At 37.0% G+C, this 56816-nt stretch overlaps 3 protein-coding genes across 6 annotated transcripts in view; 2 read left to right on the forward strand and 1 right to left on the reverse strand.

Annotated features, from left to right (window-relative positions):
* The first annotated feature begins 2067 nt into the window (after nucleotides 1-2067).
* gtf2f1 (general transcription factor IIF, polypeptide 1) lies at nucleotides 2068-26200 on the forward strand. Of its 3 annotated transcripts, none has more exons than XM_028454769.1 (14): nucleotides 2068-2174; nucleotides 4407-4473; nucleotides 4594-4640; nucleotides 6284-6356; nucleotides 7363-7556; nucleotides 10266-10436; nucleotides 12028-12230; nucleotides 14729-14873; nucleotides 14962-15017; nucleotides 17499-17630; nucleotides 17695-17768; nucleotides 19568-19712; nucleotides 20695-20830; nucleotides 25855-26200. In XM_028454769.1, exons 2-14 carry the CDS (start codon nucleotides 4462-4464, stop codon nucleotides 26057-26059), a joined length of 1593 nt encoding a protein of 530 aa, XP_028310570.1. In that variant the 5' UTR covers nucleotides 2068-2174; nucleotides 4407-4461; the 3' UTR covers nucleotides 26060-26200. The 3 variants fall into 3 exon arrangements, with proteins under 3 accessions (XP_028310570.1, XP_028310573.1, XP_028310572.1); XM_028454772.1 differs by having other exon boundaries at nucleotides 19571-19712; XM_028454771.1 differs by having other exon boundaries at nucleotides 2171-2195.
* Nucleotides 26201-27102: 902 nt separating this feature from the next.
* alkbh7 (alkB homolog 7) lies at nucleotides 27103-31773 on the reverse strand. 2 transcript variants are annotated; one of them, XM_028454774.1, is made up of 4 exons: nucleotides 31414-31773; nucleotides 29163-29336; nucleotides 28964-29088; nucleotides 27103-27463 (listed from the first exon to the last, which is right to left on the reverse strand). In XM_028454774.1, the coding sequence occupies exons 1-4, from the start codon at nucleotides 31660-31662 to the stop codon at nucleotides 27343-27345; spliced, it is 669 nt and encodes a 222-aa protein (XP_028310575.1). In that variant the 5' UTR covers nucleotides 31663-31773; the 3' UTR covers nucleotides 27103-27342. The 2 variants fall into 2 exon arrangements, with proteins under 2 accessions (XP_028310575.1, XP_028310574.1); XM_028454773.1 differs by lacking the exon at nucleotides 27103-27463 and having other exon boundaries at nucleotides 28587-29088.
* Nucleotides 31774-44860: 13087 nt separating this feature from the next.
* Nucleotides 44861-56816, forward strand: part of cacna1aa (calcium channel, voltage-dependent, P/Q type, alpha 1A subunit, a) — a 133234-nt gene continuing 121278 nt past the window's right edge. The window contains 1 exon segment of the mRNA XM_028454776.1: nucleotides 44861-46396. Within this exon segment, the coding sequence (XP_028310577.1) occupies nucleotides 46065-46396 (332 nt within the window). The 5' untranslated portion in view covers nucleotides 44861-46064.

Genomic DNA, 56816 nt, shown 5'->3' on the forward strand with positions numbered 1-56816 from the left:
GTGCTTTGTCTCTATTTTTTTTTTATTTATTTAAAGTGCTATAGTGCATTGCACACAGCCCTAAGGTGCTTTTTTCTATAATTTTTTTTTTAATTTATTTAAAGTGCTGTAGTGTATTGCACACAGCCCTAATTTGCTTCTTTCTCTAATTATTTATTTATTTATTTTTATTTAAAGTGCTAAAGTGTAGTGCACATAGCCCTAAGGTGCTTCTTTCTTTAATATTTGTATTTAAAGTGCAACAGTGCATTGCACGTAGCCCTAAGATGCACCATAAAAATATCAGTTCAAATCACTTGTGGTCACAAGTCTGTGTTGAGCTGAGCCACTCCTTTAAATGACTTTTAAAAGTGTTAAAGCTGGGGGCTTCCCTCACTGTGGTTGGTAAACTGTTCCACTGAACGCTGCCTTTGTCGAACAGGATGTTTTGACCAAAGGTAGTTTTTCTCACAGGCACCTGACAGTCATCCCTGCTCATGGCCCTCGTGGTCCTCGAGGCAGTCTTTCTGTATTTAATGTAATTATTAAGAGGCGGTGGAGCCAACCCATGTAAGCTCTTATAAATAAAACTTACATTTTTAAATTTTATGAAGTTTTCAAAGCTCAGTAGATTATACTTTGAAAGAATACTGCAATGGTGGTATGTAAATGGTTTTTTGTCAAGAATTTTCAAATCTTTTTTATAAAGCCTCTCAATTGGTTTTAGAATTGTTACACCTGTCAGAGACCAGCTGGTTATACAGTAGCTTACATGGGAAAGGATCATACAGTGCAAAAACATCATAGCAGCTTGATTAGTCATTGATCATCTTATCTGGCTAAAGTTAGATAAATTGTATTTAATTATTCTTGTTATCATTTTGACATGACTCTTAAAGGAGAGTGTGGAGTCTAACAACACTCCTAAATATTTACATTCCTTCACCAATTGCAGTTCTTCATCTCCAAAATACACATTGGAGCGGGCAATATTGGAGGCCTTTTTATTTAGTATTTAACTGAAGACAGGAAGTGATGAGATAATTCTGAATGTGAGTTAGGGTTAATGTTAGAGTTTGAGCTGCTTCGTCAGATGTTTTGGCACTTGTATAGATCACTGCATCGTCAGCGTATAGTTGCATGTCCACACCCTTGCAAACATCTGGCAGATCATTAATAAAAAGTGAAAATAAAATGGGCCCCAGGATGGATCCTTGGGGGACCCCTAGTGGACAATCCAAACAAGATGATCTCACTCCATTGACCATGGTGGCTTGTTTTCTGTTTGTCAAATATGATGCCATCCATTTTAAGGCTTAGTCAGAAAAATTCAAAGATTGAAACTTTGACAGGAGTATGCTATGATTCACTGCATCAAATGCTTTTCTCAAATCTAAGAAAACTGCTCCTACATAACTGTTTTTATCCAAACTACTTTTTATATTTTCTACAAACATTGTGATAGCAGATTCAGTTGAGTGATGAGCACGAAAGCCAAACTGCGTGGGATGAGAACAATAGGGTTGTATTTCCAAGTGTTGAAAGTTGAATTTGTTAGTGTATATCAAATTTAGATGCAATTCATCTCCTGGGCTCAGGTGGTAGAGGGGTCGTCTTCTGAGAGGTTGGAGGCTCAATCCCAGGTTGAAGTGTCCTTGGGCAAGACACTGAAACCTAAGTTACACCCAATGGTTGACTAGAAGCAAAAGATAAGAGAGGCAGGGAGGAAATGGAGCAATAAATGATTACTTGGAACAACAGGAGAGGGAATCAAGAAAACAAAGAAAGTATAGATACACCATAGGATTTAGATTAAGTCCTATGACATCTCTACATCTTTCAAGTATGTAGGATAATAAACTAAATAATTTAGTTTATTATTATAATTTGTATGTGTGTTTTGTTTGTTTATATTTATTTTATCTAAATATATATATATATATATATATATATATATATATATATATATATATATATATATATATATATATATATATATATATAAGCTCAAGCTACATACTCCGATACAGTAGGTGGCGGTATGCACTTCTTTAAGTTATGTTTGGAACCCGCCATTAAACGAAAAGAAGAAGAAGCTACAGTGCGCGTCTACTGAACTGTACGGTGAGACGGAACGTTTTGTTCAGTCAAAGTTCCTCGTCGACCGTTTTAAGGAGCGTGTAGCGTCGGCGCCGGTGAGGCTTGAGCTGTTTAATGTACTTCTGTTAATCAATTTGTGTCTGTTGTTTTGGTTAGTTAATGCTTATATTTAGTGTGTTGACGCCGGGTTTTACGGTTAGGTTTAGCATTAGCACTAAGCTAAAACCGCTTTTAGCATCTGAAGCTAAACGAGATCGATGAAAGGCCGTGGCTATTCATACGGAACTTGTATTATTGAGGGCTTGTCCCATACTTGGAATTTGGTTAAAAAAATGTTAATATGTATTATATGCAGTATGTATTGCTTTTAATTTTATTTGAATTGTGAGTCATTTTGTCTTTGTGGTATTTCCTTATCTCTCATGTGTTTTTGGAGTCGGTATTTCTTTATTTTTCATGTGTTTTTGGAGTCATTTTCTGTGTTTTTATTGTTAATTTGTAAATTTCTTTGAGTCAAGTTGGCTGTGTATATAAGAGAGCTTAATAAATGACGTCATTATTTATCAGGGGTCCCCAATCCTGGTCCTCAAGGGCCACTATCCAGCATGTTTTACATGTTTCCCTCTTCCAACACACCTGATTGAAATGACCAGGATTGTTATCAGGCTTCTGCAGAGCTTGATGATGAGTTCATCATTTGAATCAGGTGTGTTGGAAGAGGGAAACATCTAAAACATGCTGGATAGTGGCTCTTGAGGACCAGGATTGGGGACCCCTCTGATTTAGATTGTTCCATATCCCGACACCCTGAACTGAAATGCACCTTTCTTTTGTAACTGTTCTCAATTTTTTTTGTTTGTTTTTTTATATATATCTGTATTCCTCACTATAGAAGCTAACTTATCTGCTTTTTTTGATGTAGTTAAGGCCAAAATTAATTTGGTTTTGAAATGTGTTAATATGTATTGTATACAGTATGTATTGCTATGAATTTTCTTTAAAATAGGGGGTATTTAAACACAACACCTTAATGTTTAGATTTGTTGAAAATAATAATAATAATTATAATATCCAATATGATTATTTAAATGTCTTAAAGTTCAAAAGTGCATCTCCAACTGTCTCATCTGCTGTAGCTTCAATGTGCTACAATGGTAAACTGATCACTTCCGGTACAAAATGTGAGGCTCCATGAGCCGCCATTGCTGTAAAAAAAAAAAAAAAAACGAACTATTGAAGTGAACGAAGTTGTAGCAACTCTCTCTATACGGCTCTGTGCCAGTCTATTCATACGGAACATCCCTCATCGGCCAGTTGAGGTGACGTGATAGGTGCACCGCGTAGGGCTGGGCGATTTTGCCTAAAAAAATCTCTGATTTTTTTTTTTGTTTTTGTTTTTTAAAGAAAAAGTTGATTTTCTATTTTTTTTTATTTTTTTTTAAGGCACTTAAAAATGACTGCCAACATCAGATATATTGTCAAAAGTGCAACTTTATTGTTGTGATTGTCCTCAAGAGTTAAAATGCATAGAACAATCCCAAAATAAAAAGTAAATGAGGCTCTGTCATTCAATAATTTTAAGATTTAACCCAGATTTAAGCAAAAGTGCAACAGCACACATTAGCTTAAAATGTCTGATTAAGCAATCAGATAACTACATATTCTATAACATTACAATTGGAAAAAAAATAATAAACTATTCCCTTAGCATCTCAGCATAGTGCGAATAAAAAAAATTGAACTTGTCTGTGGTACACATATAGCCTACTCAAAGGGTAAATAAATGTAAACAAAGAGGGAGTTATTTTTTTCGTATATGTATTTATTTCTTTTAACCCTAACCCTAAACCAGGACATACCCTAAAATGTTGATATTTTTCCTATATGTATTTTTAAAGATGGAATTTGCCATGTTAAAATGAAAAAAATATTTATGACAAAAGCGGGACTGGAACCCTCTGCAGTAGAAGGAAGAATTATTGAGTCAGGCGTGGCACAGTGAAAACACACAGTCACATTACGCTTATGTAGAAAAGGTGCGGAAGACCTACGTTTTCGTTTCAATAGTTCCGGGGTCTATTGATACGTTTCAGTATGAATAGGCACTTTGATGAAAAAAAATTGCGCTTTTTGCAGAATGCATTGCTAATATTGTGAGCCCAGGGTGTCTCTTTTACTGGCTTAATAAAATGTCCTGTGAGTTGCAATTTACCCGACTTGTTTTCCTACACAGCCCCACACTTTCATTGCTTTTTGAATATGCTGGAAACGTAAAATTTGAAAGGATGTGCTATTTGTTCGTCTATTTTTTTTTTTTTTTTTTGCAGAGTTCAAATTTACCCAGACTGACATTAATGCAATTACATTGGTCAGGCAACAACCATGACATCACTGGTAAGTTTAATTTTCATTTTTTTTGCCCCTTTTTTATATCCTTGTCTATGAAATCTCATTGTGCTGAGTAATGTACTTTAATGGATGTCATGGTTTAATTGTGTGTGTCCGTGTCCACAGGGGGGCAGCAGTTCCTCAACCACAGAGTACACTGTGCGGGTCCCTAAGTGAGTACCTTTGTCTGTATTTACATCCATTCATTCGGTTCTTTTAACCCTGTAAAGCCTGAATTAATTCAAATTTCAATTTCCATTCATGAGTTTTAATTTGTATCATAGTTGATACCTCTGAGGTGCATTCCATAAAGGAGGTTCAACAAACTCTGAGTCTATCCATAAACTCTAGGTCGACATACCCCGTGATGGTAAACTCTGGGTGTCTGATTCCATTACAGTTGGCAACCTGAGTATGTGAAACTTGAGTTACTTAAGTGCACGCGCGTGATTTAAAGCCATCATCAATGGAGCAAAGATTACACAAACTACCATGGCAACCACCTGAAAGAGAGTGATTTTGTCACCCCGTTAGGTGAAAGAAGCTAGTGTTTGTGGAATATGAGCCTGTTCTAAAGGTGCGTACACACAGAACGCCACTTCAGCGACTATAGTCTTTTAAATCGCCTGTGATTAGTCACGCTTTTTGGTCGCTTCATTGCTTCAGTGGTGTGACAACACAATATGCGTCTGTGGGGGCGGGCCAGCCACAGAGGGCTGCTACATAGAGAGGGCTCATCACTGTAGGTTTACAGCTTGTACTTGTACTTCCGTTTTTAATGCTCAACTTATGGAGTTTCTAAAGGTTGAGTTCACTTAAAATATAATTAGAATTTAAAAGGTGTATTCAAGGAGTATTCCACTTTCTTTGGCCCCAGTTAGTTGGGAAAGTGTACAGCCTTCCCGCTACAGTGGCTATGAAGACAGCGACGGCCTCTTGACGTCGTATTTATATTGATTTTTAATGTGATGTAGTCGCCAGAGTTGTCTGGATGTCCAAAAAAAGTCATAAAACACATGACTGGGCCTTTTTTCGAACCTCCGACCTAATGTCCTAAGAGCGCCGCCTTAACTCACTACGCCACAGTAGCTTTCAAACATTGATGTCCTTACATTGAGCTATACGTGAAGTCAATGTTGAGCCTTAAATGTGTATTAAGCAAAATTGACATCTCCCCCTGCTCGTATGGGTGGAGATGGAATGGCCAAATAAAATTGTAAGATTAGGCTTGAATTTTAGTTGTACGCCGGCATCAAAACAATATGTATGAGGACGGGGATGTATTCAGTGCCTAATGTTGGAATCACTCATTTTGTGTGGATTTTAAGGCAAAATCTAGTATTACATTTAGATTTATAGTAAAAAACAATAGACGGTGTTCCATTCTCATTATTTCACCACTACAAGTTAAGATTTTAATGAGTTTTTTATCAAGTCAATCATTTAGCAGGCAAGGCACAGATTTTCATCATTATTCATTATTTACGGCAGTGGCTATCCGTACGGTTGCCGTATCAATATCCCAACATTCTATCCGTACCCAGCGCCTCTCATTGGCCAGTTTAGGTCATGTGACTAAGACTAAACCTAACCCTAAAAAATGATGCGATATAGGGTTATAATCCTAACCTGAGACACTACGTACGTGTACTTCGGTAAACATACCAATAGCACCAGGGTTTTGTCCGTACTGAAACCGTACGGATAGACACTTTCTTTATTTAAAATATTCAGTTAAGTCTGTCTTCTCCATCAAACTAGCAAGGTGTAACACTGATGTAAAAAGTACATTTAGTTTTACTTTTCAATTCTGCAGAAACACCAGCAAGAGGTACAACATTATGGCCTTCAATGCAGGGGACAGGGTGAACTGTTCAACTTGGACACAGGTGAGCCCTACATACAGTATGTCTTCATGCCCCTGGCTGACTGATTCATGATGATCTTCCTACCATCACTTTGGTCAAGAAATGTGTTTATTTAATCCTTTCATGATAATGCAAACCAACATAGATTCCGCATTTACAGGATATCAAATAATATCACAGTCCAACCTTCCCCCATCAAGCCACTCAATTTTCACTATTCTCTAATAACCTCTTTTTTGCCCTATTCATTTTTTTTTTAAATATTTGTACAAATCTTCAGATAATTTTCTTGAGCATTCCACAACCATACACCGACAACAGATAATCACATTAGTCTTAAAGTAGTACGAGCTACTTTGTGTTTAAAATCAAATTTCCTCCTGTGATCATCCTCAGACGCACTCACAAATAACCTTTGAACACTCTCAGCAGTGTTCTGCTTTTGGCTTTAAACATAAAAACTAATGTTTGCTGTTCAATTATGTCTTTAAAATTTAATAACCCTGATTGGATAAATAAATAATGTCTCTGAAACCAACTTTGTAAATCATTCTGATAATTCATTAATTTTAATAAAATCAATGGTAAAATATTACTAGTTAGTGTTACCCCCCCCCCCATTACTTTAACACAATAAGTGAAATAAAAAATAGTATAAAAATTATATAACATTCTCAAAATTTTGCCGGATGAAAAATTTCAAACTAAAAATTTTTTAGACACCATACTTTTTATATACGTTAAATGAGCTTTCCATGACAGTTGATCATCCAAAATAACTCCAAGGAATCTAAACTCCCTCACTCTCTCAATCTCAGTACCATCGATAGACAATGTCACTTCCTCTTATTTTGTTTCCAAAAACAATAAACTTAGTTTTATTTTAATTTAATGATAACCTATTTTTATTGAACTAATATTTAAGTACCATTTCCTTTTCAGTGTTTCCAGATAGTGTTTTAAATGGTCTCAAATAGCATTCAGTATAAAAACAGGGGAGGTTGCTACTGCACTTTGTTTGGTCCAGGCTCGTATGGAGAGAGACATGAGTGCTCGGAGGATCTACGGCGACGACGAGTCAGCAGAAGGAGCAGGTGGTAGTGAGTTTGGCAAAAAGCAGCGCGACGAAGCACGGCGGAGAAAGTATGGCATCATTACCAAAGAGTTCAAAGCAGAAGACCAGCCATGGATCCTCAAAGTCAACGGAAAGGGCGGCAAAAGGTGAGGAGAGAGACTTAATAATACCGTTCATGGACTTATGTAGTGTTTCCCAACATTTTCTGTCTCATGTACCCTCCGAGGCCTCTCTTCAGATTAGGAGAACCCCTTCGTCACTCCAATTGAGTAACCTTTCTTGTTTATTTACATGTTGTTAATAGCTTGAAAATGTCAACGTGTACGTTTAACGCACACTCTATATCAATTTTGTGCATTACAATTATTGTATAGTAGAGAATATATTTACCTCAATTTTTAGTAATATGCATCACATGTTAGTAACAATTAGTAGGATATTAAGGCCACAATATTGTTTATTTCATTAATGCAGTTTATTGTCAACGGGTGGAAAAGCTGTTGGATAAGCATGTACAGTGTCTGAAATAGGCTTAAAATGACTCAGCTTGTTGGAAATGGATTCATCAATGTTTCTACGTACCCCCTACAATGTGTTCAAGTACCCCTGGTTGGGAACCACTGGACTAATGGAATGGTGCAGATTCGACCACGGGTAGAATATGCCTGGGCAATGTATCATGATTCAAAATATATTGAGTTTTCTATTTTGGCGGTATAGAAAACACAATATTGACTATATCTTTTAATTTTTATTCTATAGCTTATTTAGTAGGGATGTAATGATTAATCGTAAGGCAGTTAAAAATCGATTCATAGGTATCACGGTTGATATCGATTTTCTGAAAATTGAATCGCAGTACTTTTTTTAACCAGCAGAGGGCGCTATCTATAAGTGTAGGCGGCGGGCGGAGTCTGCTAATACGTTCTTTCTGGCTGCCTTCTACTCTTAAATATGTTAATAAATGATTCATTACTCTTTAGCACCGAAAGAATATCTGTAATATTACTTGAATATCTGTAAAAGTCACATTTTTCTATTAGCTCTGTCTGCTAGCATAGCTTCTCTTCTTCACTGCAGGATATCTGCATGCCAACCGACCACTGGGTTACCAGCTCCCTCTGCTGGTCCAAACAAATATCTGACCTAAATACAGTAAAATGAATGTTTTTTTTTTTTTTTTAAGTCCAATTGTTAAGGCACAAAATACATTTTCAGTTGCACTTTAAAGAAAAAGAACTATTATGTAGTTTTGTATTGTTTACTATAGAACCAGAATTTAAATAATAAGCTTCTTCTTCATTTGTATTATTCCTTTGTTTATTTCATTCAAGATTTATTTTTAGTTAAATTGCATTGTTTTGAATAGTTTATCAAGGGATTCTTTTGACAATGAAAATTAAAAGGAAAATAGTACAGTATTTTCTAGTTTTTTTCCCAAAAAAAAAATTTGTCTACAGTCCCATTTTGTAAAATAAATCGTGAGAGAATCGTATCGTGAACCCAGTATCGTGAATCGAATCGTATCGGGAGTTGAGTGACTCGTTACATCCCTATTATTTAGTATTAAATTACTGGTTTTAGCAGTGGTTTCTTTCTCCACTTCCCAGAACATGTAAAGGTCAGTTAGGCTACGTTCACACTGCAGGACTTAATGCTCAAATCCTATTTTTTTGCCCCTATGCGACCTCTATCTGAATGTTTTATGGCAGTCTGAACGGCCCAAATCCAATTTTTTTGAAAAATGCGACCAAGGTCACTTGGATATGTAGTCCTAAATCTAATACGTGTCTGATCTTTTGTCATTCGACTGCAGTGTGAATGGTCAGGTCACATTTAATGCACGTTTGATATGTCGACTTCATTAATAAGAGCTGGAGCTGTGAGCGCAGCATCTGATCACCATGGACCAGAGGAGGGACAGGCTTGAAGCATCCACTGTAGCATCGATCCTTTTTCTGCACAAGAACATGGATTATCCTTATATTTGATACATGGATTATGTAAATAATCCACTGTTTTTTGCACACACCTCTGTTTGACGTGCGCTTGTTTCCCTGTGCGCTGATCTGTTCTATTGACATTAACAGTTGTTTATTAATAAAAGCAGGCTTACTACTAAAACAAATGTAAATATGTCATTTGTATGAGGAAAAATTTGGTTTTAATTGTCGGTTTCAGGTCGGGCACAGATATAAATACCTAATGCCTTTCGGGCCTGTAGGTTTCGATTTTGCTTTCAGGTTCTGGTCAAAGCTTGAAGGTTCATTGCATAGCCACGCATGCTGATGAATAGATAGACTTAACTGACGTATCGTAGTTTTGTATGAAGTAAATATGTACAGTAACTCAAGATATGATATTTGCTGTTGTTTTAATGTTGAATTCTAAAAAAATGTGGGTCCCAGGGTGAGACCCGTAGAGTGTGTCCATGTCCAACCTCCTCCTCTCCTCATTTTGTCTTTTAAAATAATTGGTGATGGAACTCCCCACATGCACTCTGTTGCTTCGCTTCCCCGGATGCCTCAAGGGTGCAAAAATTTTGTAGTTCGTACGCACGGAGCCGCGCGGACCTCGCAGATGCGTCAAGCATAAAACGGCCATAATTCCCTGTTTCCTCCTTTTGGATTTTCAAAATAAGGTCACCCTACACACTCGCACAGATGCGACCAGATGAAATTTTGTTGTACACACTGAAAAAATACTGTCATATGTGACCAATTTGGTGGAAGTCTCGAGCCCTGCTGCATGTTTCTGGAGCACAAAACTGTAATCTGGTGGAGAACCCTTACATGTGTGTGATTTATGATTAGACGGCTGTCAACTTGTTTTTCTTTGTTTGTTTTTTTGTTCAGATTCAAAGGTCTAAGAAAGGGAGGGGTCACAGAAAATGCATCCTACTACATTTTTACACAGTGTCCAGATGGAGCGTTTGAGGCCTTTCCTGTCAATGGCTGGTACAACTTCACACCACAAGCCAAACATCGAACTCTCACTGCAGAAGAAGCAGAAGAGGAGTGGGGAAGGTACGTTAAGACCTCAATGGCAGGGTTGAGGTCAATTACATTTGAGTTACAATTAAGTTTTCAATTACCTATGTCCAATTACAATTCAATTACGATTACAGTGAACAGCATTTTTTCCCAATTACAATTAAATTACATTTTTTTTTTTTCCCCAAAAAGTGAATTACAATTACATTCTCAATTACTGAAGTTCAACTACAACTAGAATATTTGCATTTCCTGTCGAAAATGTAAATGAGGAAGCAGGTGCTGGCCCGTGTCGCACTGCACTAGCTTAGTGTTAGCATTAGCATTAACTACCTTTAGCATACATTTATATTATTACAGTATTAGCCTCCATTAGCTAGCATTAGCAGTAACATTAGCATTCTATTAGCCTAGCAATAGCATTAACCTAGCATTAACTAAGCATTAACCATTAGCAAAAAGGTTGAAAAAGCAGAAAATTCCAATAGAGATGAATGGGAAAGAAAAAAATATAAGTCAAAAAGTTACAAATTATAAAATTACAAACATAAATCCTGGGAACTTTCTGAATTTTTTGATAGCTTTTGTGTCAAAATCGGACAGTGTAGGAGGAGTTAATGCAGACAGATGAAAAAACAGATAACAATAGTGAAGATGGCTCCTTTCTAATTAATCACAATTACTGAACCTGAAATAAAAAACTAATAAAAGTTAACCGTCCTCTTGTGTTTGCTTTCTGTTAGCTTTTCTTATTATAACTGGGCTTAAATAAGCTGTAAAATACACTAAAAACAAATATCTATCATCTAATTTCTTTCCTATCAATTGGTTACCATATTAGGCTTCCTAATAGATGAAAATAGAGGTTTTAATATTTTTGGTGTGGTTATCTGAGCCTTTTTTGTGTCAAAATATCCCTTGATTTCAGTTCTTTTTAAATGTGGGAAAGCTTGACATGTAACATATTTTTTTAATTAATAATATATTTAGAACTTTACATAGAACTGTATAGGGCTGCACAATTAATCAAATGTTATTTATGATCCCGATTTTTGTTGCTATGATTAAATAAAACCTGAAAGTATGCAATATTTACATTTATAATATGGGCTCTGCACTCTGTAATAGTGTATTCATTCAGTTAGCCTTTGGTACATTTTAAATTCTTGGGTAATTTTTTTGATTATTTTTTAATTATAATTCTTATTTAAAGCTTCATTTTGCACTGTAAACTGTACACATATTGTTTGTTTAAGAGTAGTGTATTTTTACCAAATAAGATAAATAATTGTGATTATAAGCCTTATTACAATATTGATCAAAATAATTGTGATTATCCTTTTGGCCATAATCGTACAGCCCTAGAACTGTAACATAGTTCCCTAGTTTAGCATTTTATTATATTTTACCATTTTTATTGAATTTTCATGACAATTGCAATTACAAAGTCAATTACAATGTAATTATGACTATGACAGCAACAGATTTTTTTAAATCACATTTATAAATACACCATAATTGTAATTAACTATCAATTACTTTATTACAATTCTAATTGACCTTAACCCTGACTGATGATAACCCAGTTTTCACACACATTTCTCTGTTTCCCACTATTATGCAGAAGGAACAAGGTGGTAAATCACTTCAGCATCATGCTGCAGAAGCGTTTCCGGGAGCAGGAGCGCGGCGGGGACGATGAAGACGAGTCGGAAAAAACTGGCAAAAAGAAAAAGAACATTGGAAGAGGAGGAGAGCTGCACATCACCGACCTCGAGGACGACCTGATGATGAGCAGTGACAACAGTGACAGCAGCATGGGGGAAGGTGAGCAGAGAATTAGGGATGTCCAGATACAACTTTTTCATGTCCGATATCACACCGATATTGCAGCCTTGTGTATCAGTCGATACCGATATTGAACCGATACGATAGCGTGAATCATACATAAGTTTGACTTTTTTTTTTTTTTTTTTTTTTAATAAAAAAAATTATAATTATTTTGTAGTGTGGAATGTTAGAAAAGGCTTGATCAAGTGATGTTACAGAGAACAAAAGTCAGCAACATTAGGTATGACAAAAACTGACCCATTTACTATTAACCAATTGGTTAAATACATTTTAACCATCAACGTAATATCTACAGTATTCTACAATTGAATAAAATAAATAAAAAATGAATTACAAAAAAAAAAATGAAATTTTAATCCGATATTCGTTTTCGGGCTGATCGGGACACCCCTACAGAGAATAGATAGTGTGGATGCACTCACGCTAAGGCAGTGGTTCTGAATCTGTTTTGGGTGTTCCCCACTTTGAATCAAGGTGAACTTTCAAGCCCCACCTGCACCCATTGCCCAAATTATCCTGCCAAATAACGCATTTTCAAATTTATTGAACTAACAGAACAAGTGACATCATGTTTCATAATGAATCAAAAACTAAAGTAAACTAATCATCTGCATAAAAACATCCATAAAAGAAACATTGGTTGCAATCTGTGACAGGGAAGAAGTAACGTCATGTTTAATAATGCAAGTGACATATTTCATAAATAAATGAAAACTCAGAAACTAAATTAAACTAATCACCTGCATGAAAACTAAATATAAAAGTGTTAGTTAATGACTAATAGTTTATTAGTCAAAAATGCAGGAACTAAAGGAACATTGTTTGCAATCTGTGGCAAAAAGAAAATAGGAAATACATTTTTTTCAGTGATTTTAAATGATTATTTTTGCACTACATTACTTTTTGTTCCCGGTCCATATCTAATGCAGTCTAATAAATTAATGCTTTTTTTTTTATTTCTGATGCATTTTTAGACTTCTCATTATTACTTTATTTGTGTGTATGTGTTTTTTGTTTAGTGTTAATGATCTCAGAAATGGAAATGTTTGTCATTCCCCACTGGGGGGCGCACTTTAAGATGCACTGTGCTAAGGCAATCAATTGCTCACCCTATCAGTGTTTATACTGTATTAATTAAAGAAAGTGTCTATTTGTACGGTTGCCGTACAGACAACCCCCGGTGCTATTGGTACATTTATCGAAGTACACGTTCGTAGTGTCTTAGGATTAAGTTTAGGTTTAGTTTATAACCCAATATCGCAACAATTTTTAGGGTTGGGTTAGGTTTAGGGTAATGTTTAGTCTTAGTAACGTGCCCTAAACTGGCCAAATAGGGGCGCGGCGCTGTGTACTGATGGAATGTCGGTATATTGATACGGCAATAGTACGGATAGCCACTGCCTTAATTAAATTAAGGTTGACAGCAACTGTCTGCTTTCCTTGAGTTATACAGACAAAGCATTAAACATCTGATTCTGTTTGGGCCAACACTGTTTTTAGAAAAAAAAATGTGGGTATCAGCCTCAGCCTGTTCACTGACAACTCATTGAATTATTAATTAATCTTTCAGCCTGTCAAACCTGGCATCTTGAGCAGACAAGTTGCTGTGTCTGATGATTTTTGATCATAGTCTTTAACATGAGCTTTCATGGACCTCCAGGTATTAGTGAAAGTCTGAGTGATGTGTTTGTGTAGACAAACACAGGAAAGGGTTAACCCACTGCTTAAAAAAAGAGTGAAATTGAATACAAGATAACATCCCTGTCTCTAGTTTTTAAATCTACATGTGGCCGCAATGTTTAAATAAACAGATAATGTCAGTAAACAGTCTGCAAGTCAAATTCTGAGGGTTTGCCAGATGTGTTGTAACTGTACAATAGCGAGTATTATCTGTGTTAAGACTCAAATTGTTTGATTCATGTCTTCATTTCGAACATGTAAAATGATTAGATTCTTGAGCAAACTTCTGTATCAGCGTCAGTCCTAATAAGAGACGTCAGGATTTCCTCAAAGCATTTCAGTCAAATCAGTTTTTGAAGGAAAAATTAGTCTTTCATTTATTTATGTTTTTGAATAAAGGCAACAACTTTAAATGTATCAAATAATGGGGAAACCAGGCACTCCAAAATTATAAATATCAAAATGTGGAAAGATAATAATTTTTAAAGCCTTTATTATAATGGCCAAATATAGGTGTGACAGCCACCACAAATGTTCATTCGCCCTGACAAAGACCATGCTTGGTCGAAAAACATGTTGGGTTTTTAATGATTTAGTATCTTCATTTTGCTATTTTCTATTTTCCATATTTTAAAGTGCCTGGTTTCCCCATTTTTTGACACATTTCTTCACCCTCTTTTTCCAACAGCACCCAAAACTGCTAAACGTTAAACACTTTGAGTAGCCAGCCATCCCTTTACCTTTGATAATAATGCCGTGCAATCTAGCCAGTCATTTGTCATTGTTGTGACCAGACGCAGACGGCAAGTCAAAGGCCAAGAAAAATGTGGGAAAAGGAAAGAAGAAAAAACGAAAGAGCAACGATAAAGAGGCGGTGGAGGAAAGCGACGACGGAGACTACGAGGGTCTGGAAGTGGACTACATGTCAGATGAAAGCAGGTCAGACAATCAGATCAGTAACATAATTTTTGCTTCTTTGTTTGTTTTAAAACTTACTTAAAAACCAATTTTTATGATTGCCAAACAGCTCAGATGAAGAGCCAGAAAAGGGGAAACCAAGCAAAACTGAGGAGCACCTGAAAGGTCAGACTGTCTACAGTACAACTGCCTTCAAAAAGTTACATTGAGAAATGAATTAATCTGATCTTAGCTTCTGTTTGTGTGATCACTGGGACTTTCCTATATGTGGTCATTGGTTGTGATATTTTGCTTTTAGAGCCTGTACTACGAAGCTAGATTACCACTTATCGCGCTAACTTCCGGGATTTAATCAGTGTGTGCTGTCCTCCGAAGCTGGCTAACGTCTTACGGTGCTAAATCACCATGGTAGCTTAGGCTGTATGGCTAACCTGGTCTGGACCAGGTTTTGTTCTGGATAAGATCTGAGCAATTACTAAAGTTCCGCCTCCTGAACAATCAGTTCTCTTAGAAAACGACCTGTCCAAGGATCATTAGAGGATCATTTTCTGAACACGTCTCTGTGTGAATCTGATGTGACACTCACAGAGAGAAAATATTTAGACATCGACGCAATCCTTTCATTTACCCGATGACATCCTATTGGAAATATAGAAATGTTTATTTAATGGACTGATAAAGTAAAATAAGTCAGCTGATAAAGTCTGCGTGCATCAGGCACTTTCAGAACGATACATTCATTCATTCATTCATTCATGTATTCTGTGGTGATACAAAGAGCCTCAGTCCTGTAAAATAATATAAATGATCAGCCTAAATCATAGGGAGGATATATTTATATTTTATATGAACGGAGCATCAGAGCTACGGACAAGGTAAAAGTGAAACTGATAAGAGGGTCTGTTTATTTTCCGTTTATAATCTCACTAATTTAAGCATTAACACATCAATTCCTGCATTAATGACTTGCTGCTTTTACTGCAGTAACAGTGTTGTTTTTGGTCTGAATTCTGGATTTTAATTCTTCATATTTTTAAAAAAATGATTCCTCACTTGTGACGTAAATTGCTCTACACGGTTAATCTGTAGTTGTGATTGGTCTAACGCTGTAATCTCCTCCTCTGTCACAAGAGGGCACATGTAGCCACAAGCCAGGCTGAAATCAACTCGCTTAAAGGGGACATATCATGGTTTTAAATCCTTCCTTTTTACATATAAATCATACAGTTGTGGTTTATATAAAGCGGAACTGCAATGCTTGGGTCTAAATTCCTCATTATTATAGCTCCACAGGCCCTTTTCTACCCCTTTTCTGATGTGCTTCTGAGAGCAATTTGTTTTGGTGTGGTCTCTTTAAATGCAAATGATACACTTCATACCCCGCCCCCTCTCCAGGTTGCAGAGGTGACACTCGGTTCAACCTTACCCTGTTCGGCCATTTTTGTAGTTTGATAGAAGAGATACGATTATTTAGCGGTGCAGAAAATGTTTATTCACACATTATTTACAAAATGTCAACAACAGAAGACTTGTCCATCCAGCCTTGCATGTTCGAGCCAGAGTCGGACCCGGCGGAGCGAGATGAAAATGAAGATGATGAACTTGCAGAACCCTAACAAGTGAGCTAACAGAAGCACCGAGCTAACGCTAGCGCTAAGCTAACGTCATGAAATGCATTTTAATACAGTCTTTTCGGAGACAAAAACTGCAAAATGAAATGACTAATGAAAACTTTAGACTTAAATTAAATCATGTAGGCCATATCATCAAGGATCTAAAACGAGCACACAGCGCTAACATATGAAGTCTGAAGACGGGGCAACTGCTAAGCAACCGCTAATGCTAACAAAACAATGACAGGGACGTCAATCACACTTTTTAGCGTTATTTATAGCTTACCGAAGTGCTCTGTTCATCGTCTCCAAAGATCGAAGGAATTGAACCCTCAATCAGACGAAGTCTTTCGGCAAATCCTTCTTTATACTGGCGGAGGTTGCAGAAGCAGTCATCCTTGAAGTGCTTCGCACACACAAAAATGACCTTACCCACAGATGTGGGTACATTTCCATAAAAAATAAAACTCAACCAGGCACTTTGAAAAGGTTCTGATGCTGGAAGACGGTGTAATGAAGCGTGTGGGTTACTACATCCAACAACCAAACATTTTGATTTGTCCTCTTGTAACTTCGGCATCCTTGAGCTTGGACTGCAAAATCGCAGCCAGAAATAAAAATGGCGGATTGCTCGAAGTGTTGGGCCTGGATTCGATGTCTTAATTTGGCAGTTCCGCTGCAAATACTGTGACGTCATTGTTCAAAAAACGTAATAGAGAATCGAAACAGATTGAAAAATATGACCAAAACAGAATATAAAGATATCAACGGAGCAGCTGAAGAGATTAATTTGAACTTCTCTGTACTTCTAAACAATCTAAATATACATGAAAATGCATTTAAGGGCTAAAAAAGTGGATTTAGCATGATATGTCCCCTTTAAATTAGCGAGTTGTAATCGAGATTTGTAGGACAGCTTCTCTCTGACTGAGAATGTTTGGTTAGGTGAAGCCCGCTAATGGAGTAAAATCCAGGATATAGTTATCTAGCGTAATAGTATAGGCACTTTAAGTCCATCTCCTGCCGTTTACAGGGATTGATGAAGCATCTGAAAGCGAGGAGGAGAGTGAGGAGGAAAAGCCCAATGAAGAAGAGGCAAAGGAGGAGGAAGAGGAGGAGGAGGGGAAGAAGACTCCTGTACAAACGGAAAAGAAGAAGAAAAAGGGTAAGACAGGCCTTATTAAACAGATAAGAACATGGGCTAAACTGTGTGTGTGTGTGTGTCACAGACAGCAGCGGGGAGTCGGAGAGCTCCGACGACAGCGACATCGAAGGAGAGACGGCCTCTGCTTTGTTCATGATGGTTAGTGTCAGGGACCAAACAGCAAACGCGTGAACACAAGTGTAGTTGTCAAAAATATGAGTTGGGTTTATTTACAAATGTCTTCAGTTAACAAAAAAACACTCGTAAGGTAAGTCCAAACAAAACTGATGAATGGAGGTCAACACCAAAACCACATGAACTTAACTTCTCCTAACTGACCTAACAAATGACACATGGTGGAGTTTATATACCAGATGGCTAGCCAACAAAGATAATTACAAGGGGAAAAATACAAACATACCAACTGGTGAAACACATAATTAAACTAATGGGAGCAATTAATCTGAATAAATCTATAAGCATAATCAAACATTAAAATGTAAATATAAACTAAAATTTCTAATTCCCTGTTAAAGGAGCATAGGGCAGGATGTATAAATCAGACTCCATAGTGACACCACTGTGGTTAGTGTAACTGCAGTCATCAACCAAGCCACCGCGGGGCCGTGCATGAACTGTTTACAGCTGATACTAGAGGATCGGGACCCGACGGCACCGGACGGGTCGGCTTTGGACAGATATTTAGAAATGATGGTTGGGTTCGTTCATATAGTGTCGTTTGTGCGCAGCGTTCTTCCTTTCCTGCTGCAGCAGCCACAGCTGTTATAACTGCTGCAGAGTGCAGCTTCAACTGTGTAACAGTGAGAGCTGTGATTCATGGGCCCACTTGGCAGGGAGAATAGAGCAGAGGACAATTATAAAGGAATACACCGTTGAAACATTCCTTTCTCTGCACAATAATTTGATACATGGATTATGTAAATAGATCTGATGGGTCTCTTGCGTGTCTTTTGTTTGTGTTTCACTTTCTCTTGTTACTTGTGCACTGATCAGATGTTGACATCAACAGTTGTTAATAAAATCAGTGCTTACCACTTAAACAAATGTAAATATGTCATTTCTATCAGAAAAAAATTAGGTTTACACTGTTGTCGAACTTTGACGAGAGAATGTGGCCCGATCTGCACTCCAACTGTAACAGTTAATTAATTATTCGCTGTTCATGTGACTGTTAACTGCAAGACCTGTGCACATGCCTCTGCGTACATCTGTGGAACCAAACAGTAGTTTAGTCTACTGTGCTTGCCTTCTTTCAGTCTCCAAGCCATCTTTTTCTCATTGTGCTTAATTTCCGGTTTATTTCCAAGCCGTCGAGAATGCGCACCAGCGTCATCTGACTTCACGTTCTCAGAACTGCGCGGGAAATTCACACCCAGAACAGTAGTAAAATGTATCACACATTCTTTTCAAGGTAATAGGTAAAAATGTGTGTGGGCTCATTCTCATTGGTTTAGAGTGCTTCATCACTCATTAGCATAAAAAAAACTCAAAATGAATGTTTATTTTTTTCCTCAAATCTTGCCCTATGCTCCTTTAAATTACTGAAACGAATAAAATGGGCAGCTTCCTCCCCCCCAGTGGCTCCCCCAAGATGGTAGCTTCTGCTTTAAGTCTGCCCTCCTTTAGCAGCCATCTTGGATGATGCCACTTTGCTTATATTCTGGGGACAGCTGCAAACCAAACAAAACATGGTGAGTTTCAACTGAAAGAAATATTTCTGACAGAATGCTAATTAAAATGCATGCACTCAAATTAATCAACAACTGTCAATAAACATATTTGAAATAATAAACTGTTGTTTTTGAGAAAAAGAATAACTTGACTTAAATGGAGCCACATCGTGTGGCCTCCACAGTTAATGTGTCTGTGAGATGATGGATATAGTAGTGTAGTGTATTGCTTTTAATTTCACATCTCTGTGATGTGTATTTCCGAAGCAGAAAAAGCGCACGCCCCCTAAACGTCCCAGCGGCCGGGGCTCAGCAGGCAGCTCGAAGACGGGCAGTCGGCCAGGGACGCCATCCATCGACTCTGCTACCACCTCTAACACGCTCCGTGCTGCTGCCAGCAAGCTGGAGCAAGGTTTGTGCCCCAGAACACCAGAGCAAATATAATCAGATACAGTATTGAGACTATGAAGAAAAAACCACACGTATTAATGCTAGTGTATAAATGTGAGAATGGGTTTGGTCCAGAATCCAACAGTGAGATGTTAGTCAGGTATGAACCCAGCAGGTCTCTCAGATCTATGGACACAGGTCAGATAGTGGAGCCCAGAGCTCACAGTAAACATGGTGATGCTGAGTTTAGTTGTTATGCTGCAAAGAAGTGGAACAAACTGGTCAGCATCCAATGTGAACATTTTTAAATTTAAGTTAAAGGCACTCTTATTCTCTACTGTGTATTATCTGGGGTCCCCACGGTCATAAAATTCCTGGAAAAGTTATGGAATCTGAAAAAACGATTTTGAGAGGGAATTGCGAGATATCGCAAATTCACTCTTCGCCTCATTTATAAAACTGTGCATAGGTAAGATCACTTCAGCTGGCGTAACAAAAACCAGGAAATGCATACGCAAAAAAAGATGTTGGCGCTTCAGAACTAAGTCATGGAAATTTGGTAAAATATTTTGGAAAAGTTTTGAAAAATTTTGAAAAAACTGTGGGAACCCTGATTATTGTTGATTTACAGTAAATGTTTTACTGCTGATTTTAATGTTCCTAATGTTTTTTAACATTAGGAACTTTAGACCATTGTGAGACAGGATAGTTTTACCCTACTGATGATGTGTTGTTGCTAAAAAGTGCAACAACTTTATTGCAACATTGTTGTTGTTTTACTTTTGCAACAAAACATCATCAGTAGGGTAAAACTAATCATTTCTGTTGCACTTTTTAATTATGTAAAGCACATTGCATTGCCTTGTGTATGAATTGCACTTTACAAATACATTTATCTTGCATTAATTTATCTAGTGATGTTAAACATGAATATTTGATATCAGTGGATAATTCACATGTAGTTCAATTGTCGTACGAATAACTGTTTTGTTTTGTTCTTTCAGGAAAAAGGCAGAATCAAGGTCCAACTGAGTCCCCGGCTGCAAAAAGGCTGAAAATGGATCCCAGCAGTCAGAGCCCCGCCCCCTCAGGGAAGAGCACACCCCAACCCCCATCAGGCAAATCTACACCCAGCTCCAGGTAAATTACCCAGAACTAAAAATGTGGGGTGTCAAACTGTCATTCCAGTCCAGGGACTGAATGGGGATTGATTTAGTATCAGAAGGGGCTGGATTTTTTTTTTTTTTTTTTTAAAACAACGTAACATCAGTCAAACTACACAGTTATTCAACATATGGTTCTATTTTAAAATGATTCAAATCAAGTAAGCAGCAAAAGTATTAAATAACAGATCAAATACAACCCCTGACAAAAATGATGGAATCACCAGTCTTGGAGGATTCAGTTGTTTCATTTTGTAGAAAATAAGTATCCCATCCAGTCCAACTTCATTTATAAAGCACTTTTAAAACCCAGGAAGAGGGGGACAAAGTGCTGCACAAAGTGCCTACACTATAACAATAAAACAAAACAAAATATAAAAATAACAATGTACATAAAATTAATGCAATTTAAAAACTATATGCCAAAGTAAAAAGGTGCTTATTTAAAAGAGATTTAAAAACCGGCAGAGATGAAGCCTCTCTGATATGAAGTGGCAGCGCGGTCCACAGCTGCAAAAGCTTGTGGTCGCCTCTGAGCTTTTTTCTGCTGTCTGGCACCCTTAGCAGTCGCTGGTCAGCTGATTTAAGTGCCAAAGCACTAGGGCTGGGCATCGTTTGGATTTTAACGATTCCTATTCTCAATTTCGATTCCTGTTCTAAACGATTCTTGATTCCAATTCTTTGAGTTGTGCAGGTCAACAGGTCACAGACTTCACAGGATGATGTTTTCATTTGAAAAAGCCTTTACGCAGACCATTTTTATTAATTCACCTAGTTGATACAGTTTAATTTGGTTGCTCTACTGTAACTGGTAGGAGTGTGACAATATCTCGATACGGCGATATATCGCGATATTTTTTCCGCACGATCGATTATCGATATGCTCCCGCTAAGTATTGTTTTTTTTTTTTTTTTCCAAAACCTTTTCTGCTTTTTCACTAAAATGTGCAGGTAGGTCTTCACAGGAATTTTGTCACTGTTTGTTGAAGGAACCAATATATTACTGACTGGAAATTTGCACCATATTTTTTGTTTACAGAAAACACTATTGGAGATACTTATTTGTTTACATTGGTATGTTGACACTTATTTACAGAAATGTTGCACTAAAATAGTGTCACTGTTCATAGGACACTCTTTCAATTTATTGTCTTTCAGAGATATAAATAAAAATCACTTAATCTTTTTTTTTTCTTGCTATGTCATAAATTATCGTAGATTGATTTCTGATCAATATATCGATAATCGCAGTATCGTCATATCGTGAGATAATCATTATCGTGAGCTTTGTATCGTATCGTTTTGTGAGGTACCCAGAGGTAGTAACTAGGGTATTCAATTACAAAGGTCCCCAACTGTAACTGTAAAAGTGAAACTTGCAGAAATAAAACTACAAAAAAGTTGGCAGCAGTCTTAAAAAACAAAGAGCTACAGCCCAGGTAGATGTGAAACTAAATAAAACAAACTCAAACCTCGGAGCGGTCATGTGACAAAGCAATGCAGACTTTCACACGGACACACATTATTAAACACACACTGACCTCTGTAAACATGGTAAACGGAACAGGCTTCACCAGACGGCTGGCACTAGGACCTGGAGGCAGAGTAAATACGTCCCCGTACTGCATTCACAGGATGTAATATCACCAGTTTATCATTTTACCAGTTGTTAGAGCTACTGTCTTTACCAGGGAGTAAATATTTATTCCTGGTGATTGTTTTCTAGAGTTTCACTGGTGATTAGTTTATATCTCCCTTCCGCTTCACAGTCCAAACTGAAACTGTAGCCAGACACACACAGACTATAGTATAATACAAACCCCTCGTAAACAAACTAGTGCGGGCATTTAGGAATCGAAAAAAAGAATCAAAATTCAAACATCTTCGTCACGGTTCCAGAACAAGATGTTAGGAACTGGTGCCCAACATCGGTGCCCAACCCTCCCAAGCAGGGACATAGGGGTGAAGAAGGTCTGCCACGTATTTAGTTGTGAGGTTATGCAATGATTTATAAACAAATAAAAGGCGTTTAAGATAAATCCTAAAATGAACTGGCAGCCAGTGGAAAGTGCTCAGTGCTTGTGCCAGTTAAAAGCCGTGCAGCAGCGTTCTGCACTATCTGGAGACGAGTGATGGAGGATTTACTTATCCCCACATAGTGAGTTACAGTAGTCCAGTCGAGAGGTAAATAAAGCATGGATTACTGTTTAAAAATGTTGCTGAGTAAGCATTGGTTTGATTTTGGCCTGTTACCGTAAATGAAAAAAGCTTGATTTGACAACAGCTCTGATCTGACTATCAACAGTGAGGGTTTCATCGAGCTTTTAGCCAAGGTTTGTGACACTCGTTTTCAGATGAGGACCAAAAGAACTCAGGTCGCAGTCAGCGGTACAAAGCAAAGCAATGACTTCCATTTTTTTTTAATTAAAATGTAGAAAATGTAGGGACGTCCAAGCCCTTTTGTCCACCAAACAGTCTGTTAGGCTTTTAAAACAGAGTTTTTTCTAACAGGGAGATATACTTGTCGTTCGCATAGCAATGAAAAGGTTTGTTGTGTTTTCTGAATATGGAACCCAGGGGTAGGAGGTAAAGGGCAAATAGAAGGGGGCCCAAAACTGAACCCTGGGGGACCCCACATGATAGAATAGTGGTGTACACAGTCACCAAGGCCAACACAAAGGGTTCTGTTTGTCAGATATGACCAGAACCACTGTCATGTCATGGTCCACAGCGTCAATAGCTGCAGTTAAATCTAAAAGCACACACAACACAGTCGCCAGAGTCAATTGCTAAAAACACATGATTTAAAACTTTTAAGAGTGCAGCTTCAGTACTGTGCAAAAGTTTAAAACCAGATTGGAGAGTTTCAAACAGATAATTGTTTACAAGGGAGGCCAACAATTGAATATGGACGATATTTTCAAAAACATTTAAGAGAACCGTTAGTTTTGAGATCGGCCTGAAGTTTGCCAAGTCTGAAGTGTCCAGACTGGGTTTTTTGAGGAGTGGTTGCACATTTGCATGTTTGCAATTTTCTGGCACCATGCCTGAAGACAGGCTATTATTTATCAGTGGTGAAAGAGAAGGTCCTGAAGCTGAAAAAACCTCCTTAAAGAGCTGCGGGGGGACAGGATCATTGGGAGTCACATCTTCAATAAATGCACAATAGTTGCTTATTACCCCCAAATTCCACTGGATGCAGCTCTGCTGCGTTATTCACCACCACGCCACCGTAGCTGATAGGTTTCCACTTTAGTCTACGTGTTCATTTCCACCAGGTCCACTGCGGTGCATGTCTGCTCCTTCCCAGATGCGGTAGTGGCCTCCGCCAGATATACGTAGGGCTTCTATTTCTGGTGGACACCGGAGCACGACCCATCAATCAGCACAGAGCAAATGAAGCTAAACATTAAATTAAGCACGTACTCAATAAAATATCCAGTTACTTTTCAAAATAAAACACTTCAGATTTAACTACGTCACCAAAACGTCAATGTGTAAAAACAAAATCACTGTGATCTACTTTTTTTCTACAAAATTAAACGACTGAATGAACATTCTTCAAGACTGGTGAATCCATATTTTTTGCCAGGGGTTGTAGAACAGGGTGTTAAACTCAGTAATTTTAATGTATTTATTTTTAGCAATTTAATACAAAGAGAAGAGCTTTCATTGTGTGTGTACACACATTTTACCATTAACATAAATACTGTAGGTAACATAAATAAATACACTGCTTGAAAGGGAGTGGGATGATTATTTCCCACCCCCATTTTTCATTGTTTTCAAAACTTATGTTGATGACATTTTCATCATTATATACATCAATTAACATTATATACATACACAAGGCTAATAGACGTGCGTACACCTATATACACGCAAAAACTTTTCCTTGTTCTGAATTTTAATTTAAAAATTTCCCATTCCCCGTAGTTGATACCCTCACTTTTGTGTTTTTATAGGCACGTCATGTCTATTTGCTGTATACATTAGTTGAACTGTGGGATATTGTACAAGATCTTTCAGTTGTAATAATTATGACTATGATAAGTTGTTGCCCCAAACTTAGTATGGTTGTATCAAGGCACAATAAAGTAAACTACTGTAAGTGAATTGGGATATAGAATTTGCCTAGTTTTGTTAATTACTGAGACGTTCTTAACTATTCATTATAATCAATGCTGTCTGCAGGCCTTGAGTTTAAGTCGCGTGATTTTGACAGCAGTGAGCAGGCCCCAATCAATCAATCAATCAATCGATCGATCGTCGGTGAAAGTGCTTCATAGAAATGTGCTAATCAGAAATACTTTGTTCATCCCAGGGGGAAATTACTTCATTTAGAGGCTCGAGAAATATTACAAATAAAAAGAATAAACACTAAAGAAAGAGAGAAAAAAAAAATGTACATAATTAAGTGAGATACTGTTAATTAAATAAGGATTAAATACAAGTATACACATTACAGTAGGAAAAAATAAGAAAAATTAATAATACAAATGTACAAATACAATACAGATATACTGTATACAAGAATCAAAGCTGTCAGGTTAGAGTGGTTATGTGATTGACAAAAAAAAAAGGTAGACTGATGCACACAGAAGTAATTTAATATAATTAAAAATGTGAAAAAATAAATAAAACAGAAAAAAAACAAAGAACAATTTTTAAGATATAAAACATTAAAATTAGAATTTAAAAAATCATTAATGAAAAGCCTTAAAAATTATAAAAATCATAAAAAGCCAGACTAAATAATCAGGTTTTTAGATTGCGTTTAAATATTGTGATACTGTCAGATTACCCAGACAGCTGTTCCACCGTCTAAGAGCCTCAAAACTTGTTGGTTTTGCTCTTTGGAACAGTTAACAGAGTAGAACCAGAGGATCTGAGGGTCTGGCTGGGTTCATCGATTTCTACCATTTCTTGTAACGATCTAATGATAGGGCCAGCACCTGCATCCTCACCTGCATCCTCTTCTGTCTTTCATGTGTCCCACAGTGACGTGCAGCTAACAGAGGAGGCCGTGCGGCGGTACCTTATCCGTAAACCGATGACCACCAAGGACTTGTTGAAGAAGTTCCAGACCAAGCGCACAGGCCTGAGCAGTGAGCAGACGGTCAACGTGCTGGCTCAGATCCTCAAGCGTCTCAACCCAGAGCGCAAAATCATCAATGACAAAATGCATTTCTACCTGACGGAGTAACTGCAGGACATTTCAGTCCATTTCAAGCTAGTTGAAGTTTCTTCACATGTTTTTTCCCTTTTCTATTCTTACCTTTATTCATAAAATTGGTGTCTGTAGTGAGGCGATAATTAAAAAAAATAAAAATTTCTAATATTTTAACTTTTTTTTTTTTCTAATCCAGGATTTATTCTCTCATCTCTTTAATAAATGAGCAAAAACAGTCCTTGGGTTTCTAAAAGTAAAAGTTCTTAAATTTCTATAAACTTTTTAACAAAATTAAAACTCCCACCTCAGCATTTTGCTAAAAAGACAATTTATTTGACATTTCTAAAACTGAACACAGTGTGAATTGTACATTTTAAAGCAGTGGTTCTCAACCTTTTCAGCCTGCAACCCCCAAAATGAAGGTTCCAGAGACTCTAGAACAGCCACATGGAGACAGAGCCATCTATAAGGGGGAATAAAAGGGAGAGCTTTTTGGGGAACCATCCATGAAGTCTGCAAAATGATGGTCCCTTGTTCTGCGCCCTAGTATAGTCATTTTAAAGATGTAAATCCTTGTTTTGATCAGAAATAAAATAATGGAAAAGGTGGTGAAATGTGATTTTAAAAATGATCGAAATTGTTTAAAAGTTTCAAATTAGAGTGGCCAAAAACAACACAGAAAAAATGGTAAAATGATTTCAAAGTGTTAATATTAAAAGTAGCAGAAATGGGTGAAAAGAGGTTTAGTGATAATAATGGGTCAACATATGCAACATTAGGTGGACAAGTTTTATAAGTGCTGAAAATGTCTTGAAAGTGGAAAAAATGTGCAGAAAAAGTATTGAAATTTGATGGACAGATGGCAGAAATATAGCAAAAACGTGTTAAAAGGAGCAAAAATATGGCAAGAAAAAGTGATAAATACGGTAAAATTTGGCACATTTGGTCTAAAAAAAAATAAACAAAAATGGGCTCCAATTGTTCAAAAACATCCCAAATTTGGTGACCCCTTCAGTGTCTCACAATACCAAGGTTGAGAACTTTAAACCATGGGGGGAAAAACAAAAAACAGAACAAAAAGAACAAAACTTTTTTTTAATCAAAAAGCCTTTTCAGATTTTTTTTTACTGTACAAACATTTATATCAATTTGAACATTGTGTGCTCAGTCAAAAGAAATACTTTAGAACACTCCCAGAGTTAATTTAGAAACATGATCTTCACATATTCCAATTGTCTTACCTGAGAAAGAAAATACAACAGTAAGAATATTCCACATTCAGAATGTTTGCTGTGGCACTCTGCCTCATTGGACTTTTATTGTGGAAGGTTTCGACAGATGATGGAGATGCGGCGCTGGCGCTGCACTCTCTGTCCATTAAAGATGGACTCCTCGTCTTTCAAGATCTCATGAGTGAACTGGTACCTGGCCTGGTCCCTGCACAGATACAAATAAACCATAATGTGCATCATTACTGTAGTTTTACACTGTTTCACCCACATGTCAAACTCAAGGCCCGGGGGCCAAATCCGGCCCTTTAGTAGTGGTTCTCAAGTACCCTCTTTGTCCAACTACAACATTTTGCTTAGAAAACTATTTAAAAACCACTATAGAGCATAATAATGGAATAAGAGTGATAACACACATTTTAAAGAATCTCATTTTGTAAATAAATGAAAAGAAACAGTATTTAGTGCAGTGGTTCACAACCTTTTTGGATCGTGACCCCATTTTCATATCAAGAATTCAAGTTTTTGATCATGTTTGAGTTCAGATATTATTTTTACAGCATTTTATTTTAGTTGAACTTGATTTATATTTCACAAAGTGGAAGTATAGAAATACAGTTGTTTAAGATAGTTTTTTTGTTTTGTATTTAATTATTTAACTATTAAAACATAAAAAAAAAATCAATTTACATTTTTCAGAAATTTCAGACAACCCAAGGTTGAAAAACGCTGATTTAGTGGCTCCTGAAAAGGTTAATTTCTACAGTTTTTATAATTTCCAGTAATATCCCGCCTGTGGTGGGACCAAGACTGACTCTTTATTTGTTAATTTTCCACTCTCTCTTAAGTACCCCTAGGGGTACACATACCTCCATTTGAGAAACACTGCTTTAGACCATCCAATTCACCCCGCAGGAGAAAGTAAACAAAGATGGACAAAACATGATTTATTGTGTAAATTACCAAATAACTCAGTTGCAGATATCTCAGCCCTTCTAAATACACAAATTCAATGAAACGCAATTATGGGGTGCCAAGTGTAAAAATTTAAGTATGAAAACACATTTTCATTATTTATCTCACTTTTCTCATATTTAGCACATTTTCCTACATTTAACACAACATTTAACCACATATATAGAGGTAAAAAAAGCATTAAATCTAAATGGTATATGTTATATTTAATCTAAATTTTAAATCTAAATGTTATGTTACATCTAAATGTTAAATCTAAGTCTAAATATTTAATCTAAATCTAAAAGTTATATATCATATCTAAATGGTTAAATCTAAATATATGTTAAATCTAAATGTTATATATCATATTTAAATGCTTAATCTTTTATCTAAATGTTAAATCTAAGTCTAACTCTTGAACTTAAATGTTTTGCACGTATGCTAATTGACCCCGCCCCTTGTAACCTGAACCAATACACAAGCAGAGAGAGACACAGCCACTCCCACCCAGAAACAGAACAGAAAGCTAACATAAGAGCAAGGTTAAGTTTTATGGGGTTATTTAATTCAGACTCAGTAATTGTGATTAATTGTACTTGAACTTTAGTAAATGAGAACGTAATTGACTTTCAGGGGATAAAAAAAATAATCGCAATTTAATTGTAATTCGGAAAAATGCCCGTCACTGTAATCGTAACTGAATTGTAATTGATCAAGGATAATTGTAATTGAGCCCAACCCTGTTAGGTACCGTAGTATGTAGAGGGAGCGTCGGGGCAGCAGCAGGTCGAGCCACTGGTGGCTCTCTTCCTCCTTCACAAGGCGCATGACGCAGTCTGATAACAGACTCAACCCAGCGATGGTGCTGCCACAGAACTAAGAAGAGACGGACTCATTCACAAAGCCTGTGTGGAACTGTTTAGAACCACTGATCCAATAGAACATCTCACCTTGACGCTGTCAATGTGGGCCTTGATGTAGCCGTTCTTGTCCAGATCTAGAACATGAATGGGTCCAAGGAGCTGATCTCCTTGAGGAAACGCAACGGATCGGACACGAGTCAGGATGGCCTCACACCCCGGTCCCCACACCAAACGCTCCGTCTCACGATACCCATGAATTGCCTAAATGTACAAAAACAGCCTCTAATCAGAAATAATGGGAAAGGACTCAGACACACAAACACATTTTTACCATTTTTTTCTTAGAATTCAATAACAGAATATATAAATTACAATATTTCTTGACGTTGGTAATAAAAAAAGATCCAAATGACTGGATTGGCTAACTTAATGTATAGGTAGATAGAACACGACACATCTGGGAGGAACTACATTGATTTAATTGCATGAAGTATTATCTCATGCAACTGCAAGCCAGGCATAAAATGCATAGGCTATGTTTAAAAGTTCCCATAAATACTAAGGGTGTAAGAAAATAAAGAAGTGTTTCGGCGATATATTGGGATGTTTCACAGAGCGATTATCATAATCAATGTCCAAATGTACTTCTTTCAATCATGTTTTTTTAAAACAAAAAAGCCATTTAACAGTGGTTCCGTACCACTTCAGACTTTAAACTAAGGGAGTCCCGATCCGATATTGATAATGGATATCGGTCCGATATCAGCCAGAAAACGAATATTGGATTTTATCTATTTGCATCTAAAATCCCAGATATGTATTATATTTATTTTATTCAATTATAGAATACTGTAGATATTATGTTGAAGGTTAAAATGTATGTAACCAATTGGTCTGTTTGAGTGACATCACTTGATCAAGACTTTTCTAACATTCCACACTATAAAATAAGTAATAAAAGTATGTATGATTCGTGCTGATATCATATCGAATCAATATCTGTATCGGCCAATATTCAAGGATGCAATATCGGCATCGTATCGGAAGTGTAAAAGTTGTATCGGGACATCCCTACTTTAAACCTAAAGCCATGTACCCCCTACTCCTGCACACTTAAAAACATAATAATGTAATGTCATATAAAGGGAAAATTGTCCCTGAATTTGACCTATCCCGTCAAATGCTTGTATATATTTTATATTTGCATTTCCTGAAGAAAATGCAAGTGAAGATGCAGGTGCTGACCCACATCATTAAACACTGCATTAGCAATAGCCTCATATTGGCATTACCCTTGCATTAGCCTATCATTAGATTTAGCTAGCATTAGCTTTAACCTAGCATTAACGTTATCATTTACTAGCATTAGCATTAACCTAGCATTAGCATTAACACTTGCTGATGAAAATTCCCACAGAGGCACATTTATTAACAAACAGCTGCACAATATGTGCCACTTTTGGCTTTTTCTCCTCTAAGGGACAGCATGTGTGAGTGAGTTCTGTAGTGTGGCTTGTTTAGGTGAAGGTCTGTGTTAGGACTCACTCAGTAATCTATCTAACTGAGCTTTTCATGCTGTTCTGAGAAGTAATGAAAGCAGCGACTCCTAAAACCACTCTTTTTAATACAAAATAAGCTATGAAATATACAGTACATCTCAGAAATATGGAAACATTTTAAAGAAATACACGGTTTGACTGTACTCTAAGAATAATATTAAATACTTGTATGATGTTATTTGTACTGCGTGATTGTATAAATGAAAACAAGTTAAAAAAAAAAAAAAAAAAAAAGATTTATCTTGATATAGGTGAAAGTAATTTTCTATATCGCTAAAATAGAAAACTCATTATATGTTGAATCTTGATATATATATTGCCCAGCCCTATTTCATACCATTTTGTACTTGTAAAGGTTAAATTTGTAATTACTGATATTGCGATATATTGTGATGTCTATTGTATCGTTTAGTATTGAGATATAGTTGGATATACCATATACATGCAAATCGTGAATCGTATTGTAGATTAATGACAATGCACACCCCTAATAAATACACTCCTGATTCTGAACTTTGTGAAAAGTATTTCAAAAAGTGTTGAAGCTGATATAGCTACAAAATGTGCTTTCATTTCTTAGAAATGATGTTGTAATACTTAAACTACATGATTTCCTGTACATGATCCTAACCCTCATCTGAAGCAAACACATTTCCCAATCCATCCTGAACTCACTGTGACAGTTGTGCAGAAAAGTTTATGGAACATAGATTATTGTGTGAATGGTGGAATCACCTTTTAATTTGTGGACATCTTGGTTAGTCGCTATATTAACTCACATCGTCCCAGTGGTCAAACTCGTAACGTTTCTTCCTCAATCCGGGCTCCAGCTCGTTCAGAAAGGCCGCCTCCTCAACCTCGGTGATGAAGGCCGGCCTCACCTCTACCTGAGGCCGGAGCCTGTGCACCAGCTCCGGTGTCGAGCCCACCATGAGCGGAGCGGGTCCACTGGAGCTCAGAGGTCGGCGGGGGCAGCGGGTTGTGGCTCCTCTGGGGGTTTGTTTCCACACTCTGAGAAGCAGCTTCATCCTCGGGTCTGTAGTGTTGTCAGTCAGTGGTCTGTTGGTCTCTATTTCACTTCAATTTAATGTTTATCTCTTCGATACGAACCAGCTTGATGAGCGCGTCGCCATATTGGAAACGTGGTGCATTTTGGGGATTGTAGTCAATTGTTAGTTGTTCGGGAATAAATGTGATTTAAATCTATTTTAAAGTGTAAAATAACATCTACCTGTATATTTATTTTTATATCTAAAAGTTTAATATTGATGTGAGTATGTTTGTGATATCCATTGATAGACTGTTGAGCTTTTTTTTTCTTTTCTTTTTTTTTTACTTGTCCACACAATTACCGTAAATAATGTTTTTTTTTTTAACTATTTGAGTTTTATGGAAGCCCGTTTCCAATCACCAAGGAAAGTCATAATTATGAGTTAGAAAGTCATAATTATGAGTTAGTAAAGTCATAATTATGAGAAAGAAAGTCATAATTATGAGATAGGAAGTCATAATTAGGAGAAAGAAAGTCATAATTATGAGTTAGTAAAGTCATAATCATGAGATAGAAACAATTTTGGTACATCCATCTGTACGCATGGCACTGACCAGAAATCTCCATTTGTTGTTCAGTAAACTGAGCTACTTCAGCCACATCAGTTTTATCCTTTCAACGCCAGAGCCTCTTTTTGCTTAGTATCTTTTCAAGGTTGCGTTTACTCAGCATATTTATGTGAATTTGCAAGCAAACAAAGTATTTCATCATTTGTAAAGCCCCGTCTAATGTAGTCTTTGATAGTCTTATCAGCCATCTCTCACTGTCAGCTCACCACATGAACAAGCTGCTGTGAATGTGTTTAAGTATCTCATAATTATGACTTTCTATCTCATAATTATGACTTTCTATCTCATAATTATGACTTTACTAACTCATAATTATGACTTTCTTTCTCATAATTATGACTTTCTATCTCATAATTATGACTTTCTTTCTCATAATTATGACTTTCTATCTCATAATTATGACTTTACTAACTCAAAATTATGACTTTCTTTCTCATAATTATGACTTTCTTTCTCATAATTATGACTTTGTTTCCCATAATTATGACTTTCCTTGGTGATTTTTTTTTTTTAGTGGCGGAAACGGGTTTCCACAGAGTTTGGTATAAAAGTAAAGTGGATTTTTATTTATTTTGCATGTTGCATGGATTTGTTTTTTTTTTTTTAATTTTATATTTTGATAGGACTTCGAGATGACGGTTGTAATTTGCGCTATACAAATAAAGTTTAATTTAATTGCATTATTATTATTATTATTATTATTATTATTATTATTATTATTATTATTATTATTATTATTATTATTATTATTATTGTTATTATACGAGTTTAAAAATATTGAAAAATAATATTGAGATAGTCCAATCTAAACTTGCTCTAATAGCAAAATGATCTGTCTTTTGAGTTACCACATTTTCTTTTCTTTTTTTCTGTTTAGTTTTTGATTGATCATTGTATATTATGTTAAAGTGGTTCTTATTGATAATATTAATCAAAAAGAAAATGTGAAAATAATAAAAAACTTTTCTTTTTCTATTTTTTAATGGAATGTGGGGCTGAAAATGCAGGAAACGGACACATATTATCAACACTGCTCAAAATTAAAAAAAAAAACCCTTATGAAGATACTTACCAGCAGGAGTAATTAAAGGAAGCAATTAAATCAGATAACTTCATTTTAATATGAAGAAAAAGTCACGTGATGTAACCTATAGATAGTTTTATTTGGTAGTTATTGTTTTTCTAATTATATTTTTAACTTTTCCTCTATGCGCCGAGGGCTCTCTTTGTTTTACATTTAAATCAGTAACAATGTATGATTTTATTTTTTTATTTATTCGTTTATTTTTTACCGAACAGTAAAACAACGTTAAAGCCAATTTCTTATGTAAAAGCATCGCCTCATAGGGAATTTATTCATGTGCAACGTTGAAGGAGTAAATGCAGGAGTTGCAGTTGTTTATCTCTAACAGCAGAGAGCAGTATTCTTCCAATAACGCGTCATTCAGAGTGAAATAGTCGTTATTTTTTTGTTTTTGCACTCAATAAGCAAAGTTTGGTTCAAAATAGTTTAACTAACAAACTGTGGTGGCTACTTGCTCAGCATTCAGACATACTGGTGTTTGGTTGACTAAAGTACATACTACATACTGTACACATTGACCTACATACTTTATGTATAGAGATAAATTAGATGTGTGACTTTCTATGGATCTACTATTGTTCATGAAGGCCAATAACTACGGAAGCGGATTAGGGCCAATTTTGATGGAGAAAATAAGTTCAGGGAAATCGAGAATAAAGTCGAAATGTCGAGATTAAAGTTGAATTTTTGTGAATAAAGTTGAAATATAATGTCAAGATTAAGTCAAAAAAAGACGAAATTAAAGTTTAAAATAAACTAAAAAATACAATATTGGGAAGAAAAGGAAAATGAAGTCGAAAGTTTGCAAATAAAGTCATATCTATGGAAGCTGACTAGGGCCAATTCACCATATAGACAACAGTCTCCATTAAAACTGGCCCTAATCTGTTTCCGTAGCTCCTCAGTAGCCACAGACGGACTGAATGCTCCACCTCTTCCAAACATCACTGTTTTTTCCTTCTCAACAGAGTATGTTTTTGCCAATATCTCTTCAAACTCCTAAAAGAGATTACAATGCTGTGTTTGTGAGCTGAAAAAAAAAAAAAAAAAAAGAATCTCTTTGTTATTAAACCCAACTTTAAAGTATAGTTTAACACATTCATCGATACACGGCATTTTGTAGACGACCATGATCTGCTGTTTGTCATATGGTGAATTGGCCCTCGTCAGCTTCAGTAAATTTGACTTTATTACAATAAACCTTCAACTTTTATCGCAATATTGCATTTTGAGTTAATTCTCAAAATTTGAAACTTATATTTTAACTTTATTCTCGCAATTTCAACTTTAATCTCAACAAGAAAAATTATTTTCTCCATCAAAACTGGCCCTAATCCGCTTCTGTAAGTAACAGACATCCATGCAGGTAAGACAGTAAAATCAATCTATATACACATTCCACTTTTCAACATTATGACAGATAGTATGAACATGATTAATAAGCAAACCAATAGAAAAAATTAATGCGACGCAATTTGAACTATTCATTTGCAAGTGATAATATACAACCAGTGTGTAGTGAATGGTTTGGAAAAGCAATGGGAAGGTAAAGCTTTTGGGGAAAGGAGGAGAGAAGCAAGTTGTGCAGACACATGTTGTGGTGACTTCATATTTCCTGCCCTACTTTCCACTGAGGACAGCTCACCCCTTGCTGCTCATCCCTCCATTTGGTTTCTAGATAAACTGTTACTAGAATAGTGGCTTACGTCCAAAGTAGACACAAAAAGAGAAGAAACAAAGACACTGAAATGGACATTTGATATACAATAAATTAATAATTAAACATTACATATTGATGATATTGAAAATTATGACATTGATGTATGTTATTGCTATCAGTAATGTATATGCTGTCACATTAATGAATTTGTCAATGTCAATATTTTGATGCAAAAGAATAATGTGCATTTGAATCTAATTAAGAATGCAATGGTTGTGTTAGAGCAGGTGTAATAACCACCTTTTAGTTCAGGAGCTCAATACTGTACAAACCAGTGTGATCTCAACATAGGCCACAGATTGTCATTAATATTAAAAGAAAACGTTAAACATTAAATTTTTTAGGAAAAAGACCAATTTCAACATTGATGTGCCCTTGTTTGCACTTACAGGTATAAATAACATATTAAGTATATGAGACAATATCCAAGCATTAAGATAAGATAACCTCTATTAGTCCCACAAAGGGGACATTTGAAGATTTCCAGCAGCAGATAAATAAAAGCATAATAAAAAACCATTTTAGAAAAATGGAAAAAGGAATGAAACAGCATAATAACTTAATTAAGTGACCTTAAACTGAAATTAACTAACATTTAGTAGAATAATTGGAGGCAATTTGCAGAATTTCATCAATTTGAGATTAAGAAATCACAGCCATTATGTGATATAAGCATGGGAAATTTGTATCCATGTGTATTTGGAGGGTATGAGAGATCTACAAATGAATTATTTTGTAATTTACACAATGACACATGCTTTATTTTGTCATTTTCTCCTCTGGGCCAAATTAGATGCTCTAAAGCAGTGGTTCTCAATCTTTTTAGCCCACGACCCCCAAAATAAAGGTTCCAGAGACCTATTTATTTAATTGAATAATATCCACTGTTAACCAGAAGGTTCATTAATATTTGTGTCATAGTATATAGTAATTTTAAAGATGTAAATCCTTGTTTTAATCAGAAAAAAATGGGTTAAAAGTGACCAAAAATGGTGGAAAATGTGGTGAAATGGGATTTTAAAAACCACAGAAATTGGTTAAAAGTTGCAAATTAGAGTGGCCAAAAACAGACTGAAAGTTGTAAAAAAAATGGCTCAAAGTGACAATATTGGAACAATTAGTTTAAAATAATGGTCATGACAAATCGCAAATAAGCAAAAAAGAAATCATGAAATATGGTGAAAAGAAATAACTTGAAAGTGGAAAAAAGTGTAAAGAAAAGGCATTGAAATTTGATGGAGAAGTTGCAGGGAGTAATGTAGCAAAAATGCATTAAAAGAAGCAAAAATGTGGCAAGAAAAAGTGATGAAAATAGGCTAAAATATGGCAAATTTAGTGTAGTTGCAGAAAACGGTTGAAATGAGCTCAAATTGTTCCAAAAATATTCCTAGTTTCTTAAAGGCATCTGGTGACCCCCTCCCAGTGTCTCTCGACCTCAAGTTTCAGAACCCCTGCATGAAAGGGCCAGATTTGGCCCCCGGGCCTTGAGTTTGACACGTGCGTACGAGTGTCTTCTGTTGGCCTGTTGGTTACGGAGTGTTCACATCGACCACTAACTAATTCATACACTCTCACTGACTAACACACTCCACTGAAATATGTTGATGTTCAGTAAAGCATTCATGGAGCCGTGATGAGTGGCTTGGCTTCATAACTTGGTGCTCATTTATTGCTTCTGTGAGCCACTGAATTACTGGAGCCTTTATAATGGCTCTTGTTGAATCAGGTGATTTAATGGGAAGTCACCAGAAAAATGCCTGTCTATAGTCATAGAACAATATGACTTACCTCCCCTGAGACCCCAGCCATTTAAATAACCTCTGTAATCTAAAGAAGTGCATTTGTCCCACTTATCCACGCTGTAAACAATATTTGCTGAAGTTTGTAGTGAGTGAGTTTTGCAGGTTTACAAAGTGTGCAGCAGGTCTGCATGCAGCAGGAGGACCAGGTTCAGCAGGGGCGGAGTGCTCTACATGCTTCCAGCCATTGAATTATTCAGCTTTATGAATCATTGAGTCACGACACTCCTTTTTAGGTCCTTGCCTTTGCCTCAGAGCTCCAGCCTTGGAGATGCTGCCTCTTTGAAAATCTGAGAGAAAAGAAATACAACAGAGCAATATTATAGAGATACTTTTCAACCCCAAGGTGATGGTTTTCAACCACATAGCTACTGTATGGACCTCAGATCTATAACCATAGCTGTGTCATAACTATTCATTTGGAATAATATAACCATTAAAATCATTAAAAGTTACCCACATCCTATTCGGTTGAATCGTTTGTATAGATTTCTTTACATTGTCCTCCTTCCATACTGATTTTAAAAATGCAAACAGAGGTAAGGATTAGGCTTAACTCTATGAAGACCTTCAATTTCAACACTTCTATGAACAACAATCCTAAGGTCCTAGGAGTTGTCATCAGGTTTCATCCGTGGGGGATGCAAGGGATGCGACACCCGCACTTTCATAAAAACTAAAAATCACCCCCCTCACTTTTTACAGAGAGATTCATTGTTGAAAACGTAGTGGTCAAGTTGGATTGATTGAATGGTGATCAAGCCAATCACAGCCAGCCATTTGACGAAGCCACTGTTTCGAGAAAGTAAACAAAGAGTTAACAGTGATGAATGCAAAAGTCCAAAAAAAAAGGTCCATAAGTGGCAAAAAACATGGCTAGAAAGTGACTGAAATGGGCCAAAAACGGTCGAGAGTGGCAAAAAAAAATTGTCTAAAAAAAAGAAAGGAACCTGGTGGGATGTAATGGCAAAAGGTAAATGAAATGAGCAAAATGTGGTAAACAACAGTGAAAAAGGGCAAAAATGTGGAACAAAAAAAATGCACAGTGTAGGGAAATACGGAAAAAAATGTCATTTATTAGGCAAAAGGTAGCTTATTTGGATGAAAAGTGGCAAAAATAATGGTAAAAAAAATGGTGACAAAAATGGTATGAAAATGTCAAAAACAATTTGCAAAAATTGACAAAATGTGCAAAAAATGTATATTTATTGGCCAAAGGAAACTAAAGTTTGAAGAAAAAAAGTGTAATTTTTTTTGGAAAAGGGGCCAAAACGGGACAAAGGAAGTTGCGAAAAGGCCAAAGAAAAAGGTAAAAAGGGGTTAAAAGTTTCTTTTTCAAGGTTTTCTGGGGGAATATTAATTCAAATTAAGACATAAAGAACAACATGTTGAATATCATGGACTTAATAACAGCTTTATCATGGTTTTAGTAAATTAATTGAATAAAGTAAATTGGGAGTCGACGGTGGCCCTACCCTTAGAACACCCTCAGAAAAGTCTTCATGAATTGAACGTTAACACCACAGGTGTTGTGTCATCTTCTACCTCTTATCTTCTAGCACAGCTATTAGCATTATTGTAGCACAGCTTCCTTCCTAAAGTTCTTCTAACTCAGTCTGAATCATTTTTTCCCCCTTGTGACACAAACTGATGACTCACTTTCCAGGATGTGTACGTGTCAGCAGAACAGTGGTTTCTCCTATAGGGGCAGAGGTATAAAGAGTACTGATATATTCTACTCAAGTAGAAGTACTGTTACTTGATGAAGAAAGTCATACATAAAATACTCAAGTAAAAGTAAAAAGGAGCTCAATTAAATAGTACTCAAAATAAAAATTACTAGTTACTTTTACACTCCCCAACGTTTATTTTTGGTAATAAATATTCCTATGGCTCCCTTGCATACAGTAAACATCTCATGTATAAACTTAAAAAAGAAGAGACCAAATATTGCACAATTGGAACTTCATTTGTTTTCCACAAAGGCATCTGTATAAAATAAAATGTTTGTCAAAATGTACAATTGGTTTTCAAATTAAGTAACACCAATAAATTCAATTCAAAATAAAAAAAACAATTCTCAGGCTCTAACTATAGCTACATTTAAAAACTCTATAACTGAGAAAATTAACCAGCATTCATTGCTGTAGTGGTGCGGTGCATTACGTTAAATCTGATTGGTCGGCTATGATGTGATGCATTTGATTGTTGTCTGGTTGTCATCTTTTGTAGTTTCACAATGTTCAATCATTTTAAAACAAAAAATTAACGGTCGGGTGTGGAAATGTAACAAATGACTTTACTTCTTTTAAAATGTACTTAGGTACAAGTAAAATGAACCAGTAACGTGAGTGCTTGTAATCCGTTACTTTCATGACTTTATAGGGGTATGTGAACACACTGCTGTGGCTGTGGGAAAACATTTATTACAGAATTTCAAAGACAACATGATTAAGTTCCCTGTCATGCATTTATTTCAAACAAGATACGTGGTACAAATTTTCCAATGCATGAGTAACAAATTCTTCTTAAAGACACATCAAATGGAAGAAGATATGAAATCTAGAATGGCCAAAACGTCTTTAATTAAAGTAAATGCCTTAAATCCTGAGTTACTGTTGCGCTATCGGCACAGGAGAGAATGTAGGGACTTATACCACATTCAAATAACAGACAACAATTGGGTAATCATGGTATGACTAAAAAAAAAAAAAACGGCTTTGACTAGGGCAGGGGGTCTCAACCTTTGGGTCAGGACCCTTTGTCGGGTTGTGAGACACTGGGAGGGGGTCTCCAGATGCTTTCAAGAAACTAAGATTTTTTTTTAACAATTTAAACCCATTTTTGCTTATTTTTACCCTTTTTCGGCAACTACACCAAACTTGCCATATTTTAACCTATTTTCATCACTTTTTCTTGTCCTATTTTTGCTCTTTTTAATGCATTTTTGCTACATTAATTCCATTTCTGTCACTCCTCCATCAAATCCCAAAGCTTTTTCTGTACATTTTTTCCACTTTCAAGACATTTTGGGCACTTATGACCCATTATTTTCCTTTTAACCCCTTTTCATGATATGTAATGCCCATTATTTGCCAGTTGAAACTAATTTTTCTTAAATTTTTATAACTATTAACCAATTTCTGTGGTTTTTAATTTTTTCATTTCACCAACTTTTCCACAATTTTAGTCACTTTTAATACCTATCATTTCTGATTACAACAAGGGTTTACATCTTTAAGATGACTAGATAATAGGGGCGCAAATAATAATAAACTTCCTGGATTAAAATGGATAATATTCAGCAAAATAAATAAATGTGACTATCACAGATTCATAGAACATTTTTCTGTCATGGATGGGCCTCAAAACGCTCCCCCCTTTATTACGTTCTTCAATGTTTACGTCTGTGTTCAACCACCTCCAGGTACAGTGGGGGTCCCCGGTCTCTGGCACCTTTATTTAGGGGGTCGCGGGCTGAAAAGGTTTCAAAATCACTGGACGAGGATAGACATGACAGGACAGGGTAAAAACCAGTATGACGTTCAACACTAAGTTACTCCCATTTAACTATTACTATGTCTCATCCTGTATACATGTTGTTTTTGTTGTGGCACTCTCCAGGGTCCTGAATCAATGTAAGACCCTGGAGAGGTCCTGAAATATGGAGGACGAGAAGTGCCATAATTAAATAAATAAATACACCGTTCATCGATTAATTAAAAGTGTCAATAATTAATTAAACATGCCAATAATTAATTAAATCCATTTTAAATTTAATTTTAATTTTGAAATATATGAAGTATAAATATTTCACTATTTATTTATTTCATAGTCTGGTGTTGCAGCACTTGATGAATTCATTTTATCTGTCAAACTCGCTCGTCAAAGTCTGTGGGGGCGGACTCCTAACACTTGATTGGTTACCGGCACATCAAGTCAAGCTAAATCGATCCCTGACAATGGATTGAGGCAGCGCTAGTAAACATTATTCTGATACACTGGGTGGCGCTACACAGTCTGTACGTTGGTTTCGTACGATATTCTCGCTTCTACATTCTCAGCGAGGTCTAAAATCTATTTCACCAACTCCCTGGTAAGTTCATAGACATCCTCCATTGTCGTAGCCGCTTTCCACGATTGGAAAGAGTAAAGACCAAAGCAATGGATTTAGACCAAAGCAATGGATTTGGCTGGATCAATATTAACCCCGCCTCCACAAACTGTGACGAGTGAGTTTGACAGATAAAAGTAATTCATGAAGTGCTGCAAAACCAAACCCTGAAATAAATAAATAAATAGTGAAATATTTATACTTCATACATTTCAGAATGAAAATTACATGTAAAAGGGATTGAATTAATTATTGACACTTTTAATTAATTAATGAAAGGTGTATTTATTTATTTAATTGCGGGACTCCTCGTCCTTCATACTGAAACAATGCAAGAATTCTTTCTTTCTTTCTTTCTTTCTTTCTTTCTTTCTTTCTTTCTTTCTTTCTTTCTCTTCCTGTGGTCACCCTTCCTCCTACGCCTGGAAGCCTAAGTGAACCCAAAGCCATCTGATCCCTGTCTGACATATCGAATAGACGTTTAAGGTCGCGCAGCCATCGATTGGCATTCTCATGTGCCAGCTTTCACCGCTGATTCAATCCTGTCAGAGAAGTGATTTAATTTAGCTGGTCACCCTTAAAACCAAGAGTGCTCGATCATCTCCCTCTCTTTGCAGAGTCAATCACTTTGGTTAAGAGGATGTTTTGCTGTGATGATTGTGGACTTCAGCACTTCCAATCCCTACAAGGCAGGTACATTTAGCATTTCACGCACAGGGTAAATCAGGGTGTTTTACATTATATAAGTCAAATATTCAGACAGGGATGGTAAAATAATCACATCAAACAGAAGAAAAAATAAAAACATGAAGACAATTTTTAAAACTCAACAGAAAAATCCATCAGGAACAAAGTCTAAAATAACAACAACAAAATCAGTGAGTTTGGCGCCTTTATTTCCAAAATAGTATAAAAGATTCAATAATACTGATAATACTGCATTAAACAGCATTTTCAGGTTTAAAGTTTCTAAGTTCTTAAATTCAATCATACCTCTTTTTTTGTAAATATGGTGCCTTTTCAACTTGAGATAATAAATACATTTACTTGCAATTTTAGTTATTTTATTAAAAAGCTAAAATTACATCAAGGGGAACAGAGTAGGCCCGGTGTCATGTACTGAGTTTTCATCGTAATGACATTATATGTGGACATAAATACAAATGCCCACATATGCGCACTATTGGAAAATGAATTTTTGCTAAAAAATAATTATAATTCATTTGTGTTTATTTTTTTTCAAAGTCAATGGACATGTGCTTTACTTGTTTATTGGATAGGGTTAGGGTTATAATCTCAGTACGGAGGTAAACTCAGTACGTGACACCGGGCTTTAATCTACACATGAAACAATTGTTTTTAAACAAATGCAACAAAAAGAAAAATAAAATAAAATAAATAAATAAAATGTATATAAATAAAATGTGTATATATATATATATATATATAAACATTTCTGCATTGTTGACTGACATTACCTCTTGTACAATGTGTGTGAGTTTTCTTACAGCCTATGGTAACACCTTGAATCGACTGCAGTGCTTTAAAGCAGTGGTTCTCAACTTGTTCAACCTGCAACCCTTAAAACAAAGATTCCAGAGACCGGAGCCATCTATAATGGGGAATAAAGGGCAGAGTTTTTGGGGCCCATCCATAAAGTCAGCAAAATGGTGGTCCATTGTTCTATGAATCTGTGATAATGACATTTATTTATTTATCTGTATAAGATGTTATCCTGGAAGTTTATTATTATTTCCATCATATATAGTCATCTTAAAGATGTAAATCCTTGTTTTAATCTGAAACAAAATGGCTTAAAAGTGACCTAAAATGGTGGAAAAGGTGGTGAAATAAGATTTTAAAAACCACAGAAATTTAATTAAAAGCAGCAAATTGGAGTGACCAAAAACGGACTGGAAAAAAGGGTTCAAAGTGTCAATATTGACTTAAAAGTGGCAGAAATGGGAGGAGGGGGGTTAGGCTAACGTTTTTTTTTTTTTTTTCAAAAGTAGGAACACTTTGTTTAAACTGGCAAATAATGGGCATGACAGATAGTGATTTTGGTTAAAATGGCAAAAATAAGCATTAAATCATAGTGAAAAGAGGTTAAAGGTGACAATAATGGGTCGACATACGCAATATTAGGTCGGAAAAGTGGTGAAAAGGATTTTTATGGTCTTTTAAAGGCATTGAAATGTGATACAGAAGTGACAGAAATGGGAGTAATGTATAAAATGCATTAAAGCTGATATCCGGTGTTTCTGAGAAACGTCTCGATGTCCCGCCCTATAACAGCTCCACTTCCTCCCACTGCCTCTGCCAATCTACCAGAAGCCACGCCTCTTCTTTTCTGCACGCGCATCGCGGAACATAACAAGGTCGCATTGATTTAGGTCTATGGGTCAGGTAAGAGCCAAAATCATATTTACCTGTTTGCTGTTGTGACGTGCGGCCTTGTTTCCGTGCACAGTTCCACATTGACTTTGATTGACAGTCTCAAAAACAGGAAATCTAAGCCTATTGGCTGGACGCAGATTTATTTAGCGCTTTTTTCGAAGAGGCGTGTTACAGAAACCTTTATTCATTCACACCAGTCACCTACACAGTCATACCTGTGGTGGTAAGCTACAATGTAGCCACAGCTGCCCTGGGACAGACTGACAGAAGCGTGGCTGCCATTTTGTGCTTACGGCCCCTCTGACCACCACCAACATCCATGCACAATTCAAACCCATTCATACAAGGCAATGTGGGTAAAGTGCCTTGCCCATGTACACAATGACAATGACTCAGATAGAGCGGGATTTGAACTCCCAACCCTTTGATTACTGGACGACCCACTGTTCCACGGTCGCCCTATAGTATATATTATATAGTATAGGGGTCTATAGGATGAAGGAGGGACTTATATACATTAATGTATATGAATGACCACCAGCAGTAAACCATAGTTTACACATTTCAAAAGAATTATACATAAACATAGATTTCTCAGAAACTCCTGATATCAGCTATAAAAGGAGCAAAATATGAGTTTATTGTGGTTGCAGAAAAAGGGTAAAAATAATATTATATATATTCTTAGTTTGTTGAAGGCATCTGGCGACCCCCTCCCGTGTCTTGCGACCCCAAATGGGTTCTTGACTCCAAGGTTGAAAACCCCTGATTTAATGGTGCGATGAAAAAACCCTGAGGTGAGGAGAGGGAGGATAGGAAGAAGATCCTCGACTCGGTTTCTGGATGGGAGGGAGGGTGGATAGCTCTCTCTCTCTCTCCGTCCATTAATTTCCAAATGTCTGTTTCTAATAATAGCCTCCTCTCTTTTACTCTCTCTCTCACATACGCGCGCGCGCACACGCACACAGTCCAGCACCTTTTCAAACAAAAAAAACAAACACAGGCACACCCGTCACGAGCTGTCTTTGGCGTGCACGCGCCGTCGTCGCTGTGCTCGCCATCATATCATTGTGAGCTTGTGTTGGGTTGCAGCTGTATCTTTCTGCATGACACACGCACACACACACACACACACACACACACACACACACACACACACACACACACACACACACACACACACACACACACACACACACACACACACACAGAGGCTATATTAAGCACACTTACACTTTTAAGTGTGTGTGTGAAACACACATTTGAACTATTGTTGAGCCTTTTTTAAAGTCATATTTGTATTTTGTTTAAGCACTACACTAACGTACGGGTTTTTGAAGGGGCACGTACAAAAAAACTGGCAACACACGATGCGTACATCAGTGACATAGAAGTTGGACGAGCTGCGTGCGTCATGCGCCTTGGCTGCGGAGCGGAGCGGCTCGTGCACGCGCCCAGAGACGCACACATTGATCCATTTCACAGAAGCACCTCCGACCTGGAAGCTGCAGGAAAACAGCCGTTCATCTCCGTCTGTTTCCCACCTCCCCATTCACTCTCCGGTCCGTCCGTCCGTCTGTCCGTCTGTCGGTCCCTCTCCTCCTCCTCCCCTCCCCCTCCCCCTCTTCCTCCTCACAGAGAGAGAGAGAGAGGGAGAGAGAGAGGCCTTGCGGTTCCCAATGAGAGGCAAAGGACGCTGTGACAGGACATCGGAGCTCCTCAGTGCGGACGGAGGTGGACTAATACCGGGGCGGGGATGCTGAAGGACTTTACCGGACGGATGGGTATCATGAGAGGGTGTAAGGCGGTGGACAACCGGTCGTCGTATCCTTGTCTTTGACGACGCACGTCTGTCCGTCCGTGCGTGTGTTCGCTCCTGGATGGCCGCGCAGGTGAGGGTTAGATGATGATGATCGAGGTGAGGGGAGAGGCTTTGAATTCATCTCATCTGAGGAAATGTATGCAACACCAGACAACGATGCCACTGAAAGGAGTCTTTTTTCCCGTTCCCCGCACTGTTTGAGATGCATTTTTAATTAAGAAAAAAAGGAAAAATGACGAAAGTCTGTGTTTTTCTCCTCCAGAGCGTTAAACTGGTTAAACATAGGTACAGGCAGGAGCCTCATCATCAAACATTTCATCCTAATGAATAAATACATCGAGTTTTTTTCTTCTTCCACCTTTTCTGCCATTTATGTTCTGGAAACGCCAAAATACCCCCAAACTACAAGGGTGAACATCAGTGACTGAGATGTTATGAGTTGTTTTTAAATCCTTTTTGACCGTCTATTTTGGGGCCTGGGGCGTTTTCTGTCATCATGGGGGAGAAGAAATGAATGGAAGGGGTTTTTGAGGCACTGGTGCGCTCCGATCCATGCGTGAACCATGGAAACCATAAACTCCTTACAATCTTTCCGTGATTTCATGTGAAGCGATTTTTTTCTTCTTCTTCTTCACGAATGAAGACCAAAACACCCCAACAGAGCAGCCAGTCCACCAACCATTTCCAGAGGAGGGTGTAAATGGGCGCCCTTGGGTGTTAGAGCTTGGGTGCAGGTGTTCAGCATTAGAAAAGACAACCGTTGTGCTTTAGAGACGTCCTGATCCAGATGGGATGTAATGTTGTGTGGCTGCACAGCTGAGCATTGGTCTCCTTCTGCACACTTTAGTGAGGACTGGCTCTCGGTGTCCATAGAATGGCGCGGTTCGGAGACGAAGTACCGGCCAGGTATGGCGGAGGGCCCGGTGGAGGGGGCCCCGGGGGCCGCGGCGGTAGCAGGCAAGGCGGACCCCATGGACACGGACACGGGCACGGACACGGGCATGGACACGCACACGGACACGGGCCACCCGCAGGGCCCGGAGCCCAGAGAATGTACAAACAGTCTATGGCGCAAAGAGCCCGGACAATGGCCCTCTATAACCCCATCCCTGTGCGGCAGAACTGCTTTACCGTCAACCGGTCGCTGTTCATCTTCAGCGAAGACAACTTTGTGAGAAAATACGCCAAAAAGATCACCGAATGGCCATATCCTTTACTTAAACACTGACTGTGTATAGGCTTCACGCACAGGTAAGGCCAGATGTGCTAAACAGCTGGTTCTCTCAATGTTCTTCATATGTGCTCCATCATTTAAGGTTGGACATCAAAAGGTCTCAGGTAAAATGCTGACTTTAGGATTCATAGGTATAGGTCTAAGACATGTCTCAAACTCATGGCCCGGGGGCCAAATCCGGCCCTTTAGAGCATCCATTTCGGGCCGCAGCATAAAGTAAAAATGACAGAGAAAACATGAATCACTGTGTAAATGAAACTCAACAATTGTCAAAATTCTTACAAAATACTTCAATTTTCCTCAAATTACTACATAACATTTCTCTTAATTAAATAGAAATTGGTCACAAAATCTAGAAAATTTAAAGCGAAGATCCTGTTGAGACTGATATTTGTCACTTATTGCTTGGATATTGGTGGTTTCTTACATATTTAGTACTTTATGTATACATCGATGTGTAAACTATGGTACAATAATGTTGTGGCCCACTTGAGATCCAACTGCTCCTTATTTGGCCCTTGAACTAAAATGAGTTTGAATGGTCTGAGATATTGTTGACCAGAGTCATTGTCACAGATGTTAACGTGTTCTCTGTGTTATGCGTTCATGGTAATGTCGGGGTGTCTAGCAGCGCCCCGCTGCTTTGTTGCTGATATCAGCATCTGCAGAGTAGGCACAGCCCCTATTTCAGATGGTATTGGAGAAGAGGGTTGTGTGTGTGTGTGTGTGTGTGTGTGTGTGATGAAACTCAAATACATGCATGTGTGTGTGTGTGTTTGTAAGTCATCTTTTGGATCTTTTTCTTCACCATCTTGTAGGGCTGGACGATATGGACCAAAACTCGTATCTCAATATATTTTTTTTTAAAATGGCGATATACTATATAAATCTTGATGTTTTTAAGTCAATAAAGTCTGACCAGAAAAACAATTCTGGGTTAAATTTGCTGATGCAAAATGCCACACACACACACAGCATTTATTAACAAACAGCAGCATAACATGTGCTACTTTAGTCTTTTTCTTCTCTAAGGGACAGCATGTGTCAGTGAGTTCTGTTGTGTGGCTTGTTTAGGGGAAGGTCTGGTTTAGAACACACTCAGAAATCCATCTAACTGTGCTTTTTATGCTGTTCTGAGAAGTAAAGAAAGCAGCGACTCCTAAAATAAGTATTTTAATACAAAAAGAGCTATAAGATTAAAATATATCTTTACAGGCGATATTGTAACTTTCAATATCACCATAATGGAAAACTCGATATGTCTTGAATCTCGATATACAGTATTGCCCAGCTCTAGTAACTTGCCTATTTTTGCACAATTAAATGATGAATAACAGCCATTTCAGCACCTACTTGCCCAATGATTACAAACTCTGATGAGATGAAGAAGATGCCCTGCTTCTGTTTAGTGTTTGCAATAACTTTTTTCCTGATTTTCAAAATTATTGATTGATTGATGTCTTTATTTTGAACATGTATAATGATTAATCGCAAGTAACCCCTTAGCTTATGTTATACATTTTGTCTCGTGTCTCGTCCAACATTAACCTTGAATTTACCTTTTTATTTATTTATTTCTGATGTTTTGCTTGTTTTAGAATTTGAATTTCCTCTTTTGGTGTATTTTAAAGAGTTGTTCCACAAATTATTCATGATGGATGAGAAAAAAAGTCAGAGTGCATATTAAAAAAAAACTATAATGTTAAAAAAATAAAAATAAACTGACAAATGTTTCTGTGTACCTCCTGAGAGGTGTTCAAGTACCCCTAGGGCAGAGGTCTGCAACCTGCGGCTCTGGAGCCTCATGTGGCTCTTTGACTCTTTTGCAATGGCTCCCTGTAGCTTTCAAAAAATATATTAAAATAATGAATTGCTATTTCTCACAGAGAGTATTGATTATTCATGACATTGACTTCAAATATAATTATGATAAAACCATTTTTTAACCTAAAAATAAATCATCTCCTGAAACCTCTACAGACCATCAACTTTACTTGCACCTGTGGCTGACCTTAGGTTTGAAATCCCTGTATGATAATTAACAAAAAGAATATTCTGGAACAAAATATAGTTTAATTTAATTTAGTTTAATTTGCATGCTTGATGTTGCGAGAAATGATCTCTTAGCATGTGTTGACTAACGTGATCATGTGGTGTAGCCCTTCAAATACATTAACTCGAAAAAATATCCTTTACACATAATGATTTGATAAAATTTGAACTGGAGAATTTAATACATTGTATTGTCTTTATTGAGAAAGTGTTTTTTTTTTTGGCTCCGGAAGGACTTTAATCCAGGTGAGATTAGACAAAATGGCTCCTTTGAGAGTAAAGGTTGCAGACCCCTGCCCTAGGGGTACACGTACCCCAGTTTGGGAACCACTGGTTTAGAAAATGAAAAATTATTAATTGCAACAGCAGAAATAGACCATTGATATGATCCACAAACACTTACACTTCTCCACTTACATGTGCGAAAAGGAATAAGAAGTGTTAATCCTAAGTACAACTGCTAATACAATGAATGATCCATATATCATTAAACAAACAATCTATATATTCATAAATAGTCCATAACTAATCATCAAAGCAGAAAGAAAACAACATAACTATGATGATTTCTAGATACAGCAGTGCATATGACTGTGTCTGAATGGTAGCTGAATACAGGCCTATCCAAAGTGTAACCTCCATGAGTAAATTATACAGATTCATGTGCTGACTAAATCATTTTCACATTGTTGGGCATCTGTTTGATGGCATTTTCTTTTGTCTCTTTAGTTGATTTGCATTGCCTTGAATTCCCATGAGATTAGTTTAATGTACCTTTTTTCCTGAGCTGCACAGTGAGCAACAGTCGGTTAAGGGACCGCTTTGATGCACAGGAAAAACAATCAGGTGGGAGGTTAGAGGAATTATTTTAGGGATGAAGCTAGGGCTGGGCAAAAAATCGATTTAATTGCATTTGTAGATAAAAACAATTTTTATTTTGCAAATTCGAGTTAATTTTTTTAATTTATTTTTTCCCACCACAGTCCTTTCAGACTTTTTTGCATTCCGATGTGAGCCAGCCCCCTCTTTGCTTACCCTTTGAGTAAGCTATATTTTAGGTATATATATATATATTTTAGGCTATATTATAGGTCAAATTTTTTATTCGCACTATGCTGAGATTCTAAGGGAAGAGTTTATTATTTTTTTAATTGTAATGTTATATATTATAAAATATGTAGTTATCTGATTTCTTAATCAGAAAATTGAAGCTACAGTGAAGGCGCTGTTGCACTTTTGCTTAAACCTGGGTTAAAGCTTGAAATTGTTGAAAGACAGAACCTCATTTACTTTTTATTAACTCCTGAGGACAATCACAGCAATAAAGTTGCACTTTTGTCAATATATCTGATGTCTGCAGTCATTTTTAAGGACATTAAAAAAAAAATAATCAAAAATCGAATCAAAATTTGAATTTTTCTTTAAAAAATTGGAGATTTTTTTTTAGGCAGAATCGCACAGCCCTTGATGAAGCCATGAAGCTCATCACTGAGTTCAGTTCAGGTAATTCACTGCTGAAACCTTTGAAAAAGGTTGAAAAAAGTAGAGTTTAGCAAATACACAACAGTGAAAGTTCCTTCTTAATTTATATTAGAATTAAAAAAAACTAGTCCAGTGCCCATCGGGAGTATGTATTCATATAGTGGAAGGAGCTTCAGTAGAGTTGTTGATTATGTCCAAATTAATATGTGTTTGAAGGTTGGATGTACAAAGAGGTGTACATACTCTGTACTCTGAAGTGTTATAAAGGGGGATTTTTGCAGGTGCAAAGTAAAATAGCGTGTGCGATTTCCCTGGTTTAATTCTATGAGACATGTGCATGATAAATGTTTTTTTCTGTAATGTATGTTTTTTTGAGTCATTTTGTGTGTTTTTGGAGCCTTTTTGTATATTTTTGTGCATTTCCGTTGTCGTTTTGTGTACTTTTTGTATAAATATTGTTAAGTTTTTTGTTTTAGTTTACTCATGTAGTATATTTTTATTATAAATACCTTATGTGTGGTGAGGGCGTGTTTTGAGATGTTTGTGTGTGGGCGTGTGTGTGTAACTCGCTACTCCTCCGTGGGCTCACACACTCACGCACGCGCTTCAGCTGCGCACATGCACGCAGTCAGTGACTCACATCAGGTTGAAATGTTTGTGTCTCACACCCAATACGTGAGACTTGAGAGCTTATTGTGACAGAGCCAACTATCTTCCTCTCTCTCACTCGTGTGTCGGCTTGGCTGTGTGCTCACACGCCTGGTGCTACTCCAGGTCTTCAGCGAGCGATTGGCTCTGGCCGCACACGTGACTTTAGCTCGCCAGTGCGATTGGCTCTGGCACGCACCGGAGCGGATCTGTGCAGTGATAGATGGTGCGTTAGCGCCCCCTGTACACTGAGGTCAAAAGCTGAATAAGTTTCACGTCTGGGTGAACTTGAATGTGCGGTCCGGGCAAAATAAAATAAAATTAAACGTTTTGAAATGACCAAATTACTCAAAGGCACCGCGTCAGGGAGATATTCGCTGCACAAACACACACACACACACACACACACACACACACACACACACACACACACACACACACAGACCTTTCTTGCTTTATAGTATAGATATAGATGACAGATTTCAAGGGCAGCTTTTTCCAGGGCTCTTATTGTGAAAGACTTGATATTAGGGATGGCATTCTGTGCTTGTGCTCTAATAAACTTCGTAATAAGCTTTGTCTTAACATGGCATGTTTCCATATGCTTTTAGTGAAATTTAACATAAAGAATGTTCCCCAATGAAAAATATATCATATTTTTAAGTTTTGGAGTTTTTATGTTTGGCACACTAAACCCTGATATTATTGCTGTCTTTTTAAACATATTGTACTTAGTTTGTATTCAGTGCCACTGATCCCATTTTTAAAACAACTAGGGGTAAAATAATATCCCAAATAAGATCCAAATTGTGATGTTAAACAATGTCTTTATAGTCAAAGGATTTTGATTTTGAAAAAAATATCTACTGAATTAGCTAATATTATGTACCTAACGCGGTTATTTATGCTTTGTCAAAAATCAAGGTATTGTTTCAGTAGATAAATGAGAAGATATTGTGTTTTTCCTCTTTTCACATCATAACCCTGGTCATTGCAGAGAATGAGCCAACAAAGGTGTCACTTTTATTTTCCTATTTTGCAAAAAGAGCTTCTACCACGTTCTAAACTGAGCAGACTCACTCAATGCCTGTATTGCTATAGCTATTAATGACTGAAATGTCCCTGCACAATGCTAACTGGACATCTGTTCATCTTGAAGTGACCAAAAACCAATTCCACCTTAGACCCTTTCATTAGGTGGAATAAAATGCGAAGAGCAAAATAAACTTAGTTGCTATTCAAAGGGTGCATGATCTAGATCTTTAAGACACGAGGAACCTTCCTGAGAACAGCTGATCAGCTGTTATGTTTGCTTAGCTTTTATACCTGCTGGAACGACTGAACTAATGGGAGCAGATATATGGAGAAGTTGGTGTTGTAGATCAGGGGTTTCCAAACTTTTGCTACTTCTCAGAACAGCATGAAAAACATAGTTGGATGGATGGACTAACAAGCCACACTACAGAACTCACTTGTGTTGTCCCTTGTAGGGGAAAAAGGCAAAAGTGACACAGATTGTGCAGCTGTTTGTTAATAAATGTGCTTGTATGGCATTTTGTTTCAGCAAATTTAAGCCTGAATTTTCTTTCTGGTCAGACTTAATTTGAATTCAATCATTATCCAGATTTATATCGTACGTATATTGCCATTTTGAGAAAAAATATTGAGATGCGAGTTTTGGTCCATATCGCCCAGCCCGAGGATGCACGTATCACGTAACGTAACGTAACAACGTTTGGCTGAAGAGATAGTTTCTCTGTCTGAGGCTACATAAGTGAGCTCTGCATCTGAGTCCTAGCTGCTGTCCATGGCTATGCTAGTAGCTCGGCTATCCACAGTGTACCACTGCTAGCATCTCGGTCCGCCGTAGCTACACCGTGAATATTACGTGTTGTTGTCTTTAGCAGGCGACGCTTCATCTGTGGGCTGACATTTATTTTATTCATTTTCATCGGTGAGCCGCGCACGATGAGTTAGGGCTGCTCGATTATAGAAAAAATAATAATCACGATTATTTTAGTCTTAATTGAAATCACGATTATTCAAACGATTATTTATTAACCAAAAAGTTTTTTAGTTTTGGTACAAAAAAAACACAAGATATATTCTTTAAACATCAATAAAATCCTTCAAACACTAAAATCAAGAATATTCACTTTTGCACAAAACCAAACAGTTCTTGTACGTGACGGGTCTTGCTGTGTTTCTCCTGTCATGTTTAAAAACCACTAGCAACAACTTTCCTCGTGTTAGCCTGTAGGCTAGCTTTGGCTTTGAGAGGGGCGGAGCTTGCATGTGCGTGGATTAAAGAACTCAAAGTTAGTATTAATAACATTTGTGTGCCAAGCTTTATTTTTTGCAGATATCCGAAATAGTGGGTTTGTTTTATTTAGCGAATGAAACGTGTAAAAAAATTATGTATTTATTTATTTTTCAATAATCGTTTTTTCTCGATTATGCAATTTTTGTAATCGTTGGGTGTAATAATGGAAATCGTAATCGAATTTTGATTAATTGAGCAGCCCTACAATGAATAAGTGACAGTCAGTCACAGGTGTAAATCAATCAATAAAATTTCTATTCCTAAAGTCTATGCTTGAGCAGGGCTACTGGTCAAGGAGGGAATTTTCTCACCATAGAGGTAGTCTTACAGAGGCCAATTTGTCATTTGTGGCAATGCATGGAGGCACCTGACTGCTGCTAGATTTATATTCTAGTTTGCAATGTTGTCACTATGTTTTTGATTTTCATACGTACACCTGGGGGTACCCGTATGCCACTTTGGGAACCTCTTTAGAGCAGTGGTTCTCAAACCTTTTTGGCTCAGGTACCCCCATTTTCTTATTTCTGGATCAAAGTACCCCTTTGGTCCAGCTACAACATTTTTCTCAGAACAATATATTAAAAAAGCATAATGACAGAATTTTAACACTCATTTTAAAGAATGTAACTTTGAAATGAAACAGTATTTAGTGCCTCCTGCATTGATTTATTTCTAGTCTTTCTACGGCTCTCCAGCAGAAGAATCGTGTTAGAAAACAAGATTTTTAGAGTAATTCGATAATTTAATGATTTTAACCCCTAATTTCATAACTCTACTAACCTATGTACAGTATATTGGGTTTTGTAACATTTTCTTACATTTTAAGGTCATTTAAAACATCAAACCTTGCTTCTCTCTACAGTAGTGTTTAGGCTTTGTATGTCACCACTACGCAGTGTTTTAAATCTCTGTGTAACTGGTTATGTCATTGTGGAAGTAGCTCCTTGGCCAGAAATGAAACTGACCCGTGTATTTTCAGTTCATGTTCATGATGATCATTTTGATTATTTGATGATCATTTTTTATTTATCAATTTTTCACTTTCTTTCAAGTACTCCCTGTACTGCCATCACGTACACCTAGGGGTACACGTACCCCCATTTGAGAAACACTGCTTTAGAGCAACTTGTGAAGTGGTTATTGTGAGGAAAATTTGATCTGACTGTGTAACAAGGAAATAGCCTCTTTACATTGGACAAAGATGTCCTGCTGTAGCAGAGGGCTGGAAAAACTGCAGCTTTTGTCTGTAGTTCTTGGTCTGTAGTGGTCAGTAACCACCAAAAATGGTCAAAGGAAGGAAAAGATGAATAATTATTATTATTTGTTCTGAAAGTGAAGTGTCAGGATACATCTTTTTTTGTAGTTTTAAGTGAATGGGTTGCTTTGGCATTCTATTGTGCAGGTGGTCATCTGTGTGAATGTAAAGGCGAGTTATTGTACTGATATTGTTGAGCTGAAGTGCTCAGTTAAATATCATGTTACTCTCTGAGACAGCAGGACTCTAAGGGTCATCCTATAAGTGCTCTGAAATGAAATCCATATCGGTTTTCTTATTCACCTTTGACCCAGTGGCTTCTGTGACTTTGGTCAGTTTCGATTACTTGTCAAACATTACTGTCACGCGTGTAATTTATTAGTTTTCCTTAACTTCATACTTTATACTTCTGCAGGAATCATACGCAACGTTTCACACAGTGCATGCACGCCATATGGTGTTAGCTGCGTCATCAACGTACACTGAAGTGCTTTTTTTCTCTGCTGCTGTAAATGGAGAGGAAGTCAATACGTGTTCTATATTTACCCGACTGAGCCAAACACGAAGAACGTAGAACTATTTATGATTTGCAGAAACAAAGGAGATAAGGTGGTATTGTTCATGTTGATGAGCTACAGTCAGCATCGTGTTGACGAGCAGCGTCACTGCATTCCACACCTGCAGCTTCTTCTGGACTGTTTACATTTAGAAAGTGTCTATTCGTACAGTTGCCGTACAGACGACCCCCAGTGCTATTGGTATGGTTACCGAAGTACACGTACATAGCGTCTTAGGGTTAGGGTTATGGTTATAACCCTATATCTCAACAATTTTTACGGTTAGGGTTTGGTTAGGGTTTGTCTGGATAGAATGTCGGTGTATTGATATGGCAACCGTACGTATAGCCACTGCCTTACATGTAAGCTTTTGCTAGCATAGCATAACTGTTTCTGAGGCTTGCACATTCTTGTCGTGTTGTATTTCTATGCTCTAATGTGACTGCGACAAACCACATAAGTATTGATTACCGTGGGCGACCGTGGCTCGGGTGGTAGAAGGTCGTCTTCTGATCGAGAGGTTGGGGGTTCGATCCCAGTACCTGACTATGTGTCGAAGTGTCCTTGGGCAAGACACTGAACCCTAAGTTGCTCCCAGTGGTCGACTAGCGCCTTGCATGGCAGTCCTGTCCCACTGGTGTGTGAATGTGAGAGTGATTGGGTGAATGAGCTGATATGTAAAGCGCTTTGAGACTGCTTCAGTGTGGTGATAAAGCGCTATATAAATCAAGTCCATTTACCATTTTTTTTTACCATTATTAGAACGGTGCCACCTATTTATAATAAACAGACAAGTGCTATAACCTAGCTAATCATCAGCAATGTTAAAAGTCCAAATTTCACTACTGAACGCAACATTTTTAAATCAGTTTTCAATTAGTTTTAGTAGTTTTCTCCTTTATCTGCAGGACTGCCATAAACTCTATACAAAAGCTGTCGAAAGTATAAAAAACAAGTTAAATGCTTTGAATTATCATCTACTTGGTTTACTATTCAATTTCTTGGTGTTTTGGGAAGGGCATGACAGATGTTTTAATAATATTATCATCCTTTATTCAACACTTTACTGTGAAATTTAGACTCTCAAGGTGACAATCAGCTCACACTCCCCAAGTTTCGAACCTGGTCCCTCTAGTCCTGTGATCCACCAGGCCACCACTTCCTTTGTGAGAGTTTGAGCTGGAAAAAGTTGCCAAAAACATAAAATGCTATCTCTGTTTTTTTTTTTCAAGAAGTAAAGTAATGGTTGTGTACTAAAATGATGCATTCATTGTTAAATACATTTTGTCTAACAGAGCTGCAAAAACCTTCCATATGCAAAAGCGGATATGTTTAGCTTAAAGCTGCAGTATGTAGAATCATATCCTCGTGGACGCGCACAACTGTGGAGCTCCTAGCGACTTTTTACTCAATAGAGACTAGTGACAAATGTAGGGACTTTATATTGTGTTATTGGAGAGTTTTCAAATGTTTTAGAGACATGAAAGTACATTTAACTCTGTAGTTGCTGCCCTGAACACCTTGGATATGCTTCTCTTAGGTTTACAAGCAATGTATCCCGTCTGTTCACACTCTCCCTTTGACACCGGTACATGGGGCTTTACTTTGTACTTTACTACAACAACAACAGAGTCGTGTCACACTCTTTCTTCTTTCTTGGTTATTGGCGTGTTGCAACCAACTTGAATAGGTGTACATCGCCACCGACTGTACATGTTTTATTTCATTACTTTAAAGCTCTTCTCACCCACATCCTTCTTAGCTTATCTTTACATCCTAAGGCACACTGAATTGCGTCACAGTCCTGGATTTCTAAAGCCTTTATATAGGTCCAAGAGAAGATGCAAAATGACACTGTTAACCCTGAACACTTTGAATTACAATATGCTCAAAGGTGATTATAAAATTTTTAACCAAATGAAGCCAAAAAAAAAAAACTTACATACTGCAGCTTTAACTCTACAGAAAGTTTTGACTTTAGACTGCTGACTTTTCCAGAATGATGTATGAAGAAATGTCAGTTGCTACTGTATGCTGATGATGCTGTCAAAGCCCTTTGATTACTCCTCTGTAAA

This window comes from Gouania willdenowi, chromosome 8, assembly GCF_900634775.1.
Source record: "Gouania willdenowi chromosome 8, fGouWil2.1, whole genome shotgun sequence".
NCBI lineage: Eukaryota > Metazoa > Chordata > Actinopteri > Blenniiformes > Gobiesocidae > Gouania > Gouania willdenowi.

Bases quoted from the DNA above. Each gene is read 5' to 3' on its own strand.
- gtf2f1 (XM_028454769.1), top strand. The intron at 10,437-12,027 runs GTACGTTAAGAC...ACTATTATGCAG, and splicing joins GCAGAAGAGGAGTGGGGAAG to AAGGAACAAGGTGGTAAATC. The intron at 12,231-14,728 runs GTGAGCAGAGAA...TGTTGTGACCAG, and splicing joins TGACAGCAGCATGGGGGAAG to ACGCAGACGGCAAGTCAAAG.
- alkbh7 (XM_028454773.1), bottom strand. From the start codon at position 31,662: ATGAAGCTGCTTCTCAGAGTGTGGAAACAAACCCCCAGAGGAGCCACA. The intron at 29,337-31,413 runs GTGAGTTAATAT...TTGTACATTTAG, and splicing joins AGTTTGACCACTGGGACGAT to GCAATTCATGGGTATCGTGA. The intron at 29,089-29,162 runs GTGAGATGTTCT...GTCTCTTCTTAG, and splicing joins CCCACATTGACAGCGTCAAG to TTCTGTGGCAGCACCATCGC.